This window comes from Drosophila innubila (assembly GCF_004354385.1).
Source record: "Drosophila innubila isolate TH190305 chromosome 2L unlocalized genomic scaffold, UK_Dinn_1.0 4_B_2L, whole genome shotgun sequence".
Taxonomy (NCBI): domain Eukaryota; kingdom Metazoa; phylum Arthropoda; class Insecta; order Diptera; family Drosophilidae; genus Drosophila; species Drosophila innubila.
The window spans coordinates 25,713,628-25,784,907 of NW_022995372.1; the positions used below are offsets into that span (position 1 = coordinate 25,713,628).

The 71,280-nt window shown below is 34.6% G+C and overlaps 6 protein-coding genes across 12 annotated transcripts; 3 read left to right on the top strand and 3 right to left on the bottom strand.

Annotated features, from left to right (window-relative positions):
- The first annotated feature begins 4,370 nt into the window (after positions 1-4,370).
- LOC117782115 lies at positions 4,371-5,503 on the top strand. Its single transcript, XM_034619086.1, has one exon. The coding sequence runs from the start codon at positions 4,511-4,513 to the stop codon at positions 5,120-5,122; it is 612 nt and encodes a 203-aa protein (XP_034474977.1). The 5' UTR covers positions 4,371-4,510; the 3' UTR covers positions 5,123-5,503.
- Positions 5,504-5,678: 175 nt separating this feature from the next.
- Positions 5,679-23,983, bottom strand: LOC117782112 (protein Aster-B). Of its 5 annotated transcripts, XM_034619078.1 has the most exons (11): positions 23,198-23,981; positions 18,444-18,713; positions 17,698-18,211; positions 15,033-15,273; positions 11,800-12,853; positions 10,318-10,570; positions 10,125-10,255; positions 9,417-9,613; positions 7,363-7,783; positions 7,158-7,278; positions 5,679-6,818 (listed from the first exon to the last, which is right to left on the bottom strand). In XM_034619078.1, the coding sequence occupies exons 1-11, from the start codon at positions 23,470-23,472 to the stop codon at positions 6,783-6,785; spliced, it is 3,513 nt and encodes a 1,170-aa protein (XP_034474969.1). In that variant the 5' UTR covers positions 23,473-23,981; the 3' UTR covers positions 5,679-6,782. The 5 variants fall into 5 exon arrangements, with proteins under 5 accessions (XP_034474969.1, XP_034474968.1, XP_034474973.1 ...); XM_034619077.1 differs by lacking the exon at positions 5,679-6,818 and having other exon boundaries at positions 6,982-7,278; positions 23,198-23,983; XM_034619082.1 differs by lacking the exons at positions 5,679-6,818; positions 23,198-23,981 and adding an exon at positions 21,872-22,378 and having other exon boundaries at positions 7,046-7,278.
- A 236-nt stretch (positions 23,984-24,219) lies between these two features.
- Positions 24,220-26,824, bottom strand: LOC117782113. 2 transcript variants are annotated; one of them, XM_034619083.1, is made up of 4 exons: positions 25,301-26,824; positions 24,655-24,736; positions 24,468-24,600; positions 24,220-24,320 (listed from the first exon to the last, which is right to left on the bottom strand). In XM_034619083.1, the coding sequence occupies exons 1-4, from the start codon at positions 26,530-26,532 to the stop codon at positions 24,277-24,279; spliced, it is 1,491 nt and encodes a 496-aa protein (XP_034474974.1). In that variant the 5' UTR covers positions 26,533-26,824; the 3' UTR covers positions 24,220-24,276. The 2 variants fall into 2 exon arrangements, with proteins under 2 accessions (XP_034474974.1, XP_034474975.1); XM_034619084.1 differs by having other exon boundaries at positions 24,283-24,320; positions 24,484-24,600.
- Positions 26,825-26,963: 139 nt separating this feature from the next.
- LOC117782116 (putative oligosaccharyltransferase complex subunit CG9662) lies at positions 26,964-28,075 on the bottom strand. Its single transcript, XM_034619087.1, has 2 exons — positions 27,857-28,075; positions 26,964-27,379 (listed from the first exon to the last, which is right to left on the bottom strand). The coding sequence occupies exons 1-2, from the start codon at positions 27,993-27,995 to the stop codon at positions 27,069-27,071; spliced, it is 450 nt and encodes a 149-aa protein (XP_034474978.1). The 5' UTR covers positions 27,996-28,075; the 3' UTR covers positions 26,964-27,068.
- A 395-nt stretch (positions 28,076-28,470) lies between these two features.
- LOC117782114 (serine/threonine-protein phosphatase 2A activator) lies at positions 28,471-30,207 on the top strand. Its single transcript, XM_034619085.1, has 4 exons — positions 28,471-28,687; positions 28,763-29,386; positions 29,454-29,662; positions 29,735-30,207. Exons 1-4 carry the CDS (start codon positions 28,660-28,662, stop codon positions 30,104-30,106), a joined length of 1,233 nt encoding a protein of 410 aa, XP_034474976.1. The 5' UTR covers positions 28,471-28,659; the 3' UTR covers positions 30,107-30,207.
- A 9,266-nt stretch (positions 30,208-39,473) lies between these two features.
- On the top strand, positions 39,474-40,534 carry LOC117780617 (ficolin-1-like). 2 transcript variants are annotated; one of them, XM_034617218.1, is made up of 4 exons: positions 39,474-39,614; positions 39,670-39,766; positions 39,835-40,266; positions 40,327-40,534. In XM_034617218.1, exons 3-4 carry the CDS (start codon positions 39,992-39,994, stop codon positions 40,442-40,444), a joined length of 393 nt encoding a protein of 130 aa, XP_034473109.1. In that variant the 5' UTR covers positions 39,474-39,614; positions 39,670-39,766; positions 39,835-39,991; the 3' UTR covers positions 40,445-40,534. The 2 variants fall into 2 exon arrangements, with proteins under 2 accessions (XP_034473109.1, XP_034473108.1); XM_034617217.1 differs by having other exon boundaries at positions 39,670-40,266.
- Positions 40,535-71,280: the final 30,746 nt, after the last annotated feature.

Below are 71,280 nucleotides of genomic sequence, written 5' to 3' on the forward strand. Positions count from 1 at the left end.
TAGAGACAACATCCATAAAATGTGTGAGCTGTTTTTAAGCTTTCATCTTCGTTGACCAAATCCCAGTACCCAGTACATGTCTGGGTATAATGCCCGTGATCTGTAAATATAAAGATGATTATTTACTTTTATCTACCCCCGTTTTATACACATACTAGACGAAAGGGGTTGGGCTATTTAGTTAATAGCATATGCCATTAACATTTCTAATATCTGCCAGCTGCTGTTGTTGTTGTTATTGTTGTTCATTTTCATACGCACTGTGCAAATGTGCGAGTCGTTGCCAGAAGGCACTCATACAAGCGCAAGCATTCACGCACTGTCACACATACACTCACACAGATAACAATACGCACTCAAAAGCACACGCACTTGCTCTTAACCTTGAAAAGCTAAAGCTGAACAGCTTTTTGTTGTTGTTCTTGTTGCTGTTGCTTCTCCTTTAGGTATTCATGTGTCTGTCGCTGTATGTGTGTGTGTTTGTAGGTGTCTACTGTACAGCTCTTTTCGACTGCGCTGATAACATTTTGTTGTTGCTTTCTTTTCTTTCTTTTTGTGCGTTCGTTGCTCTTCACAAACACACACCCACAGACACACACTCACGATTATTTATTTGCGTATTTTATAGAATTTTCTATAGTTTTATTATGCAGATATCTTGAAATTTGTCTTGCTAATTTTTCTTCTTAAGATTTCAGCAAATGTGTATTCAAGATATCACAATTTGCGTATTTTCTTTATTCTGATGATTTTCGATGAACTCCTTTCACCAACATTTGTTTTCCTTCTTTTTTTTCTTGTTTGCTTTCTTTGGCAGCTGTAATGCAATAAAATACAAAGTACAAGAGTGCTTAGTCACATTCTATGAGTTAAAAAAAAAAAACGGAAAGCAATTCGGGGCTTAAGTTTTTTGACCGTAGAATTATCAGATTACAAAATGTACAAAACCTGAAGAGAGTTTATAGCCTTGAATTTAACCCATATCAACTGCAATTGAGTTCAACGACAGTAACATTAAGTTCACTGAATGCTTAAAGGTGGAAACTTTGCATTAATGATGATACCTTAACAGTTAATCAAATTTTAAATTTCACAAGAAATCGGCTATTTCCTAGTTCATAAAGAACAATTTCTAAAGCAAATTTATTTTTGAGACAGCCTTAAAGTATGCTACTAGTTCTGAAAAATAATTTTCAACGTAGTTAGACCTCGTACTTAAAAAAAGTATTGGGTTTGTTTTAAAGAATATGTGCGCAACAGGCAGAAGGAGGCGTGGCAGACCCTATAAAGTATATATATTCTTGATCAGCATCAATAGCCGAGTCGATATAGCAATGTCCGTCTGTATGAGAGACCAAACTTGGTATGTAGGCTCCTCTATATTGCAAGCAGATCAAGTTTGTTTCAGAACTCGGCCCACCCAATTTACCGCCTAAAATCGACATAGAACATTTTATATTCAAATTATAAGAACAGTTTAAAACAGGGACCATAACTGTTATAAGGAATATCCAAAAAAATCACTTTTAATTGTTATTTTAAGATTTTTATTTTATAAATACAAAAGATTAGTTACTTTTATTAAAAAAAAATAAAAATTAAAAATCATCATTATTTTTGATTTTTATTTTATTAGTCTTTAGTAAGTCTTTCAAGTCTTTTTTGATGAATAATTTAAAAGTCTGTAAAGACTTTTATTTCTGATTTTAAAATTTTAAAAGTCTCAAAAGACTTTTATTTTATTCCTAAAAAATAAAAGTCTTTAAAGACTTTTGTCATATGAAAAAATTTGAATAAAAGTCTTTGTGAATATCTCGGCTTATTAAATAAAAAAATAACAAAATAAACATATTTTAAAAGAAACCTTAATAAATTAGTTAGCTAATTGCTTCATGACTTAAACGGTGCAGGATGTCGGGTGGTTGCTTACTCGGATAATGGCGCTTTATTCCTTGAGCCAAGGCTGAGACCCACAAATGTGCCAAAATATAAACTTTAAAATTGTGGACAAATTATGCAATGGATCTTATTATTTTATCTTTGATGGAAGATAGCTAGCTCCCGCCTTCTACCGCCAAATTTCCCACTTTTTTAAATTGAAATATCTTTATTGGATTAAGAGATATGATAATTGCAACAAAAAATTGTGAATTGATCCCGCTGTGCGGCGAAAAAGAGCGTAGTTAGTTAGTAAAGGATAAAGGTTCATAGAATGTCGCATGTTTTACTGGTGTTGTAATTTTAAAAGTTTTATATTGAGAATAAGCGAAGATATTGACAAAGACTTTTATTCAAAAGTTTTCAAATCGTAAAAGTCAAAATAAAAGACTCTTATAAAAGATTAATAAAATAAAAATCAATAATAATTATTATTCTAAATTTTTTGATCGCAAATAATTATTAAATGTGATTTACAAAATCAAGTCTTTAAATAACCATTAATTTTGATTTTTTTCTTTTATAAATCAAAAAAAAGTTTATTAGCTGTTTTGCAGAGATACACAAATAACAAAAATTTTGGTACATTCAAAACAAAAATTGAACTTCTCCTTATGGTTGATTTTTTATGTTGCTATTTTGAACAATAATCATTATTTTCAGTCTCTGGTTTAAAAGCTAGTGACATCAAACTTGGTATATAGACTCCTCTATATTGTAGACAGATCAAGCTTGTTTCTTTTTGCGGTCGGACCACTTTATCATATAGCGCCCATAAGAACAATCGTTCGAAAATCAAGTCTTAGTATGAAAAACTTTTTTGTTTTATGAGATATCATAACCAAACTTATAGAATATGCATTAAAGTAGTCTTATACATCCTTACCGAAGTTGGTTAAAATCGGACCACTATATCATATAGCTGTCCTAGGACCGATCGGGCGAAAATCAAGTCTTGTATGTCTTAATGAGACATCGTAACCAGCGTCGTTGCGACAAAAAGTTGCTCCCGGGGGAAAGATTTTGACAGCGCCCCCTCCACCCCCTACAATTTCTTTTTAGCAACACATTTTTTAAGCAAATAAGCAAAACAAAGATAATTCCTTTAAAAACATATAAAATTGACAACTATAAGGTCAAAAATGTTTACTAAAATTAATTAAATGTTACTACAATAAAAACTTATAACATGATAATTAGATTCGTGACAGATTATGGTACACCATTTTGAACACTTTTATCTCCGAGACAATTCAAGTTAGAGGAACCAAATTGGGTGACAATACTCTTGGGATGTTGACCTATCGGAAGTTAATTTTAAAATTTGGCCAGGCCCACGTCAGCCCCTGTTTTTCTTAGTTAAATCAAATATTTTAGACTACTTTGACTTTTAAAATGCTGAGTCGTTGCCATTTTATCCGCATATTGTCTGAACTTAACAATAACATCTAGAATACATACTTTAAAAATACATGATAAAATTAAAAATTTTAAACTTTAATTTTATAATGGTTTGTTATTTCTAAAATTGTAAAATTGATTAAAGGTCCCCCAAATTGAGGTATTAATTGTTAGCTTTGAAAGCAAAATCATAAATTACTTTACCCATATTTGGAGATATTCGATTGATAGCAAACGGAGACTGCTAAGTTATATTGTCCAATTGATTATCGTAAGTGGTTCAAATTTATGTGAAGTTTGCTAAATAAACGATGTGCTGATACTGATGTGATGTGAAGGATGTGATGTGAATCGTTAAAAAATTGTTGCAAATTCATTGTATGCTTTTCAAGTTAACTGTCCAATTTGGATTTAGTGTTAAAGTCCTGTTTAAAAATTCAAATCATCAGAAACACTAAAAAGTGCATTAAATCTCAATTTCAGTTGCTAAATGATGGAGTCGATTGATTCTAAAAATGGAATTCGAAATGTAGCAGTTTCTGGTATGTTTTTGCTATCATCTGCAGCCACATATTAAAATTGTTTTCGCACTTTTCGTTGTCTGATTTATTTAATTTCAGGCTCAACCCCTCAAATTTTTCTAAGTTTAAACTCTTTTTGAAATATCGGCGCCCCTAGTATCTTAGCGCCCGGGACGGTTGCCACCCTTGAGATCTGAGAACAGGAAAAAGTCGCTGGAGGCCAGATCAGGGGAATAGGAAAAGGAAATGCGGAAGCAAATCGAAGCTCAGCACATTTTATTTTTTTTTTAGTTTCATGGATTTATGACACGGTGCATTGACAGCACTTTCTTCTTTTGCAAATGGGGCCGTTTTTCCGAGATTTCTTCATTCAAACGCTGCAAAATTGCTTTCTACTAGTTGCTATTGATTGCTTTTTTATGGCTCAGAAAATGTGGTTTGAAAAAATGGAACTTAAACTTAACTATACACCTTTGGCATATGCTTCATTTGTTAGATTCAAATTAATTTTAAGAGAAAACGTATTCTTACACTTATTTACTTAAATCAAACAGCAGCATCGTCTGAGATTTTGAATCGCAATAAAATTTTTGGGTATATATAAGTTAGATTTGAATAGATTTACATACAGAGAAAGTCGGCGGTAAGCAATGGATGCACCCATTATATCGATATATGACTTGTTGATGAAGCGTCACAGGCAGCAGAAGAAGGATGAGCAGTTGCAGCACAAGGAACTGTTTTCAGGATCCGCTAGACGTCAAAATAATCCCACAAGGACTTCAGCTAATAGCCTTGCAGAGGCGAAGAAAACCAAATTGAAGACAAGTCGTACCAAGATTTGCGTCGATTTGAAGGACAAGCAAGCTACAAAAACGTCCAGCAATGTGATAACTGCCACACATCTAACTAAAAAGCGTACTGGAATCCTTATGCCATCGCTGACCAAAAAGGAGGTTCTCAATCAGCTGATCGAGCGGATGTCCGCGTCCACCAAGAAGCCTCAAGTGAAGCCCGTAAACAATGAATCTTCAGGTCAGGGCACATCTCCAGCCGAGGATGACAGTGATGGTCCCATTATATCAATCAAGAAAATGAAATTCAAGCCGAAGAATTTGAAACCGCTTCCGGCCAGCGCATCCAGTAATTCTCGCCGGCGTCTTGCCCTATCGCCACGTAATACGAATACCATGGGCACCCCAAAACTCAAGCGGGAGAAACCCATTAAGTCCAAGGCTGTCAGCAATTCAAAGGCCCTTTGACTGACACTAATAATACCGACATTATGCGACCCAAGCGACGTCTTCAGACCAACAAGTCCAAGATATCAATCGCGTTGAAGATAGAAGATAGAAAGACACCTTCAGATGAAAATGTCGTTCGTTATCGTCTCTGAATTCTTTTTAGGATGGTACCGTATTAACGAAAATCTTCTGGTGGTTTTGAAAACGTTTTTCAGTTATTCTTAGAGCGCCCGCATGTCAACCAATAGAATTCATTGGAACGTGGAACCTATTGGTTACATGTGGACGGCGCTCATAAATTTCTAGTTTTTCCTTGTTCAGAAATACTTGTATATGCAATCTTATAAAACAAAAAAATACCTAAGCAAATATGTAATACAGTTTACTATAAAGGTTGCACAACTTCATTGCATTTTGACCACTTCTTGAAATTGGATTCTAGTTGGATGTTGCTCAAACCAATGGAATCTATCTAGTAGATAGAGAAAAAAGATTTCTGCCTTTTGTAATTACATAATCACTTTTTTTATTTATATTTTTCTTTTTATAATAAATTAGAATCTTTTTATTACAGCAGCTTAACAATATTGTTGCACTACATATAAATTGTGACAAATTGATTTTGAGGCCAATTCGCAACGGATTAAACAATTTAATGCTTCTCAATTTTACGTCTAATGTGGATGTGTTTTCTTTTATTCAGTTTTTTTTGTGTTTTACCAACGTTTGAATTGAAATTCTTAGCCATACTGTTGCGAAATGATTTACATTAATATGCAACAACTACAAACTAACAATACTTTGATCTATTATGCAGTATATATAATATATCCATATAGTATGAAATTGGTATTATAAATTTTTCTTAGCATTTTTATTTAATAGTTTGAAGTTTCTGTTTAGACTGTAAACGGGCGCCAAAAGAGTTAGGTGTTACAAAAACCAACAAAATATCGTCATAAAAACATTGCTCACATTTGTTGTTTGAAGTGGATTGGTAAGATTTACAAAAATATTGTACATAAATATTATCGGTCTTATCTTTGTGTACTTGATTTTCATTTAATCATTTTTATTTTCTTTTTTCTTTTTGGGTATAATTTATATCAAATTTACAAAAATCGAGATTAAGATTTAGCAAGTTTGCGCTCATCAGACATGGAATATTTCTTATTAAATTTAAATGAATTTTTGAAAACAAAAATTCAAGACGCACTTTTTGTTTAACGTTTATGTTGTTGTTTCTGGTATGTCTGTGTGTGTTTGCTTGAAATACTTTGAAAGTTTTGGGTCAAGCGTTAACTCAAAACAGGTAAACATAAATGCAGCGACTCAAAAATTATATGAGCTCTACTAAAATAGATATCAAAAAATTAAATTCATTGTAGTGTAATACATAAATTGATAAATTAGACAAACTAAAATCAAAACTACTTAAGCAATAAAACAAATAATTCTCTCGCTCTGTTTCTGTTTCTTTTTGTGACAATATTTTAATGTTCTTTAGTTCTACTATAAGTTTTGAAATTCAATTTCAGTATTTTTGGTGGCTTTGTTTTTAACAATTTTTTTATAGCCAAAGCCGAAAGGAACTAATCTGACATACTAAGTAGGCCTTTTCGGGAATATTTGAGAGTGTGTTTGTTTGTTGGAGGGAAGGGGTGTGCTGAAAGGGCTGCTAGGGTATCATGACTTCAGCCAAAGTCTTTTCAGTCTGAAATAAAAGCGAAAAGCAAAGTTAGATAAATGATAAAAATAAAAATTAATTAAATTTAAGTATTTAAGAATAAGAAATTCAAAAAACTAAAATCAATTTGTTGTTTCAGATTCTTCTTACAGTGTGTAAAACTGAATGCTAAGAAACATGCAACACTTTCTTTGGTTTTTCAGTTAGTTTTTTTTTATCTATTCGTGTCTGTTTTGAATGTGAATTACATTTAATTTTTGCTTTGCTTGTTATTCTTTATTATGATGATTAGAATTCCGTATGCATCGACTCGATACTCTGACGTAGCTGACCATCGTTATAGATTTTTTCGCAAACGATGCTCACCTTTTTCAGCAGCTCGATGGCTGTTTGGAGCACCTGATGCCATTTGCGTAGCTCCGATTCATGCGAGAGCTCCTGCTGTCGCAACAGCTCCAACCAATCTTGATTCGTATTCGGTAGTTCCCTGAATTGAGAGGAGCCAAAATAAATAAAAATATAAAAATTATTATCGCATACATTCGAGTATACCAATATCGAATACACTCACTTGAGGGCTGCCAAACTGGGCATGCGTGCACGCCGGCTGAGATCCACATCAATGTGTTCTTCCAGCTTCCAGAGCTTAAGTAATAATATCACATTTAATGCCAGCAGTAAGCACATCAACAGTATAACAAACAATGATAGACCCTTGTATCGAAATTTGTCCTGCATTTGACCCATTTGCTGACCCCCAGCCAGCAACTGTTGTTGCTGCTGAGCTGCCAACTCTTGCTGCTGTTGTTGACGACTGCCCGCACCGTTGACACCACCAACTGCCCCATGTGCCAGGCCAGCAGCAGCTCCAGCGCCACCAATGACGCCTGAGGACTTTAATTTCGTATCCCATTTTTCCAGTGTTTCGATTTTGCCAGTTTGTGCCGTACCGCAGCTTCCTTCCTCCGAGGGACGTATTTGTGTGGCGATACCTGCAAAAAATGCACGGGGGCGCAGCAAATAACGATGATAATAGCGAAAATCATTACCAAAAAATAAATCAAGTTAATATGAAATGCAACTATGGCAACAAAAACACAATAGTTAAATGCAAAAATCAAATACAAGTTTTCTTACACATGCAAATGTTTCAAAAATCCCAACAAAACAATAAACAATAAGCATATTAATGATGAGCCAGCGATTGCCACAAGCTACTTAAGTTTCTAAGCTAAAAGTTCTTATGAATTACACTTCAATAATTTTATATATATACGTGTATATATATATTTGAGATATATAACATAATCCTTAATTGAAAATAATTTTGGCTATTATACAAACGTGCTAACCTAATTTGTTATAATTTTTTGACTGATGTAAATATTATCCTTCAGAATTATTAAAATACTTTAAGGACTTTTACTTTACATTAATTTAAATTTTCTAAATATTTAAACAAAACAAAAATTTTATAGGTATATAAACCGTGTTATGCATTTTAAACTATTCATAAAGAAATAATTTTTTTTCAAGTTTTACTCGAAGTACTTAATAATTAAATAATAATTTACAACATAAATAAATTAATAACTTTTTCTTTAATTGAATTTTGTATTTTATATGTAAATCAACTAAATAAAGAAATTAAAGACTCTAATTTCAGCCCAAAACTATGCGAATTCTTAACGATTATCAGAACACAGTAGTACCATGCATTATATACAAATTAATTGCATATGGTTTCACATATTTATAATAATATTGGTATTAATAATTATGACAGATTCATAATAGTTTACAAAGTCTTTCTAAATTTTCAAAGCTAGCTCTCACATCGTATTGCAAACAAAAATATTTAGCACAATAACTTAAAAATTAAAGAGTATCTGCAAGTGTGTACATAGCTTAATTTTCAGTAGGCTAAGTGACAATTGCATGGCAAATATGGATTGATAAGCGTATGAGACATAACGCTATATACCTTGACATTTGTGCAATTTGGCCTTACGATGCTGCGGATAAAAATTCATATGTTGCTGCTGTGGATGCTGCTGAATTTGCTGCTCGCTATGATGATGATGATGATGCCGTTGGTGATGTTGATGTCGATGATGACGAGGTTCTTGATGAGCGTAATGTTGGTGCTGTGAAGGATGATGATGATGATGGTGATGTGAATGATGACAAGTCGATCGTCTTTTGTTGTCATTGTCCGTGCTGCTTGCTGTTGTTGTTGTTGTTGTTGTTGTAGTTGTTGTCGCTGTTAACGTTGTTGTTGTTGTGGTGGTTGTTGTTGCTGATTTAACCAATTGTAGTTGATTTAGGCCTGTGTGTGTGGTTTTGTAGCTTTTGTTGTTGTTTACATATTGCATGGTAATTGTTCTAGTTGTAGTTGTTCTATTTGTTGTCGTGGATGTGGCGTGCATTTTGTGTGGTAAGAAGAAGCAATAGCAATGGCATTTGGCATTGACAGTGTGTTTGTATTTGTATTTGTATTCGTAATCGTATTTGTATTGATTTGCACTGTTTTTGTTGTGATTGTTGCATTGCTCATTTTGTTGTTGCTCTTACTGTTGTTGTTGCTGTTACTGTTGTGGCTTAAATTATTTGCTAAATGCTTACCACGTCTCGGACGTCGTCCCTTTCCCTTTGCCGGCGGTATGCACGTCTCGCTCTGAAGCGCATGCAGCTGAGCACAAAAGAAATCCTCCAGACCCGCCCACGTATTCTTCTCTATGAAACCCTTGACAACGCCCCATATGGACTTCTTGTACTTGATTTGGGCATGGATCGACAACATTGTATGATCATCGACAGTGCTAAAAATAATAAAAAGAGCGATAAGATAAAATTCTTTTTAAAATCCCTAAAATCCGCAATTTTCCAATACCTATCGTTTAATCCCTGACCTTACTAATACTAATAACTTGTTATGTTACTTTATACTAGTCTAACACTCATACTATTGCTATTAACAATACTAATCTTAATTGATCTGATTGGGTTTTTCTGGGTTTTCCCCAATCCTAGCAACAAATGTTGGATCATTTATAATTTTTGCTTACCCCAGATCTAAATCTAATTTTAATTTTTTTTTCTTTACATTTCATAATTTATTTTTAATTGTATTTGTATTTTTAATCTTTAACTTAATTTTTGCACTTGTAATTTTTTCTTTGCCGACTGCTTTTAGTCGTGCATAAATAAATAAAATAAATAAATAAAAAATAAAAAAAAAAAAAATAAAATTATCCAAAACTTAAATCTGTAAGTTTATCTTTATTAAAATAAATTATAAAAAAAAACAAATAGTTCGTGATCAGCACTCACCGCGCCATACAAAAATGAATGAGAACACTGAAGCTATCCGCATAGGGAATGCCCGCATTTACACTATTCACGTCTATCGAATATAGTTCACCCGGTTTGCTGCATTCACGCATCGTTTGGTATTCGGTGACCTTGGAGAACAATTCAATCAACAATTAAAAATGGCTACACTTATGAATTGTAGTAAACTTACCTTTGAGGTCTTTGGGCCAACGGAGGCGGCCAATTGCACGGTGACATTTACCAAGCGCACATTCTGCCCCTCCTCGTTTTTCTGCCACTCGCCCATGATTAAATCCGTGGATTTGCGCATATCATGAAAGTCCGTCAAAAATTTCGATTTCGAGAATAAAAAATTAAACAGCGTATCTACACGAATGGGCAAAATTGTATGCACTATCTGGCGACCCTCGTGTGTCGATGTGCACTCCGTGCTGGGCACAAAACTGCAAGAAATAAAAGTAATATAATGTATTTTTAAAACAATTTAACTTTTACATTTAATTTTACAATAATTTACTCTATTAAGAACGCATTAAGCAGTTTTCTCAATGAATTTTGGTGTTTATTAATATTTGAACAATATATTTAATGGTTGATCTAAAATAGTATAAAAAATAAATTATTTAAATATTTACTTAGAAATCATAGGTAACTTCTAAGCCAGGTTAATAAATGTGTTGTAATTCCTCATCACTATGAAATTTAGTAATAAGTGAAATATACTTTTCGAATTAAATAATTAAGCAATTAATCTTTTTGCAAAAAAAAAATTAAGCTACAAATTTATTATTAAAGCTAGTCGGAAAGGCTATAGTCGAGATCCCGACCATAGAATACCCGTTACTTATTTCAATATATATATAAGTACTTCAAAGAAACTACTTGTATATCTTTAAAAACAGTATATCGCCATAACTACCGTTCTACTTGTCCGATCTTGATGCGATTCAGTGGGATTGTAAGTAATACTAATAGATAACGTTAATTACCACAAAAAAAAACGTATTATCTTAAGAACTGTCGGTGTGGAGGTTTATCGTTTGTGGAGGCGGAGGGGGCCGTGGATTAAATTTGAAACAAACTTGATCTCCGTGGGGTATATAGAAATCTGTGAGCCAAAAATGTCTTATAGTCTCTGAGATCCTTGTGTTTATACAGACGGACGACCGGATTTTTGCGTTTTACGGGCGCGGAAGGGGCGTGTCAAAAAATTAGAACAAACTTGACCTGCTCCAACGCCTTTGGAGTCTGTGAGTGGGTCTGTGGTATCTTTATCTCTAGGCGCTCACACAGACGGACATACACACATGGCTATATCGACTCGGCTGTTGATGCTGATCAAGAATATATATACTTTATGGTGTCCTTCTCCCTGTTACATGCATTCCAACGAACACAATATACTCTTTTACTTATTTTTTAAGTAACGGGTATAAAAAAAGTATGTCTGCGACTCTCTTTACAGCTTTGATTTTGCCTAGAATTATAGCTCTTATTTTCGAAATCTAATATATAGAATACACAAAATGTCCGATATGTATGTAAGCCAGATTTATGATTTGAAATCGTATATAATTTTTGAAAAGTATACATCGCGACCTTGAAAGTGTTTTGAATTTTCAATTCAAATTACTCTCGTTACAAGATCAATTTTTTATTGTTTATTACTTACGGCACATTGTTCTCTTCGGAATCGGAAGAGTCCGAGACATCTGTGGGTCCAGCATCATCATTTTTGCTCGCAAGTTCCACATCGCGTTGTCGCTGATTTTTGGTAACTTTCCGTTTGGTATCTGAGCCATGACTGGACTCCGAGGCAGTTGCTGTTGCATTTTTTGCATTGCTGACGATGGTTTTTTCGACCTTTTTATCGGAGGTACCACCACCACCGCCACCACTGGCTGTGGTTGTTGTAGTGGTTGTTGTGGCTGTTGTGGCTGTTGTGGGACCGCAGGTGGTGGTGCCACTGTTGCTGCTGCTGGCGGGCACGTTGAGTGTAACTGCGACCGATTGCTCCGCGGCTTTTACCGAGCTGAGCGTTAGCTCTTTGGCATTGGCCTTCATTTTCTTATTGGATTTCCGTGTGCTGTCGCTGGTTTTATTATCTGATCCGCTGGCCGAGGCGTTCGCCGATGAGTTTAAGTTTGAAGATTTGCTAGAGTTGAAGAAATATTTCGTTTTTGATTTACGGGTTGCAGTGTTGCCACCGCCGCTGCTCGCGCTGCTGTTGCCACTCTGCTGTGGCTGCTGCGACGAATTGTTGATACTTGGATTTGAATTACTCTGTTCGCCACCGAGATCGTCAATGGCAGTTTGAAAGTCAACATCCGTTTCGGTATCTGCATCCAGCGTTGGATCTATATAATCCTCATCATCTGTGGTCAATCCAAGCTCCTCGCCGTAACAATTGTGCACATAACCCCAAATCTCTTGAGGCGAGAACTGTTTATTCATCAACGTATTTTGCCAGACGCGAAAGAGCATCAAAAATGACTTGTCACGCGATGAGAATGTCGCAAAGAAGAACTTCTCCTTGGCTGTCGATATTGAGATGGCATTCGGTATTACCAAAGCGGTTTTCTCCTTCGTTATTGCCGTCACATCCTTCCATTTAATGCTCACATACGTTTCCCAGGAAAATATGTTCGCGTGGAAGCAAACGTAATTCTGCGACACGTATAATCGACCCTGCACTAAGATATCCCTTTGCAGCGCACACGAATAGTCTGGAAATGACATAGAAACATCAATTAAGGTATTCTAAGGGTATTGTTCAAGCTCTAGAATTGAAAAACACTTTTAAATCTAGCCGAATAAAGGAAATAATTAATTAAAGTTTTAAAAACACTTGGAGATCAGATTGCATTATTGCTATAATAACTCCTTCTGTCATATAATTAATAATTTTAGCTTATTTAATTTTATTACGCATTGGAATGATAGTAGTTGTGAAACTGTAATTCGCACTGGAAACATCTACCATCAATTTTAGACTTGACGTCTGAATATGAGAAATTGTACACAAATTTTCAATTTTACAAAATATGAATTTTGAGCAGAAATTGTCCACTATTATTGCTGCACAATAGAAAAATCGTGAATTAAATAAATAATTATTGGTGGCATTCGACGCAATCGGCGACATTGTCAGATTTGACCAGAAAAAAAGCCACGACAACTTGTTATTCATGGTTGCCAATTCAAATATATACATAATGCTGGATAGCTACAGATCAGCTGATCAAATAAGATGTGTGACATTGCGAATTGATATTTTTTATTTAAAAATGATTAAAAAATGTATCAAAATAATTCGGATTTTGTCATTTAGTTGCAAAAACAGATATCATTATATATTGTTGGGTCTTTTGATTCTCTCTGTGCTCTGGCTTCAGGTCATGTAATTGATGGTACTGGTGCTGCACTCAATCGTGTATTTCACTCGTTCCTTATTAAGCGCTGTCCCTGTCGACCAACAGATTCTTCAATTCTGCTGACCATGTGATATTGCTAGCAGTTCCTTTTTTGAGCGCTTTAATACATTACATATTAGCGAGACAATTTAAATACTATTTTTTACTTATATGATTCGACCCTTTGTTATTATTTACTTTTGTTGTTTTTGTTTTGAAATAATTTACATTTTCATAGTAAAATCAGATTTCTAGTGTTGCTTTCGATAACTATCAGCTTGAAACCGATTGGAAACGTATGGGACAGGAACATCAAAGGGAAGGTGGCGGAACGAATGGAAAATTTCGGTACGGGACCATCACTTGACATCTAACTGAGTTATAAAGATAACTTGTTTGATATTTTTTTTTTTTGGGATCTTTTGTAGAAAAATCGTTAGTGAAAATCGATTACAAAAAAGGGCTTAAGAGCTAATTTAACATTGTTGCGTCGTTCATTTTTATGCGAATCCCATAGACACGAAGCTATGAAAAATAAAAAAGGACTTTTCTCTGAATATATTTGGATAAGCTTCTAGTAATTAGATATATGAAATCTGATAACTGATTACAACGCAGAAGAGTATCTCATAGAATTGACATTTACTCGATCGATAGAAAACAATAGTGGTGGGATTCCTGAAACAGATTCGAATTTGGTTTCGTTACAGATTTGATTTCACCGATCAGCTGTTCACAGCTGCTCCATACAAAATGTGTAGGGTTGCCAGGCAAAATAAAAAAATAAAACGGAAAGTGTGGTAGCCCTAAGAGATTTCACAAAATCAGATCTGAGGCTGATTTCGTTTTGATTTGATTTCAATAATATGTGAGACCGTGCATTTCGATAACACTATTTGGCCACACTTGGTGTTTGCTTTCATTTCAAGAATGGATAATTTAATAACTGTAAAGATGTCCCAGTTGGTTATGACAGCTAAGAAAGGGCTGTGAGAACTGAAGCTAATGCACGAAAATAGCTTAAAAAGACGCAGATAAAAAAGAAGCTGTTAATGTGTAATACTGCAGCTAAAGCATTATAAACAATAAGTGTTATTCTAATTATACTGTTCTACAACCAAACTATTAATCAAAAGTCTAAGAAAAACAGATTTCACACTTTCATTTGGCAATTTGTGTTTTGCCACCCTTTTTTTTTATTTCTCGAAATCGAAATCAAATCACTGTGCAAAAAGGGACGTTCATGAAACTGATTCAGATTTGCTTAAGCCAAATCGAAATAAAGTCCGAATCTGTTTCAGGAATCCCACTAATGTATTAAAGCTTTAATAACTGAATGGAATTCCTCGCGCATTATAAAACAGTTTTACCATTCAAACAATGACTTCAATAAAAACCTTTGGTAGACGATTCTATTATTAGCTTTCACAACTTGGAAAATGACTTTAATTGACTTGCACATAAAATTATAAGATCATTTGATTAAACTTACCAACAATTAGGCGCTCATCGATGGGCACCTCTTTGAAGAGTTTTTTGAAATCCTCAGCACGTGATTTATAGTTGGGATAGATGACGTTATACCAAGACTTCTTTTTGGCCCGCTCAGAGAGTCGTGATGTGCTCTTGGCGGGTTTCTCATTCGATGTGGAGCTGCTGCTAACGTGTTGTTCGCCACGAACAAAGTTGCTCTCATTGATCGCTCCTGGTTCACTTAGTTTACTCTGGGCATCCTGGAATATTTACAAAACTCGTTTGTTACAATTTATTAGTCATCGGAGGAATCGAACAAAACTGAATCATACAATTTGGGGGAATAGTTGTAAGGCTCAACAGGTGTTCGTTTTCTTATCAATGTGACGAACACACACGTTTATTGACGGTTTATCGGCAATATTATTTATTTAAAGTGTGTGTATGTTGTATAATCTGGCGCGTTCGACTACTTTTCGACCACTGAATCGCGCCTCGTTCAATGAATTCTAATTTGCAGCTCTGTCGTCGCCCCATAAGAGCCAAAACTAATGGCTACACGACAAATTCACAATATCAGCACCTTATCAATGTGGTAAAGCTTCAACCAATAACATTGCCATGAGCTTTTTTCTTTTTATATTGTGATACCCTATAGTCATGAAATGGCTAACAGCGGGTATGATAAATCTAATCAAAAAAAATTATTCATAATCAATATATTTTTGTCTTTTTTAGCTACAATTCTTCAAACTTATCGGTTTACTATCGAACATATTTATTGTTCATCTTTATTAACACAGTTTGAGGTTTATTGTTTTATGGAATTATTTTAATGCTTTATGTAGCCTTTACTTTTGTTTCCGCTCGCTCAACAGCACACGTTTTGAAAACGACAAATCTTGTCGATTTGCGGAATTCGGAACAGCAATCAACTCGAATTGCGGCAATTCCACTCGTTTTCGGAATATGAAACAAACCCGATTATATTTTTGTAAGAAATTGCATACTTAATAAATATGGAACTTGTTATTATATCAATTATACCTACGCTCTATTTAGGAAAGATAGTTCTAAAACTCTATAATTCTGTCAAGACTTACAAATAACTGAGAACTTTTACCAAAGAGTTACTACAGGGTGTTAAGTAGCCTAACACATTCGACTTTATCAGTTTCCACTTTTGTATGTCAACATTGTGGGGTAATTCTAATCAGCGTCACGGCCTTTAAATTTTGCTGGCTGACACGAAATCGGGAGCATACGAGTATATACTCTTAGTTTAACAGTCCAACTGGTTTTTCATTATTTTTTTTATATATGTTAATCCACGAGATATCCATCTAACTGTCGCTCTATTCAATAAAGGCAATGCATAGCATCTTTCTAATATTTACATCTGTCGCTTTTATCACATTTCGTATTTGGTTGTGACCTGTGACGTGCTAATGAGCAGAAACCATAAATAATGAAAGCTCATGAGCTTTCCCAGAGAATGCGAGATAAAAGAAGAGAGGAAGAGAGCGTCGACAGCAAATGAGCGTACAAGTGAAAAGCGTCTTTGAAAGCAGAAAAATATAAACAAATTTTAATACTTGTTTGTTAACAAATAGAAAACAGTACTTTTAGGGGTGCCACAGACAGCGAAACCAACCAAAAATTTTTAAAACTCGATAGTAAAAAAGGACATAAAGATACATGAGATTGAACTTAATTGGAACAATAATTAATTGCACAACAAGTGCGCAAATTTAGTGTAAATTGACGAATTATCTAGTTTTATAATATTAAATATTTAATTAATTAGAATTGATGAATATTGATAAGTCGGAAGTGCAATTATGCACAACATACTAAATAAGCAATTTACTCAAATTAGTTGAAATGCCCTATAGCTGCAAAAGACGAAAACTAGGGAATTTTGTAAAAAACAATATTTAACACGTTTAATTTTAAATTAAAGTTAACTGAAGAAAAGAGCCAGCGATGGGGTAATTACCCATTGAGTGGCAATAAATAATTTTTAAAAACAAATCCCACAGATGGGGGTACGAGAAAGCGATAAATCAATTAAAACCTGAGTAAGAAGGGTGTGATAAAGTCATAAAATTAGGGAGTAATAAAAGATCATAAGAAAGTTCACTACTCGGCTTATTAAATCCAAAAACAATATTCAAACATCAAAAATAACTCCCATACACGAATTTTTCATCCCTTTATAAAAGACTTAAAAAATAATATTACAAAAATATTAGAAACGAACCAGTATTAAATGGAAAGGATCAATACTGAACTACAGAATTGCGAAAGCGAAGTCTTGTAAAAATTTGGTACAAAACTTGTTCTCGTTATTAATAATAGATCCTAGAAGATTTCAGTTACTGTGATAATAAATTACCTATAAAGAAAATCTTACAAAACGGAACTAGTGATGTCTAGCGATGATACTGATTTAATTACAAATGAAATAGAAATGGTAGGAAACAAGTTTCCGAAATAGAAGCAAAATATCTAGGTTCCAATAAAAACCGTTCATCAATCATATGTTTCAGTAGTTTTTTTTTAAGCAAATTGAAGATGTTTACATTTAAGTTGAAACTTAATTGGCTTTGAGTGAAAAAACATAAATGGAAACTAATCTAGCCACTTAGCATCTTCTCATATCCCATTGGTTCCGAACTCACCTCATCGCGTCCACTGCTCGAGCTGGATAACTTGGCTGGCTTGCCTTTTGAACTTGTTGAGTTCTTGCGGCTGCTGGGACTGTCCGTGCAGGAATTGTTGGCTGGAGCGGCACCACAACCGTTAGAATCGACGCTCTGCGACTGCACAGGCTGCTGTTGTTGTTGTTGTTCCTCTGCCTTTTGCTCCGACTGGACTATAATAATGGTGGGCGTGGCTTGTGGGCTGCTTGAGTTGCTGTTGTGGTTGCTGGCAGCAGTTGCTACGTTGTAGCTGCCATTACTGTGGTTGCTACTGACGGATTCTCGACGTTGCAGAGCTGGTGCCGACGCCTGTGTGGCAACAACGGAAGTGGTCGTTGATGCAGCAACAGAGGAAGTGTTTTGTGGCGAAGACAAGGATGTGGATATGGAAACGTTGCTGTGCTCAACGATGCCAACGGCCTCCTGTATGGTCAATAGTTTGCTGTTTGTTGTTGTTGTTGTAATTGTGATCTCTTCGCTGTTGGAATCACGCCTAAAAAAGAATTTAAGAAATGTGAATAGATTCCAGAATCAAAGTTATGAAAATATAGATTTTTATGAATGTATATTCCTTATAGAGCATATGGAAAGTACAGCAAAAAGTCATGCAATAATTTTGTACAATATTGTAAAACCAAATGAAAGCGGCTTATACTTAACCGAGCCCAAAGGAGTTGAGTTGAGTTGAGTAAGAACTTGCTAAGATCGAATCTAGAGCAACATACCTGTCGCCATTGCTAGGAATTTGAGTGGATTTATCATCCTGTTCAGGCTCAGGACAATGCTGTGGCTGTTGTTGCTCCTGAACTGGTTGTTGCTGCTGCGATTGTTGTTCTTCTTTTGCATCACAAATCATGTTTGTGGCATTGACATTAGCAGACTCAATGTTGCTCACAGCAATATCAGTTGTTGTTGTTGTTTCTGCTGTTTCTACAGGTGGTGTTGTGGTTGTAGTTGTTGCTGCTGTTGTTGTGGTTATATCAATATCTTTAGTCCTACAATAAAATGCACATGGAAATAAAAAAAACATATGGCAAGGAGGAAAAAACCAAAACAAAATAAAAGTACATGCTTTTTAGTTTTCGGATCTATCCTAACAATTATTGCTGCTATCTATTCAAGATTCTATTATCTTTACCAAACCACGTAGGGCTCTGTTGACTGATATTTTCCCATATTTTGGCACCACACTCCACCAGCTGTAGACCGTTTGAAAAGCTTATTGAGAATGAATTCTCAGTATAATTGTTAATCGTTTGCTCGCATCAAAGATAATCAGTTGGCCATATGCACATGTGTGTATATCGACACATACACAAACTCTTATTATATTTTCCTAGCACAAAAGCAATAACTAAGTAAGTTGACAGACAGATAAGCGCGATAAGCCATACATGTTTATACTCTCCCTGTTACAGACAACTTATCGAACAATTGAATTGTGACCAAGACCTTTGGCTAAGCTTTCTCTACCTAGTGCTAATGTTAGCCAAATAGCTTCCGATGTTACCAAAGACATATATTGCACATTTGACAACATCATTATTAGTTTCGTATTGTTTCATTGGCAACATGTGTTTCGTTAAAAAAAAATAAACAAAAAACTGAAAGTAAGACGTGTATTTACGGTTTACGGGCGTAACTAAAAAGGGGTACAAGAATTTGGAAAAACCTTTTCAAAACTAATAGATAATTATGTAAACTAGTTTTATTGTAATTCGACAGGCTGCCAACTTGTAGAAAATTGCATAAAAATACAAAAATTAAATTAAATTCTAGCTCGTCAGCTTCTCAATTTATATGAAATATAATATTCAGATATTTCCTCCCAAATGTCCCAACTACTTTTGTATGCTGAAGAAATGTGTAAACAGCTGTATTAAGTGCTTAACTTTACTTAGTTGATACAACACGTGGCCAAGGAATTTTGCATTTCAAATTTGTGTGCTCCACTTTACGAGCCCCTATTACTATAATAAGTAATTCATTTATGGATATACATATTCAAGAGAGCGTTACCCATTAACTATATCATAATGATGTAGTCATTCAAATTTCTAATTGTTCTCACACACAGTGTAAAATATTTATAGGAGGTTTTCTAATATAATACTATCTTAAAATGTTGTATTAACGCGAATTTACAACTTTCTGAGGATAAGGATTAATAGAAATTTTCAAAAAATCATTCAAGATGTTTTAATTATCATGTTAGTTAATTGAATTTTGTTATAGAATATATTAGGAAACAGTTGGCTTATACTTGAAAATTGTTCCTATGCATTTTGAAAAATAAGTGGCACGGTTAACGAATAACTGGAAGCTGTGAAATATAGTCTAGAAAAGAACAAGCTTTTATCGTTTGTAAAATTCGGAAAAAAAAATCAATTTATTCACTGTTAATAAAAGATATAAATAAAGTAATAATAAATAAAGTAATAATAAATAAAGTAATAATTTCTTTGGGACAAAGTGCAATACATTTTTGAGAGAGTCCATTATTTATAGAGTTAAAGATTAAGTGACAATTTTTAGAAGAATTAACTATTATGAAATTTTATGGTTCTCTTAGGTGCTAATAAATAATAAAGAGATATGGCCATGTCAAATTTCTAGCCAGCTATAGAATTGTTAAACTAGTTATTCACAATCACTTTTTGTTAATCTCCCAGGGATAACGAACTGCTGCCTTTTATTAATGATAACAACAAAAAAGTCGTCTTTCTTTGAAAGTTTCATTTATTGTTTTGTCTTTATAATTACAATTGTTACATCGTTGCCAATCGATTTAGATAAGCAGCTGTATTGGATGATAACTGTACGAAATGTCAGACTGCCAATTTAATAGATGATAACTCAAGTGAGTCAGAGAACAACTAAAACAATGGAATAGTGAACAAATTTTAATACCTCTTTCCCCACTGCATAGCTTCCACTTAAAGTTTCCGTTTCCCCAATCAGCTTCCATTTATATGCAAATTTAAAGGCAAATAAAAAGACCTTATCAGTTGTAGCAGTTCAAGTTCAAAAACTACTGAAATATTTGTTGAAATAATTATAAGGAAAAACAAACAAACAAACAAATCTAGTTGGGCCCTGTGTAGCTCATCATAATTATATTGTTTGAATAAGCAACAAATTATCATGTAAATGTGGGGAAAAACAAGTGAAAAAAGTGACTCGGCTACGAAATACCGAAGAAACTAAAAAGCAACAACCATGTAATGATGTGAAAATATTTATTATATCGTGTTCCATTTTGTGTAAAAGTATATTTATATTTTGTGTACTCCATGCTTTCAAATCAAAAGATTACTTTTATTACTGAAAAAAACGCAGAATTGAAAATTCGAAACTAGTTTGCAGCCAAATCATTTTTTTATCGAGTTAAGCCAGTCTTAAAATACACACCTTTTAAGAGCAAGTTCTGTTTTCTTGCTTTACTTTGTGAAAAATAGTTTTCTAAATAACTTCAATGTTTATTAACCGATCATAATGAAATTTTTAGGATAAGATAAGAAAGAAAAGCTTAGCTAATAAATTTATACTAGTCTAGTATATGGGATTACTATATAGCTTAGGATTATTATTGTTTCATTCCCCACTTGGTCAAACTCTTTTCCCATTTTTCGTTATAACCACTAACGGTACAAAAATGATAAAAAGAATAGGTAGTAAACTAAATGTACTGATTGTACATATAAGAATATGCATATTAAAGAAAACTAAGAGAACATGAGAAATAAGACGATACACTCACCACTTGAACTAAGAAGTTTTCTATTAAAAAATTTCAATGAATAACTCACCGCTTGAACTTGTAATGGAAGAATTTATTAGGGGCGGGCAGAGTTACGAGTAAATTTTGGGGCGTGTCTCTAAGAAACTGCAGCATGCGCGTAACAAACACAATAATTATAGTTAACATATTGTATAATAAAAGAGAGAACTAGCTTTAAAAAAAAAAGTAAATTGACTCAATGATTGACGCAGTAATTGTCGGGAGATAGTTGGAATAGCTAAGCTAACGGCTAGTTACAGTCGTCTCTCTCTCTCTCTATAAAGAAGCCAAGCTAGCAACTAAACCAGCTAGTTTCTTTTCTGCCGAAAAATCAATAATAAACTACCTAAAAAAAAATAAATAAAGTATTACATTTTGTTTTCATTGTTGTTGTCTGCGCTTTATTGCTTTTATTATTTCCTATTGTTGTTTCAGCTGTTCCTATTCGATGTTGTTGTTGTTGTTGCTGTAGGTCATTCTTGGCTGAGCACTAAAAGTATGTCATCATTGAAAAATTATGACGAAACGCGCTTAAATACGACACGGAACGAAGCGGAAAATAAAGGTGTTTCTATTTTTAGCACATTTACCAATGCCATTAATGATATTAAAAATGCACATTAATATGATGAGAAGAATCAACCAAAAGCTGTTGTTATTTATTTAATTAATTTTTCTTTTTCGCTATTTGTTGTTTTATAGCTTATTCTTGGTATTTTGTTCTCGAATAGAGACACACGCGATGTGAAGACGTCATTTCAGCGCGACGTTTGAATTTGCACTCGAAAAAGCGGGCGAAAAATTGTGCGAGAGACCCGACAGACCCGGCTAAATAAACAACGACAACAACGACAACAAAAACCACAACAACGACAAATTTATTATTGTTGTTGCTACAGAGCGTAAGAGTCGGCAATGGAGGTTTTTATTAATACGCTTCAGTAATTTCAAAGGAAAAATTCAAAATCGCAACTTTTGCGCAGTCTTCAGAAAAGAACTGGCGGAGCCTTACCTAAGTAAAATCTTATCTTAAACTAAAAATTTTATCCTTCAATTTATTTAAATTTTTCTTTTTTGAATACTGAATCTACAAGATCTTCTAAGAAAACCTTTAGATGCTCAAAGTATTTAATATTTTAGGATTTTTATTACAAATTTTAAACGGTTTGAATAACGTGTTGTAGGTAAAATATATATTAAGTATTGACAATCTTTAAACTATTATAAAGAACTTCTTAGATACATATGTGAGCAATATATTTTTATATGTTGTCACAGAATAAACATAAGAACAAAGAAAGTGGATTAAATAACCACAAAGTTTTTATTTATGGAAAATTGTGTATACGAAGAATTGTCTCTAAGACTATGAATTTACAGATTCAAAAAGGAATTCGAACTGAAATAAAAAAAAAAAAACACAGCGCACCGAGTTTTGTGGGATTATCTCTTTGCCAGTTAGTTGATAATTCATAGCCTGCGATTACAAGTGAATATACTAAGTACATATTTATGTATATATATGACATGCAAATTAGGAGCGAGTAACGGTATAACATGCAAGCCAGCAAGTAAACCTACACCAAATACGAGTATATTTAGAAATGTATGTAAATATGTTAAACTAGTTCAAGTAAAAGTAGATCAAACATGTTTGGATAAGACAAAGATGAGCGCGACAACTTGATGGTCACTTACATGGGCGTTGACTGTAGTAGATTGAGACTCGCTGTACGTTTATGCTTTTGTTGTTGCTGCTGATGTTGTTGTTGCTGTTGAAGTGAGGATTGCCGAAAGAGACTGTGAGCGGTGGCCAAAGATTTGGGAAGTGCACCTTGGCTGGAAGATTTACAGAGTGACACAAAGCGTGTGCCAGCCGATGTGGATGTTGTGGATGTTAACGACGAGTTGGATGATGATTTCTGTTTTTGTTGTTGTTGCTGCTGCTGACGCTGTTGTGTGACAAAATGCATGACAACGGACGCAACACAACACAAATGAAACGCCGTCTTCTTCGCTCAATCACAAATTGTTACAATGAGATTTGTTTTGCATTTGAGCATATAAAATTGATATTTGCGTAGGTTATTGTGCTCTGCCTATTAAAACTGCTGATGCTGCTCTTGGGGCGCTGCTGTGCCTTCTTCGACTGCGACGGCTGCTGCTGACGTCTGCGGAAGTTGTTTCTTTTTGATTTTGTAGTTTTTCATAGTTTTTTTTATTATTGACACTGCGTACGCTTGAGACCGATTAATGTGCTCGCATTAAACTGTTGTATTATAAAATGCAATTTTAACTAACTAAGCCTAAATGAGATTCGTTTATAAATTCTTTGCATTTAGCAAATTTCTTTTGTACAAAGCTGCGTTTTTTCTATGCGCATGAAAAGTATCCCTCGCGCACAGGGTTGTCGAGCGGCGGACAGTGTAGACGCGGCATCTGCGTGGCTAAACAATACTGTAGAAACATAAACTAAACTAGAACACAAAAACAAAAAATTGTAAATATAGTTTGCATTGTATTAATTGTTTGGTGTTTACTTGTTTTTATGTCAAAAATCTATTTACATATTTATCAAATACTATTTGCCAAGTGTTGGCACCCCTGTGCCACAGCTGAGCAGACAGTCCACAAAAAATACCAAACTATATACTGACTACCAAAAAAAGCTGGTCACACCCAACAAACGATTTGATTTGAAAATTTAAAATACAAGGAAATTAATTTCGTAAATATCACAAAGCAATTTATTGGTTTACATAAAAAAACAAAACAGATTAATGCATGAGCAGCTGAGTCCAGTTTTCGTTTATTGTAGGCGCTGCAAAGAACAGAAATGGATATGACGTGTGGATCGTAAAATGTGCAGCGTTAAGCAAATATAAAATAATTGTCTGGTGCATTTTAATCATTTGCAAACATGAGTATGAGTATTAAAATGCCTTGGACAATAATGCTCAAGCTAAACCATTTGATGTCAGTACAAGGCTAGAGTTTCCACTTTTAAGCAGTCCACGAATAAGCGATAAATCATCTGGCGATAGCGACCAGCCGGTCAATTGCCCCACAGACTGCAGCTCCGGGCAACTGTCCATAAGCAGCTAGAAAATACAAATTGCAATTAATTTTAAACAAGAATTATGTTTTTTGGGTACCTCCACGGCCTGTACAGTGAGCTCTGGCGCCAGCGTAAACCAAATATCCTCCAACACCTTAAAATCGTGCTGCACAAACATGCTTAAATGAAGTATATGATTATGATCAGAGCATTATTATTATTCGGTACCTCATACGGATTTCGAATGTTTTTCTAAGCATAAAATTTATGGACAACAATATAGGGATGGAAACATAAATTAGAAAGTAAAAATTTCAAAAATATTCAGGGTACAAAAATTAGGAAACATCAATTTCGTTAGTAGTTGGGAAATCAGTTTATTCACCAGTTTAGAAAGCAGTTTTTTTTCATAGTAATATACATTTTTGCAATCCAAAAATGTTTAAATATTTTTATTATATTATGAAGGACTAAGAATCAAGACCATTTAAATGGCCCGATTTTTAATAAATTAATTTTGATTTTGGCTTTTCATAATTAATACCTTCCCAATGAATTTGGGAATTACTATGTTATTAGAATTTTCTAATAAGATTATACTTAATTTAAGTTTCTAACTTTTATTTTCCAAATTACATGATTTTTAGTTTTGTTTTCCTAATTTTTGTTTCCAAATTTTGTTATTCTGAGCATTTTTTCTCGAAATTCGCATGGGTAATCTATATATTGACTTGATATACTACCTTATAATGTCCTCATCTGTGAAATCAACAGAGTCCACTGCCAGACGTTTCAAATCCGTCGTATTGCACAGGAACGCCTTTAGGGAGCTGGTCAGCATATCACAACTGAGAATCTCGAGTCCCTCCAGCTGTTGGAAACGCACTTGGGACTGTACATAGGACAGACTCTCAATCACATAACAGTCCAGATCGACGAGTGAGGGGCAGAGCCGGGCCAGTTTGCCCAGATCTAGATTGCCAGTGCCTTTGATCATGGTCAAGTGTCGTAGATTGCGTCCCATCGGACGCTCCAACAACGAAAGCAGTTCGGCGACAACAAATTTACAGATCTTAAACTTGCGAAGAGTGCGAGCTTGCAGAGCACGCAGGCAACCTAATTTGGGTGAGTCCAAATAGAGTGTGTCCAGGTGAGGACATGTCTGCAGGATGACCTGCAATGTGGGCTCATCCGTGGATGTTTCGTGGACATACTTCAGTCGGCACTTAAAGTTCGAGTCGATGTTGTCGTAAATGAATTTGAGAGCAGCGCCCACAAAGGAGTAGGTGGACAGAGTCTCCACACGTGGACAATGCTCAAGAATCAAGGCAATGTCGGAGTAGCAAATGTTCTCCTCACCCGGCATACCCACATCCACCACAGTGAGTGATTGTGCGCAGAGTCCTTTCGCCAGCAGATCAATGCCAATCTCGGTGATATCCGTTTCTCCAGAAATGTCCAAGACCTGCAGATGTGCACAATTGGCGGCAATCTCCTCCAACAGTTGATCATTGGCAATGTAGGGCACATAGAGCTTAACCAGCTGCTTGCACCTACGCACAATCTCGTACATGTAGTGCATGTGATCCTCCTTCACCCAAATTCCCTTGAGATTGAGAACACGCAATCCGGAACCTTGTGCTGCAATCACCTGCAATATCTTCTCATAATAACTGGGCGGAAACACTTCTGTGACCAAGAAGTGGACACCACAGTTAAGCAGCATCTGGAGACAGGTGAAACGCATATTGGCCTCCAGATAGTCCGAGCTGAGAATGACACGGAGTAGATCCTGATAAATATTCGAAGTGGCACCCAATTGCGCCAGATATTCGTTCAATTCGACCATGACAATATTAATGTCCAGTTGGATATCGGGCGCATATTGCACATAGCTTATTGTGGAAACCAGAAGATTGGCTAATTCCGCCAGAGAACTGTCGCTCAAGCTCCTCACGCTGCACTTTTTCGACATCTTTTTCTTTTCCAATTGTAAACAAACTGCGACGCAGTTGCTTCTTCTCCTGCTTCTTCAATCTCTCTTCGTTCTCTCACTTGATCTCTCTTCTCTTGGGGAATCTCAGTTACATCACTTGCTCAGCATTCAAATTATTGAAACTTATTTTCTTGTATTTTCTAGATTTTAAATAATTTCAATTAATTTCTTTCTTTTATAACTTTGCAATTTTTCAAATATTCTTGAAATTGAAATAGTAATGAGTATATTCTATAGTTTCTATATATAGCAAATATTCGAAACGCTTTCGTTGTGCATGTTTTGCCAGCGCGTTGCAAACTAAGAACTATTTTTGCCCTGGGACGCCAACAAAGCTGTTTATTTGCCATAACAGCTTCGGCCAACGAGGCTTTTAAATGCACTACAATTTAAAAAAAAATGCTTAATCCTTAATTTGTTAGACATTTGTGGAATTTTAATAAGCCATACAAATTGTAATACTAATAGAGAGATTATCGTCTTGCTACCTTATGTTAAAATATGGATTAATCCTTTTAAGGCTGCAGATAACTGGGCAGCTTCATGCGCATAAACAACCAGGTGGTAAAGAATGAAACCAATATAAATATAAATCCCATGGCAGTCAAGAGCAGCCGATTGAGATTCGTTTTGCCTGGAGCGTGAGTCTGATCCATTATAATAAATCCCAGGCCGCCAACCGTGAACAGGAAGCTGCTGGCGAGGCCCTCCATGATATATTGGCCATTTACCCGATATGGCATAAAGGCCACTGGCCGGGAATGTCCGTGCTCGTCTACCGTAGCTCCCACACTAGGCGGCTCCACAATAACATCATAGATTATGCCTACAAAACAATACATTTTATTTATACAAGAATAATAGGTTACTTCCGGCACGCCGAAGATTTGACACCCTAGCAGAACCCTGTATTTAGTTTTCGACTGATATAGTGGTCCGATTTTAGGCATATTTAGTCGGAGTTCACTGCGACAAAAAACCATGACTATTGAAATATTGACATCGTGGAACAAAACAGAACATTTGCTTATTTAATTTTCAATATTTTCATAAAAAACAATAGGCAAGTTTTACAAAAAAAAAAAATAAATAATTGGCTGCACATTCTCTAAGTGTAGAGAACACTAAGCCATTGAAATTTTTTTGTTCTCTCTCTCTCTCTTCTTGGGCAGCTCTGATATAAACAGATGGAAAGACAGACGAATATGGATACATCGACCCAGCTCATATAACGATATTGTTCTCACTAAGAGAATGTGCTACTTATATTTGTTATAATATTGCAATATCTAACTCGACTTACCGCCTGTGACCAGAAAGTAGGAGAGCAAAACAACGGCAAACACTGCCATTGGCGAGGGCATTGGAATGGAAAAGCGACGCACTTTGATGTTTGGCGGCACCAGTATGTTAAAGGGCAGATTATATAGTGTTTCAATCATTTTAGCAGATCAAAAGTATATACAAGGTTAATCTTAATAAAGCCGGCGAAGGCGTTTCACTTTTTGTTGACGTCTTAAAAGACAAAGCGCTGCCACCTGCCCCAAATGTTGACGACCGAAAGGCTGCCACCCTGTTAAATTCAATGATTTGGCAATATCACTAACCAAATAACCTATAGAGAAGTCATCCCATACAACTGAAAGTGTCTCAGCTAAAAGCATGACGGGGCGTCCACGTTTCGATTCACTGGCAATATGCACCAGTTTGGTTCCATTGTCCAAATTGGTAGCCTAAAACCTTCATTTAAATGATAACCTTAATTTTATGTAATTTCGAATTTAAAATTTCTTAAAATTATTAATGTATTGAAAAGTCATGGCATTTTAATACTTGCAATACCCAAATTTAAATTTATCGCTAGATTTAGCGACTGGCGCCAACGTTCTTTTGTATTTAAGCAAGTTGGCACCCCTGAAACTACATTTCGAAATTAGCTGTGCCGTCTCGGTCTTAGCTATTTTGCATCGCAAATGCAGCTATTGTTTGGATGCTTTTCAGAGAAAAACGGCTATTTTTTCCTCTAAAAAGTTGGCAACAGTGCTCAAAACAAAACGTAATTAATTAAAAATAATAATAAAGGAATATAATCAATTTAAGAAGAGCATGGCAGATGCCAATGCGATGGCAACAGGTAAGGCCGCAATATTGATACAAATATAACACTAAATTAACACTAAGATCTGTGATTTATCAATTGTGTCTCTAGGCAAGTTGCCGGTTTGTGAGAAGCGAGTGAATCACATCGGAGATTTGGCTTTGTGGCAGCGATCCCGTGCCTATCATGACCTGATTGGGTATATCAACGGCACCAGCTCGGCCATACAGGGTATCAAGACAACTGATGAAATGTACGAATCGGAAATGCTACATAAGTTGCTAGGACTTTTCGATCAACTGGAGAAACTGGTGGAGCAGCATCCTCCATTAGATCAACCACAACGGTTCGGCAACAAAGCGTATCGGGATTGGGCGCGTAAAATGCGGGAACAGCTGCCGGAGTTGCTGGGACAAGTGTTGCCCACATCGAAGCACAAGTATCTGGACGAGCTGCTTCAATATCTGATGGAAGCCTTTGGCAATGCGACCCGCATTGACTACGGCACCGGGCATGAGCTCTCCTTTCTGTTCTTCATGTGTGCACTCTTCAAGGCCGAGATACTGCTGGAACAGGACATTGTAAGCGCTGCACTGCGTCTCTTTAAACGGTATTTGGACTTTGCCAGACAACTTCAGCGCACCTACAACATGGAGCCGGCGGGCAGTCAGGGCGTATGGTCGCTGGACGACTTTCAGTTTGTGCCCTTTATCTGGGGCAGTGCACAGCTGGCGGGCAAGTGAAGAGATGCATCTATCGCTGTCCACTATCCAACTAATTAAAGCAATTCCATCCACTGCAGTCAAGAGTCCCTTTGATCCGGCTAGGTTCGTGGATGATCAAATCATTAATGATTTCAAGGAACACTTCATGTTCATCAGCTGCATTGATTACATCTGCAAGGTGAAGACCGGACACTTTGGCGAGCACTCCAATCAACTGTGGAGCATTACGGCCGTCCCGTCCTGGATCAAAATCAATGCTGGCCTCGTCAAGATGTACCAAAAGGAGGTAATAAATTATTGCAATAAATTATAATTTGAGTCCAGTTTAACAATCAACCTGTCTGTAAATTCTTGCTAGATTCTTTCCAAGTTTCCTGTCATACAGCACGTCTACTTTGGGGAACTGATGTCCTTTGAAACGGTTGCCGCAGGCACAACGATAACAAATGCACGCCTGGGTCAAGTGGCTCCGCCGCCGTCCAAGCGCATCTGCATCTCAACGTCAACGATAGCGAATCTCGTGCCGCCAACGCCGCTTGTGATGCCACCGCCGCCTGCAGAGGCATTGAACAATGATGCGAACGTCGGCGATTCCAGCAGCGAGAGCAGCGATAATAGCGTTGTCCTCCGACCTCGCACTGAATCACCTGCCGTAGTCATCGAAGGATCCGGTGATAAGTCCACCAATCAAACTGATGGTGAGCTTTCCAAGGATCAGCAGGCGGATTAAGGTCGAATTTGATGGAGGAATCTGTTAAAATTGTCAGTGGTTGCGTTTAAGCTTCGATTAAAATGTATGCTAAATTATATAATATGTAAACAGTTGAAAAACAATTGTGTGCTTTCTATCAGTTTTACAGCCACTGTGCCGTGGCTAAATGTAGCACGGGGTTGATATGCTCAATGCACAATGTTCAATTTAAAAGTTTGTTAAGCTGTTCGTAGCTGAGCTTGACATTAATTTAAAATTTTAATAAATTGATAATTAAGTTAACCAATGAAGAGCTGCTCTTTAAGTTGGGGCGCTGCACACAAATATGACTGATCCAAGAGATTTGTGGAAGAGAGCAGAGAACGTTTCACAGGCGGAAAATGTAGGTCAAGGTGTATTCCAACGAATACAAAATACAGTTTTACTCATTTCTTAAGTAAAAGGTGTTATAAACAACAGGGGCAGTAAATAATAAATATTTTTTTTTTTCAATTGAAAAAATCATTCACTTCTAGTAACTGAAAAAAAAAACTGAAATATACCAAAGATTTTCTTTAAGGGTAAGCTATGCAATTTCACCATGGTCTTAAGATTTATTATTGGTATAATTTTACTCATGAAATAATCATTTTATTTGAGCAAATAATAAAACTTAAGAATAATCATTATTTTAGAGCAAAAAAATAAAACTCGTAGCATAATGATTATTTCTTGAATTTTATTTTTTATTAAAAAAAAAAAAAAACCAAGTCGGTATCACAAAATAACATCTTGAGTTTTATTTTTGATTCTAAAAAATAAAAGTAAAGAAATAGTCATTATTCTATGAGTTTTATTTTTTTTTTTATATAAAATAATGATTATTCCTGAGTTTTATTATACCCGTTACTTAAAAAATAAGTAAAAGGGTATATTGTGTTCGTTGGAATGTATGTAACAGGGAGAAGGAGGCATCTCCGACACTATAAAGTATATATATTTTTGATCCGCATCAATAGCCGAGTCGATATAGCCATGTGTGTCTGTCCGTCCGTCCGACCGTCCGTATGAACAAAAGGATCTCAGAGACTAGAAGAGATAGAGATACCAAACTTTCACTCACAGACTTCTATATACCCCACGCAGATCAAGTTTGTTTCAAATTGAAGCTACGCCCCCCTCCGCCCCCGCAAATAGCGAAAAACCTTTCGCTCGTCTTTTTGAACAAAGGAATCTCAGTGACTATAAGAGATAGCGTAACCAAATTTGACAAACAGATTTATATATACCTTACGCAGATCAAGTTTGTTTCAAATTTAAGCCACGCCCCCCTCCGCCCCCGAAAATCGCGAAAAACCACCACACCCACAGTTTTTATGATAATACGTTTTTTGTGAACGTAAACTTTATCTATTAGTATTATCTATTATCCTACTTAATTACATCAAGATCGGACAAGTAGAACGGCAGTTATGGCGATTTAATGTTTTCAAAGTAATTTCTTTAAACAAAAGGATCTCAGAATCTAAAAGAGATAGAATAACCAAATTTGGCTCGCAGATTTCTCTACACACCACGCAGGTCAAGTTTGTCTTACATTTTATCACGCCCTCCGCCCTCGCAAATCGCGAAAAACCACCACACCCACAGTATTTAAGATAATACGTTTTTGTGAGTATTAGAGTTGCAAGTTGCTATTATCTATTATCCTACAAAATCGCAGCAAGATCGGACAAGTAGAACAGCAGTATTAACGTGCCGAACCTCTTGAAGCAAAATTAGCTCCTTAAAGTATGCAAATTATTAGACTTAACAAAAATGCATCAAATAATTCTCAACTGGTTCTGATGACTCAAATATGACATTCGGCTGGAATCGCTACTCGACTCAACCCAAATGGTACCGATGAATCTTTAATGGTAATGGAACTGGCATCTATCGAATCGTATTGAGCATACTCCTTGCATTTATGCAAGTGTAGTGTGTTGTTGAGCGTGTCAAGTCACCGGTTACCATATAGAGAGGTCGCTAACCAAGGGGATTGACATTTAGCAAATTTATAAACCTGAAGAAGTTGCTAGTTTAAAATTTTTTGAGTCGACAACTAAGTAACAACAGCAACACAATTTGCCAAGCAAACTTTTCTGTCATTCTTGTGCATAATAATTCTCAACTGGATTGAGGCAATAAAATAACAAAAATTAATAATAAGAAAATCCTTTTTTTCTTAAAAAAAAAATTCTTAAAAAAATACTTTTATACATATTTAAGTTAAGTAACGGGTATCCTATAGTCGGGATCTCGACTATAACCTTTCCCACTTGTTTTTTATCAAAAGTAATCATAAGTAAAATAATAAAACTCATAGAATAATGATAATTTCTTGAGTTTCATAATAATACTTATAATGTTTAAAGTCCCTGATAAAAACAGTTTAAACTTTAAAGTGTAGTTGGTAAAATAATGTATCACAGTTGAAAAGCAACTAAGCTGCGCTTACTTAACAGTTTTCCGGTAACTGAGCTGTGGCTTAGTTTGCATGCAAGTTTGACATGCTCTGCAAATATTGGCAATTGCACTTGAAATTTACATTTAAATGTATTTATTTTAATGCACAATTGTTGTAATTGGCTCACTTAAGCGGGTTTCGGTTACTGTGCATAATGTGTTGCACGCCATTCACTATGTTGCACCAAGAAAATCAAATAATGAGCCTTGCAAATAGCTCACCATAGAAAACATATATGGGCATTTCCACAGAAATGTCCACCAGGAACGAAAAATTAAGTCATACAAACATTTTTCTGAACTTTTTATATCCGCTGCTTAAAAAATAAGTAAAAGGGTATATTGGTATTTTTATACCCGCTACTTAAAAAATAAGTAAAAAGGTATATTGTGTTCGTTGGAAGGGAGATGGCGGCATCTTGATAAGCATCAACAGCCGAGTCGATATAGCCATGACCGTCTGTCCGCCTGTCCGTCCGTCCGTCTGTGTAAGCGCCTAGCTCTCAGAGACTATAAGAGATAGAGATACCAAATTTGGGACACAGATTTCTTCAACCACACGGAGGTTAAGTTTGTTATAATTTTTTGACACGCCTCCTTTCGCCCCTCAAATCGGAAAAAACCACCACACCCACCGTTTTTCAGACAATACGTTTTTTGTGGTCATTAATGTTATCTATTATTATTATTCCACTGAATCGAAGCCAGATCGGACAGTTGAACGGCAGTTATGGCGATTTAATGTTTTCAAAGTAATACATAGTACTTTCCTTAAAGTAATTTTGTATATATTTAAATAAGTAACGGGTATTCTATAGTCGGGATCTCGACTATAGCCTTTCCACTTGTTTTATTATATAGAAATATTCTAATTTTATTAAATTAGGGAGTACACGTCGTTTTTTAGATGCATTGACCAGAATTCAAGCTCTAAGTTGATGGTCGTGTTTTGTTTAGCTTTGTTCATTTCTAAGAGCATCTTCTCCTTAAAGTTAAATTTTCTAAGAATAATAATGTACATGAACTCTTATCGCAAACAATTTTATTAAGTCAAGAACTAACGGAAAAAATTCGAATGGGGAAAGTAAATATCAATCAACAGTAAAATTTTGATTAATTTTTAAAGATATTTCTATGTAACGTAACGTCATCGAAAAAGCTTTTAATCTCTTTAAACCTTTGCGGATGATTGTGCGTGAAATCTCAAACTTAAACAGAATTTAGCATGAGAAAGTAAATAAAATAAACTATTGGGACAAAAAATAGATAACTAATTTTATACTTAATTTCAAAAGTGTGTAACGTCACGTCATTAAAATTTTTTATATGGGAATTTCCATAGAAAATTCCATCGAGGTCAACATCTTAAAATTGAAGAAAAATTCGAAATGCTAAATTTACTTCTAGGAACATATTCAAGTTTCTTAGTTATAAATTATATAAATCTACATTATAAATTTAAGTTTTGTTTATTTTTGACCGTTTTCTAAAAATTGACTTATAAAATGGAGAGAATGTAGTATTATAACGTTTATTTAATTAAATCAGTCATTCATTATCAAAAAACTAATCAACATACAAAGAAAACAATTTAATTTTGACTTTATAGTTTGTTAATTACTAAAAAAGTTTGTACGTAGTTAATTAGACATTTTTAAAACATGGAAAATGAACTTACATTATTTAAAATGATATTAAAAAAAGATTTATTTAAAAAGTCTTGCCCATTTCGCAGAGTTTTGCGATTTTCAATCCCAACTCAAAACAAATTTCCATTTTTGCTACGTAACGTCATCGCATATTTTTGCCTATATCGGAAAGGTCGATTGTTTTTATCTTTTTTATTAAATATAGTCCTACTAAATCGCTACTTACATATATAAAATTTACAATTTTCAAAAATGGATTTTTTTTAATGTTTTTTTTGTCAAATTTCGCCGTACGAATGTGAAATGCCCATCCTAAGTTATTTTTTGAAGTAACATATTTTTTTTCTCATTGTTTTATTTTAGAGACCACAAATTATGATTATTTTGTTGTTTTTAATTAAAAAAATGAGGAAGAAAGATACAATAAAAGATAAACACCATAATGATCGTTGCTATAAAATCTTTGCATTTTATCCATGATTTAAGATTATTGATTTTTATGGATTTTCATAATATTTCTTTTTTATATGAGTGTTTTTAGTAAAAAAATTTTAATGATTGCAGCTAATTGAGCTATTGGCGTCTTTTGGTAAAATTTTTTATTTTTTTCAAATTTTAATTAAAAATACGCGTCGATTGATACCTCGATCACCCAAATCCGATAACTGGTTCAAAAGATAACAAATTTGAAATTTTTAGTGGACTTCTCAAAATGAAATGAAAAGTCAGTTTGTCTGTTTGCAACTAAGCGCTTAAGAAGCTTAAATGTAATGATGGGGATTTATTCCTTTTCGAAAATCTAGAAATGTTTGTTCTACGACTTTTTGAAAAAACCGCTAGTTTAGCGGGAAAACGCTAAATCCCGCTAAAATGGAAACCTTAACAGTCTCCAAACCATAAAAGCTACAGATATGTTCTATATATAATTGGAAAGGTGTGCTTGAGGGCTTTTAGGCATATCTTTAAACTTTTTTTCGTAAGTACTCAGGTAACATATTAAATGTCAAATAAAGTTGGTTAGCTTACATTTTGGCGATTTCTGACAAAACGGCTCTAACGATTTCTGTTAAATTAATATGTTGTAACACGTACAATTTCGCGTTTTTTGGTATATGAAACATAAATTTTGGTTGAGGTGCTTGGAAGTTTGGAAGTAAATAAATACATTTTTCTATCGGTCGAAAATCACGTTTTAGTACGAAAAACTTTTTGGTTTTATGAGATATCTCAACCAAACTGATACAATATGCATTTAACTTTATATATCCTGACCGAAATTGGTTCAAATCGGAGCACTAAATCATGTAGCTGTCATAGGACCGATCGGTCCAATATTAAGTCTTAGTATGAAAAACTTTTTTTTTCATAGTAAGTAAGGGGTCTCCGACATTAGAGTAAGCTCGACTGTAGCAACGAGAGCGGGGCGGAGCCCCAAAGTTTTCTTTATAATTAAACAAATTTTTTTTTTTTTATATGAAAGAAATTCATCAACTATATTTATAAATTTATCTGCCTGCATTAATAATAAATTTACAATGTCAAAAGCAAAAGCAATTGCAAAAATCCCACAAAAAAACCTCTTCACGAGGTAAAAGTCTAGTGACGAAAGCAATTTCTAGCCCCAAAATTTCTGATATCCAATTTTTGACGTCACTAGACTTTTACCTCGTGTAGAGGTTTTTTTTGTGGGATTTTTTTTACTTATTACTCATTAACGATTATTTGTAAAATAAAACTTATAATTATTACGGTCCCTTTATTATTTAGTTAACATTTGCATTCGTAACTCCAATTGTAATCCTTGGATTTTTCACAAAAATGTAAAAAATTTAGTAGACTGATTTTTTTAAAGGGTATCATGTCATTTAGCAGTTGCTGATTAAATGTGTGATTACTTATTGACAGACCTGCCAAATGCCAAAATGATAAATAAGTTTAAAAAAAAAAAAAAAATTGTAAATATGCATCTAATCTTTTCTTACTGGTGTCCGGATTTCAGAACAATGAAACAAGTGTTCGAATTATCGTATGTAACAAATACGTTCAGTAGAAATATTTTGTGTTTGTTGAAAAAGTTTATTTGAGTTAAATATAAGATGTGTTCCTCCTGCGTTCCAAAAAAGACAGCGGGGGTGGAGCCTCCTAATTGTTGTATTGTATATTTTTGTATTTGTTTATATTTTAACTTAAAAGTATGGAAACTCAATAACAAAGTGGGAGATTTAAGTGTGGCAGCAACATGAAGCATAATCATTTATTTTCGACACATCATTTATCACATTGTACAACAGCTTGCCACGCCCAGACGCCCACATTACACACACAAACCATCATACAGTTTTGGTTTCTGCATTAAAACTTTGCGGACGCATTTTGATTGAAGACTTTTGCGGAAAATCCAAAAGCGAAACATTTTTAGCCTTCGTCCGAGGCAAAAATGTAAAGCCACCAGGAACAAGTTAGCTCCACTAACAACAGCAATGTTTTCAGTCCATTTTGACCCCAGATTTAACTGGACTTCTTCTGTTTTTGCAAATTGAATGGAATCTATGGTTCAACAGCACATGTTTCTTTATTCCCCAGACGATGGGGGAGGGAGTAAGAGTGTGTGGAGGGTAGGAATTTTATTTCCAGAGGCTGAACATCCCCACTAGTCACAGGTCGAATGGTTGAACCGATAACTCAGTGCATGTTAACAAGATTTCCATTTGAAGATGCAACTGAAAAGTCAATGGAAATGTCAAATGATTATGAGACGCAATTTAATTAAAAGTAAAAGAGAGAATGAAGACAACATTAATTTCAACTTAATAGTTGACCAAAATGATGAAAATGAATGATGAAAATTAGGAACAGTTTAAGTATTCTATATAGTTAATATTCCAAATCCGTTTTTCAGCCTAAGGGTTTTATAAAACTATGCTTTTTGAACGGGCTCGAAGGGTTTTAGCCACAGTCCATTTTATAAAGCTTTGGCTCCAAGTACACTCAGAAAAAATTCAATCGGAGCGTTAGAAAATAATTTCCAAACGTACTCCTAAACAACGTAGCTGCGATTTTTTCATAGTTTATGCGTTTTTTGCAAACGAATCGGAATAACTCAGAAACATATTCAGCATAATTACGCAACGAAGTGGTTTTAATGTCCATTAACATTTTAAGGTCGCTCTAAGAACTGAATAGCATCAAAAAGATAAAAAAAACTTTTCTAAATCAAGATTTTGGTCCCAGAACTAAGAGCTAGCTCACGGCCGCTCAAGGAAAATCTGTCCTTGGCAAGAGTGAGAAACGAGCCCGAAGCGGCGACATTAGCCAGAGAGCCACCGGAGCATCATAAGTTTCACATGTCAATGTAATATAATTAAATACTAAACATCTATTATACGAGTATTTAATCGATCAGAATTCATGTTTCGAGATTTTCGATTCGAGAACATGGGGTCCTTATTTGAAATCAAAATTAATTGTTTTGACAACAAAAAAAGAGAAACGATTCGGTTTCGTGAATTTTTTTTCTGAGTGTATGGTTTGGGTTTTAGTCTGTTCTGTTTTTCTGTTCCCATTCTACGGGCTGATTGTTGGTAATGGGGCAGACATATGGGAACTCTGTCCTGGTCACTGCTGGGCTGACAATGCGTTTGATGTTGTTGCTGAAGCTTCGGTCTATGTCTGGAGTAAGCAACAGGGTTAGAAGGGAAACCAGTAAAAGGAGGGAGACTTGCCAATGTTCAACTCATTCAGTTAGCCCATTTTGCTATTTATTACATGTGCTTGTTTTTTCCGGGTGTGCCCTTGTCAGATGGCGTCAGCTGTTGCAACATTATGGAGTCGACTCGTAACGCATGTTTTAGACCCCAAAATTGGTTTAAACTATATTTAGAAAATAGTTGCCAAGGGGCGGTGTGGGTGGTAAAGCGCAGGCGTGTCAAGTCAATGTCAGCAAGTTGTCAAAGTTTCGATTCACGTTTTTTGTTTTCTCTAAATTTTATTTTGATTTCCCAGTTTTATTTTGCGGATAGTTGAACGCACTATCTAAAATGTAAACAAAAGGCAAAGTGCTAGCAAGCTGATCACAAACTTTGCCCTAGGTGCAGCTATTCTCCCCCTCCAACCCCAACGGGTTTTGGCACCACCTCTGAATGCCCCTCTTATTTTAGTTAGAAGCCATTATTTGGCCAACGCATTTGCCATAGAAAATAACTAATTTTCGCTCAGCACACGAAACTTTGAAGAACTTTGAACGACAACTTTGAAGTTAAGTTGCCTGTATTACTACAGTTTGGGAGTCACTTGACAATGGCCCAAGACATCGATGTGGTTAAATCGCTAAAGTTTATAAACAGACATGTCGAGAGTGTACCAAATTGTTCAACGTGTGTCTAATACGCTAAAGCACTCGACTAGAGAATTAACTCTAATAACTATAGTTAAGCGGAGGTTTGGCTTCTCACACTCATAACCACATAAGACATCAACAAACAAAAATATTCCAGTTCATATTTTGTTATTAGCTCAATTTTTAAATTTCCTGTTGAATTTTGAATATAATAATTAAGATTATAAATATAATTAACTCTTTTTTTTGAGAACCGAAAGCATTTCAGAATTTCGAAAAAAAATTTTGCGCAACCGATAACAAATTTAGATGCAGAGTTAAGAAATCAAATCATGCGTAATTGAGTTACATTATTTACATAATTTGCTTTTTAGTACTAAGATGATTTCTCCCTTAACCAGCATTTTTAAAAAGTCAAAGAACACAATTTTCTAGATTCATGATAGGGAACAATTTCTTATCAACAAATCTAAGCTATCTGAATGCTTTCATCTCATTTTGAAGAGGCCACTTAAAATGTAAATTTGTATTATCTTTTGAACCAGCTGTTCGGTACTATCCTATCCGCTAAAATCATTGAAATTTTTACCCTCCTAATTACACCCCCTTATCTAACAAACTATGTGAGTTATCGAAAGTTTTATTAGGCACTTTTGTTAATTAAAACTATACCTTTCGATCGGAATATACATGACTCGATGTAATCTATTATTCCGTATATATTGCTAGTCGCCTTTGGACCCTTTGTAATGCTTTCGCATCACGTCCACGGTGATATTAAAAGAGAGTCTAGTTTTAGAAAATGAAGAGAGAATTATTTCAGTTATATAGATTACTGTTGACATCTACGAATATATTTGCCTCTGCCAAACATTGATAAGAGGTTAGTCTTATGGAATCATCAATGAAATACGGACGCAAAGATGTTTCAAAATTTTATAATCGCAATCTTTATAATAAATACGTGTAATATTCATTGTGAATGTACGCACGTATCGGAGATTAATGAGACGAATTGGATAATATCTATCAATAATCAGATGAATCTCTTGAGGTGACTGTGCTTAATCGAGAAAACTGTTTTAAGTTGAAATCAGAAATCATTTCAGACACGAGCAGGAACGACAAGGAAATTTACTTGATGAAATACTGTTAAGACTTGATCGTTTCCAGACAGGATCGAACAGACGAAATTGTGCTGAAGCGGTAGGAGCTGATGGAAATAGTGGAGTGTATGAGATTCGTATTCCCAATTATAGTATGCAACCCTTTAGTGTCGCATGTGAGGGCCAGATTCAAGGTGGCGGCTGGACAATCATATTACGACGGCTGGATGGAAGCGAGAATTTTTATCGGAACTGGCGGGATTACAGATTGGGATTTGGGAGCCTGAGCGGAGAGTTCTTTTTGGGCTTAGATAAGATTCATGCAATGACCGCGGATCAAAGTCAGGAACTTCTTGTTCTGCTCGAGGACTTTGAGGGTCAAACAAAGTATGAAAAATATGAAAAGTTTGCAATTGGCGACGAACTGGAGTCGTACACACTACACACACTGGGCAAGGCTAGTGGAACTGCTGGAGATTCCCTTACGTTTCATCAGGGACTTAAGTTCTCCACTTTCGATCGTGATAACGATCCTGATTTAGATAGAAATTGTGCTGTACTTTACACCGGTGCCTGGTGGTACAAGGGTTGTCATCTAAGGTATCATCAAATACCTATTACTTCAATCAACTTGTAATGCTAATTTTAACATCTTTACAGCCACTTGACAGGGAAATACAAGGACAACATCAGTGGCAAGGGAATCAATTGGTATCAATTCAGAGGTCACGAATATTCATTGAAACGAGCCGTAATGATGATAAGGCCCAACAAGTGACGACGCCGGCTAAATCTTATCGCTGACTTAATATATATTATGAATATATATTTATAAATTATCAAATACATTTAACGGGCATTACTCGCATTTAGATTGAGTACATTCAATAATTATAAATTTTGTTTCTTGACCCCGTACTTAAAAAAAAGTACAGGGGTCTATTAAGTTTGTTTCAAAAAAAATTTGTGTAACAGGCAGAAGGAGGCGTGGCGTACCCTATAAAGAATATATATTTTTGAGCATCAATAGCCTAGTCATTACAGCCATGTCCGTCTATCCGTCTGTCCTGACGTCTGTATAAACACCTAGATCGCAGAAACTATAAGAGCTAGAGACAGCGAACTTGGTATGTAGGTTCCTGTATATTGCAGGCAGATCAAGTTTGTTTCGTTTTGTAGATCGGACCACTATATCACATAGTTCCCATAGGACCGATCGGTCGAAAATAAAGTTTTAGTATGCAAATCTTTTATGTTTAAGAGACATTGTAACCAAACTGATATAACATGCATTCGAGTTAATCTTAACAGTCGAGTAAGCTAAAAAAAATTTTGAATTTTTCCAGTCTTAGCGTTTGCCATAGTAAGTACGGGGTCTCCGACAGTCGAGTATGCTCGACTGTAGCGAGCGAGGCGAGCCTGGGGCGGAGCCACCTGGTTTTTTTTATCATCTCAGATTTAATTTTTTATTTTTTCACAATTTTTTTTTAAATTTTAGTCAACTGTTCTTAGTTGAAATTTATTTTATAACTAAAAAAATATTCTGACGCCTCTGTGAGAAAGTTTCTACAGTCGCGGAAACATGTATTAGTTAAATTATTTTCCAGAGTTTCAAACATTTATTTGAAGAATATACGTTTAATTTGGTTGCTATATCTCCTATAGTCTCTGAGATCTAGGCGCTCACACAGACGGACGGAAGGACAGACGAACTGATGCACATGGCCTTATTTTTTAAGTAACGAGTATAATGACTATAACACATTAATATTAAAAAATTACTATCTAAAAAAATTTTTTTTTAACAATTGTTTCAATGTTTTAAAATTCTGTCAAAACTTGAAATGAATTTATGAAATCGATTTTCTGTATCTTTTATGAATAGTGCAACAGCACCTTTTAAGCAATAAAAGATCCAGTGCTTAAAATTTGTTTATTATCTGATGTGATGTGATGCAACCCTGAGTGGGCTCATGAAGTTAAAATTTGTTAGCACTGCCTACGCTTTAGCTAACAACAATTTAAGATTACAAGCTCTGTTGGTGTAGAGCTCATAAGCAACATTTGGCAGGCGATATCTTGCTGCTATCCATCATTATTCTCTATCATGACGCATACGCCCCATTGTACAGCGCAGAATAAACAATTTGGATTTGGAGTCACGTACACATAAAGGATCTTTTAAGCAAAAATGAAAAGGTTGCACGCAAAAGCATTAATGGAATAAAAGTTGTTCAGAGATTAGCGCCAATTTCCGATTGCAAGCGGTGTCCTTGGAGTGCTCTTCGGGAGCTCATCAGGCAAAGTTTCATCACTTTGAATACCGCCAAGTCATCAAAGGCAAAAATCAAAGTAGTCCCAAGAAGCTGGCTCGGCACGATGGAAGGCATCTTAAAATATTAGCATCAACGTAAACTTCGTCATGCAAACATGACTTGACAGGGAAGTTCAACAAAGATGCGTCGAAAGAAGAAGAGCAGGAGACGTAGAAGGGGAAGGAGTTGCCGCTGGAATGGTAGATAGGTTGAACTTGTCGGACATGAAATTCGCCCAGCAAATTGCATTTTCTTCCTTTCGCCTGGAGCTGCTTTTTTTGCTTTTCCCTTGACGGATTCCTGTTTGAGAATAGTCAGACGGCTGCCACAAGTCGAGTCGAGGCCAAAAGCATTTGCTGGTTAAGGATTACATGACCATCGATATGTGCTTTGGCCGCCGGCCAAAATTGCCTCGATGCAGGCCACGATATAAAAAATTGCGCGTGTGCGTAGTTTCTTTCTTTCCCGCTCCCTCATACATCCCCAGTAGATCGACCTATTCTAGCCTTGTGTTTCATTTTAATAACTTTCACAATTCTTTATGCGCTTTACGTGCTAACGTTTTTGTGGCTCCTTCTGGGCCATTGTCCTTGGGCTGGGTCAGGTGTCGGAGCTTAATAATTAGCAAACGGAACGTGCCAAAACCGTTAACACTGAGACATGTGTGTGGTGTCCGAGACTGAGAGAGAGACAGAGAGAGAGAGAGAGAGCTCAAATGAGAGGGCCAACTAATGACTTGGTTTTTGCTCATTTTTTGCTTTCTTCCAATGGCATTTAATTACCTTTTCGAATTGAAGCTAAATGGTTCTTTGTTTTCAAGCGTTCGACGGGCAACAAATCAGCTTTGGCTGCACTCCAATTAAATCTTCATTTTGTTGTAATGCTCTACACTAAAAGAATTAAGGTAAGGGTTAAGATATATGTAGCTGCAAAGTAACTTAATGTAATTGCCCTAATTTGAAATTTTACAACAGATAAATGGCAAAAGCACATTAAAGCTTTTGTTATTTTTAAGCACTTACTGCGTATATCTAAAGCTTAAGGCTCCTAACTGCTTATAACTTCATATTTCCATAGCTTAATGTGCGGTCCTTGCACTGGATTAACCTTTATTTACTGGAATCGAAATACGAAGAATACTTATCTGAGAATTTTGGTTCTAGCATGAATTTGGGTTGAAAAACACGAATTTAAAGTTGGTTTTTCGAAAAAAGTTGACCTGAAAGCGCGAGGTGAAAAGTTGGATGACTGTTTGTAGACGGTCTTAGTGGCTTAGGCAAAAAAATTTGAATTTAATTTAAACATAAATTAACGTTTTTAATTAAAGTTAATGCTTAATTCTTTGGCCAAAAACTAATACAAATTAACCATACATATATATTTTCGTTTTTGAAGCAGTTTTATTGGTTTTAAGAAAAAAAAATTTATTTGGGTCGGACCTTTTCACAGTTTTGAGAAAAAATAATTTATTTGGGTCGGACTTTTTTACAGTTTTTTGATCACCATTCAAAAAATTTGTTTATTTCATCGAATCTCATACTTTCTACTGGCTGAACTGATTTGTTACCAACGGCAAATTTATCTCCGCTTTTCTTATCAAATTCCTCGTTTCCATATCACTTTTCGTTTTGAATCTAATTTTTTTAATCATATTTATAATTAATTATTGCAAAACAACTATGTATAAGCATCTTACCAAATTCCCGACTTAATTGAACTGCTGCAAAGTAATTTTTTTTTGGTAAACAGACACAAAAATTCCAAGTAACTTTTGCACCTACTTTTACAAAAATTGAGACGCAAATCGCTGTGGCTCTCAAAATACTTAACGGAGCGCATGCAAACTTGCATCTATCAATTAGTGATGAAATTTTCGAAAATCATATCTGACGGTTAGACCGCAAAAACGTTTGGATTTAGATATAATTGGATTTTAGTGATGACCGTCTGTAGACGGTCTTAGGTGATAAAGGGTTAATACAAGAATATTGTTATATAATATGATATCAAGAAAGACTTTAAGGTATATTCTCATCTCACTAAAGCACTAATTGCATACACTAAAAGGGTTTTTAAAATCAATACTATTGTTAAACATTTTTATTATTCATTTTAAATAAGCCAACTTTAAGAGATAAGAACAATTAATCTCGTTTCTCTTATTTTTAAAGTCTAATATATTTCTAATATATTTCCTAACGAGTCGAAAATTAACGCCTTTTTTATCAGTGTAAATATATACGTTTCACTCTCGATTCACACTACTACACACACTACTATACTATGTACGGTGTTATACTCTCCTGCAGGATTAATCCTATGCTTAAGTGTGACGTCTACCAGAATGTCAGTATTTGCAGTGTATGACGGAAAAGTCGTTTCACAAAATGATTTGAAATCCTCCTAGAGAGTCACTTCAAAAATTTCCATTTGATTTTTTTAGCCAGAGTGGCAACGCCAGCGCAGACTCCTTTGTTGCTTTTTACGTTTGAAAGTTCTGTGGATTGTAATGCGCTGGCTTTTGTATGAGTGACTGCGTCAGCGCATGTGTGTGTGTGTGTGAGTTGGTGTGTGCTAGTGTATGTGCCGCATATGCTGGTTTAGTCCGCGCTGTCGTTGCTTTTATTTTCGGTTTTAGTGTAGAGAAGGGAAGCGATGGGTTGGGGAATGGAGAAGCAGGCTGGGAGCGGAGAGTGTAGACAAAGACTGGGTACGGGCTCCCCTGACGACATTCAAATGCACAATTGTTGTCACTGTGCGGCAGCGTCCGCGTCCGTGTCGCTTAGTGTCCCTATTCGCCGTAATTGTTGTTGTTGTTGTTGATACCCCTGTTTGCCTGCAGTTGTTGTCTGTCTGTTAGCATGCTAAAACATCCGACTCCGGCTGCTGTTGCCGTGCTTCGCTTTCTGTCGCTCAACTTCCGCTCGAATAGAGTGAAAAATAGCATTTTAGTGGAGCCACCAACTCAAGTCCCCCATCACCAACTTCGCCTCCACCTCCCCCTCCCTGCACACCGCACACCACCTAGAGCTGAGGTAGTCCAGTTACACAAATTTTGAAAGAAAGAAGCGAATGAGAGAGAGAGAGAAAAAAAGACGTTGATAACAGCAGACTGGCATTGCAAAGAGCAAGCAGCAGTGATAACTCTGGAGTAGAGTTTCAACGTGAAGCTTTTAGCTGTCAAATGTTAAAGTCACACTCTTCCACCCTCCATCTCTTTCCTTCTCTTTCTATCACATACACAAAGTCTAGGCTGGTACAAACATAATAATTGCCTTTGCATTTGTAAGTTTTGTAATTGCAAAAGTTGCCTTAAAACATAAAACGAAAGTTTCTGATAATTTAAATACAAGGGAGGGGGGTGAGAGCAGGAGTGAAATCCATGCAAGAGAATACGAAATAACATTTGCATGCGTTCCACAACCCACACAGCGAATGCGTTAAAAAAAGTAATGGAAAAAAATACAAACCTAACGGTAGATGTTTGCTGCAGTTCTACATTATTTTTTATGCGTTGACTAAGCAAAGAAAAGCAAAACAGAAATTGCAAACGACTTAAATAAGTAAACAGACGGCACACTCACACGCACAACTCTCGCTCCACACACACACACACACACACACACACATATGAATGACGGTACAGAGAGAGCGATAAAAAGTGGGAGTGGTGAGAGCGTAAGAAAATAGGAGATGGAAGGACAAGTAAAATTCTTTATGACTTTGCCGCTTGTTGTTCTTGTAGTAGTCGTCTTATAAAATAACTCTTACTCTACTTAAATAAACTACTTTTTAGCACCGCTGCGACTTTAAGTGCCACACAATTGCATTCCAACTGTTCCTGTCTAAACTTTTAACTGCCTTCCTGTTTTTTTCCCTTTGTGTGAGGCACACACATTATACTTTTATGTGTCAACATAAATTGTTGCTGCCAATTACGTCCCACCCACATACCAATTTGTGCAGTAAGTAATTTAGGAACGGAAATTTGATTTACTCTTTGAGTGCAAACGGGTGCATTTGATACTGTTATTTTTGACACCTTCAGTTTCTTTGTGCGAAGCTCTTTTCAAAATGCAGTTCAACTATTGGTTAGTGATTTCAGATCCGTTTAAGAGTAAACCTGTAACAACTCGTGCAAGAGCACTATTTTTAGTTGACTTGCCTATTCTCTTTTTAGGTGCCGAAAAGTAAACTGCTCCTGAAATATATTTGTATCTGACACACATACAAAACAAGCATTTATTTGTTTTATTTTTATTAGTGTGCTTATTGCTTCAATAACTCTATTGATAGAAGCACGAGAAGTATTGTTAATTACTCCTCCAGTTCTCTTTTGTATTTGTCGAACTGTGAATTGTAGTGTAGCGCTTTCAACTGCGCCTAGAGGCTAAGCTTTCAGTGGCATATTCCAGTGTTTTTAAACTAGCTTTTTTCCTGTCGAATCTGCATTTCTTAAAAGATTTAATCAAAAAGAGTGGAAAGCTCTGTCCCCTGTATTATGTAAATTTCAAATAATATACGATACTGTTGGATAATTTCTAAAAAAAACTAGTCGTAGAAGTTACATTTTCAGACATATTTACAGATATGTAATTTACTTGTATCCACATTGAAAGATTCTGTGTAAGCACCGAGATCTGTTCCTCCACTTGAGTTACAACAATCACTCAATCACACTGGGTCAATCAAACCAAATGATTCGTAAGACCTCAAATAGAATTATTGTGTGAGATTCTGTCAGCACTTAAAATCTTTGTGGCCTTACAAAATATATACAACAAAGAGAAAACGTGGCCATAAATTATTGTGTTGCTGGATACATTTAAAGAGTGTTCAATGTAGTAAAAAGTGATACCAATGACATAAAATCACTCAAACTAAATTCAGACTAAAAGTTTAGTGAATTTCGTTTCACACACACACACAAAGACACAAACACCTACGCAGGAAATTTTCAATTGCGCAATTGTAACTTTGCAACAGGCTCCGAAAAATTGCGTAACTTTGCGAATTGAAAACAATAAAAGAAACGAAACTGGCGAAGTTCCAAATGCCTTTCAGCAGCTAAAACTACAACTACAAATACAACTGCAGCTACTTTCAGGAAAATGGCTTTGACAGCAGCTAAGCCAGCAAAACAATTTTCACCATTTGTTGGCCAAAGCCCCAGAAATCTAACCTCGAAAACGTAAGCGACACTTGTGGGCGAACCATTAAGCACACTTCCAGGGAAGGAGAGGGGTAGGTTAAGAGAGAAATGTACTGTTAGGGTAAGTGGGAGGGGGTAGCACAAAGCTCTCGGGCGGTTGCAGTTAATTGGAATGCATTTCAAGTGCCACAGGGAAGTTGAAACTGTTTTTCGACCAAAATTTTAAGCATTTTCGATCGTGATTTCATTTCTTCTCTTCCATTTTTCCGCACTCCGTCCTTAACTCACACCACTCTGCGGCCAATTACATCAAGAGGTATCCTCGAAAAAGCCAAAAGAGCATTATTGCTTTGCTGCACTTCGTTATCCTTTTGAGACAACTTTTGAATCGACGAGTATATTGAGTAAAATTCAATTTGATTTCGTATTTATATTCAATTTAGCTTTGATTTTTGCTGTGTTTGTGGCTTTTTTCTTACAGTTCGTTGGCTTGGTTTTTGTGGCTCTTTAGACGAAAAATCCTTTGGGCAGTACAAGAATATTTAAAATTTTTTTTTTGATTGCCCCAAAGAGAATTTATAGTGGAAATTTGTGTGGAAAATCAGTCAAGGCAATTTGAAGACTGTGCAAAGAGCCAAAAAGGTAATATTTTATTAAAACTTAAATGCAAAGCTAAGAAAATTGTAATATGTACTCTATTTGTCTGAACTCATGTATTAAAAGACTAATATCAATTACGGTTTGTTTTCAATTAAATACACATATTTAATTTCATTTATATTTATCTAATAAGTCGTATTATTCGTTAAAAATTACAACATTTTATTAAAATGTAATCGAAGGGACAAAAAATATGGAATAATTCCTACATTTCGATCCTTAATTGGTGGAAAATCATTTCATTTGTTTGTTTAATGTTATCAAAACATAATGCAAAAGCAATAGCTTATAATCTCTGAGATCATAAAGCTAGTTATGTATGTTTGTAAGAAACATTCAAACACGATTATCTATTGATTACAAAGCAAATTATCATATTTACGCAACTATCTTTTATTTACGCTACTTTTAAAGAAATTTACAAATACTTCTTTTAATTTATATCGCTGATTATAAAAATATATCAATTAATTTTTGGTAAACAATCTACCCTTACAATGAAAATTACTCCAACTATAAAAGTTTCTGAGAACATATTTTTATGGCTTTAAATTTCACTTACGAATGCAATAAAGTACAACATATGTTGTATTATTTTTCAGGACATCCTGTTACCAAAAACTGCGCTCAAGTTCTGCGCTAACCTCATTTTATTTTAAAGCCGCAGATTTCATTTGTCTTATCTTCTTCCCATAATTTATGGCATCGCTTAACACTACACACAATCCATTGCCGCAGCCTTTCTAACATTTTACGCCCTCATACCTCCCCCCGAGTTCCAAAAATCCAGCAATAAACAAACCATATATAGGTATATAAATAGCCGACTACAATGCGGCTTTTTAGAATGAGTCTCGGCACAAATAACTAGCAGATTGTCCGAGAGGGGAGTGGGAAGTAAGAATTGTGAAAGTCGAAGTGTGGGTTTTGGACCCCCTTTTGAAGCGTTTCATCCGCGCGTTGGCATTTTAAAAATCGTTTAGTGTTTGGCACAAATGAAACATCAAAGATTTACGAGCCATGATTAAGGCATTTTGAGGGAGCCTCTTCCCAAAACAAAGGAACTCCGATGTCGACGATGCTTAGGTACTTGGCTAAAAGGAGTGTTGCCAGTGCTCCACTCTGGCTAAAGTGTTGTTTTCAAAGCGAAATTCCTTTTTTATATATTGAAGTGCTAAACAATAAGCCGGTCCTAGAGAGTTGGAAAGAAAGAGATAGAGACGGAGAATCAGATAGAGTGCGGATGTGCAAAAAGAAGACCAAAATAAGGATTTTAGTTCATGTTTTATTACACCCTGCATGAAATGGGTTAATGAGGGTATAATACTGCTGTAAATTTTGATAAGATGAAGTTGATTTGTAAATATAATCGATAAGGGAATATATATGGATAATTGTTTTAATTTTCTTGGTGATACTTAATTCTTAAGTCGAAAACTGATTATGATAAGGAAACTTCCAGCTAACTGCAAAGTATCCCCTGTGTATACGATGCTCAATTTAAAAAAAATAAAAGTATTGTTACTTTTTTCAAATTAAAATCTTTTCTATTAACACTTCATTCACATCCTCTATAGGAATGAATTTGAAAAAATTCAGTCGAAAAAAAAAGAATATAAGTGTGCATTCAGCTGACAACAGAATATATCAATTAGTCGAAACATCTCGATTACAGAGGGTTTAATTTTCTTCCAGATACATATTTGAAAAGCTTGAAGTATATTAATATTAATCTTCTATATTTGTATGATTGCTTTAAAAAAAAATAGTTTTTTATACAGTTCTTAAATATGGTCTTTTTTAATCTTAATATTTTTTGTCATGCAAATAGTTCATACAACAGCTTATATCTTAAGGCTGATATACTTTTGATAGCAAAAGCTCTCTTAATGGCCTTCGAATCGTTTAGAATGTGGTCTTCAGATACGAGTATCTTAAGCTTCAATTAATTCCGTATCGAACACATTTCACAAATTCCCTTAGATCTTCACGTTAACTATTATACGCTTCTCACTAGGCCCCAAAAATATAGCTCTGGGGAATACTTTTGGCTTTTCTATACTTAATTTCTAATTAACATTAGCTTTGTGCCAACTTTTCTCGCCAGTCATTAGTCATGCACGCCTCGGGGGTGGACCTGAATTTTTTTTCTGCCTTTTGCTCCGTTTAATTACGCGTTGCTCTGATTTGTTGTTCTTGCTGATGTTTTTGTTGTTACTTACAGCAGCCACATACAGTGCTACTAGACACTCACTCAACACTCACATGGCAACCCAATTAAGCTCCACTTAGTATGAGGCGTCAGTACACAATTCCCAAAGCTGATTCCACGCATTTGCTAAATTCGCTTTTCTAACTGACTTTCCCGGAATTCGAAATGCTTAAACCCCAGTGGGAAATATTCTGTATGTTGGGGCTCAAAAAGGAATGTAGTACAGAAAACGCAATGAAATGTTAATAATTACATTTTACTTTATAACCTTTGTTTAGCTATATTGGTACTCCTATGTAGGGTATATTACAGTCGATCAAATCGATAATAGCCCTCGATTTGTTGTTGGTCGGTGAATGCCGTCGACATTTTTGGTTTATTTGCTGGTGAATCCTTTGGAGGCTTATAGTTTTGTAATTGTTTTGGGGCGTTGTTGTTTATTATTGTTGTTATTTTTAGACAGATTCGGTTTGTGTCCGGGCCACGCCTTAAATTGCTTTATTCCAGGCACGGGTGGGGTGGGAAAAGGAGGGGTGGGTCTTAGGGCGCGAATTGGGCGCGGATTTGGCTCGAATTGGGCGCAATTTGCATTTTGCGCGAAATTGTGTGTTGCGAGGCGTGTGAATAATGTGTGAGCTTACAGCAGATGTAAGTGTAGACCCACCCTACCCTTGCCTTCCCCCTCTTTTGCATATTCCTCCCTCTCTCCATGACCGTTTTTGACTGCGACACTCGAGTGTCGTTATAATGATTTATTGGCGAAACAATCTAATTAATGTTGTCGCACAGCAAGTAACAGTCGAAGAAATTCCAACACTTGGCCTAATTGTGGTGCTCAAGTGCGTTCTCTCTGTTTTCTGTTTTCTGTTTTACTCCCCTCGAAGTTTGCCAAGAGCCATGACAGCTGCTACCAGGTTATCTTTGGTCCTTACCTTCTTTTAACCATTATGCACATTCGCTGTACGTCGACGGGTTTTGTCATTACATTTTCATGGTTTTAGTTTCCCATGCGCAACTTTAAAAAAAAATATGAATACAAAATGAAAGACAATCAGAGACGTAGAGAAGAGAGAAGAATGGAAGAGGAAGAGTGAGAGTGGGAAGAGGAGAAAAGCGAAAGAGGAAGACTGCTTTAACGAGCTGCCAGGCAGTTAGCAAAAAGTTTTCCGAGTGCTAAAATGTCTCCTTGATTGTGAGTGTCGAGAAAACAATTCAAGAGAATGAAGAAGTTCCTCGTGAACCTTGCAAAAGTTTCAAAAATACAAAAAAAAAACGTTGGCAACACTTTTCATTTAACAATGCAAAAATAAATTGAAATTCTAACATGCCATTTGATCGAGTGACGGTATATTGATATTCCTTTGGTAAATGATTTCGGAAAAGTGTGCGCTTTAATCTATAAAATTTTAATTTTTTCTTACAACAATCGTTACTTGAATTTCTTTTTGTAAAAAATTGTTTTATAATTTAAATTTGAAGTAGTTTGTAAAATGAAATGATTTGCTAATCTTAAGTAGTCCAAATTGAACTTTATTGTTATTTAATAATTTCTAATACTGTCATTCCTATAATAAGTATGCAACGCACTAAATTTTATGATTAAAATCCAAAATTAGATTTTACTTATATATCTTTTTTGTTTTGATGCGTCTTTAATAGTAATCCATAATTAATATTTATCACCTTAAAACTTTTACTTTAAATATTACATTTATTTTCAAAGTATGTATAGATTATAATATACAATTTTTTTTTATTTCTATAAATATTATTTAATTTATTAACAATTATATCAGTTGAGATAATTAGATCAGATTATTAGATTAGATCAATTTGATACAAAATTTTTATTTTATTATAAATGAGGGTCTGTTTTTATCAAAACTGCAAACTGCCAAAATTTTGTAAAAGGTTCGGTTCGGCGGTTCGAGCCACAGAGCAAAACATCGGTTTGGATCGCGATTTGGTTTATATACCACCTGAACCCAAGGTTTGGGTTCGAACCTTGGTTCAATTTCATACTCTCTACTTTTTGAACTAATTAAATTTTTTTAAAAGAAATAAAATTTCAATGTTAATTAAAATTTATTTAAAGATTTAAATATGATTTATTTTAATCCGAAGTCTCAAATAATTGCGTAATATTAGTAAACCATAAAATGTATGTAGAAAGCGGTTCGCTTTAGGTTCGGGTTCGCAAAGTTAATAATTTCAATAATTCGGTTCATGATCCGGTTCAGGCTGCTTAAAAACTCAGAACCGGTTTGCAGCCTAGGTTTTTATAATCTTATAAAAAGGTTGCAACACGTTTTAGACAACAAAGTAATAACTTTGCAGTTAAACAGGTTTAAGAAGTTCATTATATTCTCGGCACCTACAAATGAGCAGAAAGTTTATTTTAAATTTAATGAAATGCAACTCGAGTATAAAATAACAATGTTGGCTGATTGACTCACTTTCTTAATGCATTCCTCGCAAATGGCTAATAAGTAGATCATGATGAAGTTGATAATGCTCACACCAAGCACATTTGATGGCCAAGAAGTTCAGTCAAGTTGCGTCATCATTTGGTTGTCTCGTTAGTTAGTCAGTTGAATCTGTTGCATCCTAAATAGCTGTAATATTAGACAATTTTATGATTTGCCCTTCCATCCTTACCATCCTCATTCCCTATCTATGTAACTATTAATTTATTTATTCTTGTTCCCTCTGTCAAAGTTGTGTTTTGTTTTTGTTGATGTAAACTTTTTAATTACGTTAAGTCAGTGGAAATGTTTATGACTGCCAACAAACAAATTGCAGCGCATTCTTATATAGGTATTCAAGTCTACACATGTATGTGTGAGAGTGTGTAGCTGTATCGTTCGGTGGTGTAAACTAACTAGCGTCGTATTGTGTGTGTTTTGTTGTGCAATGGCAAAACTTTTGCCAGCGACCATTTTAGAGAAAGAGTTTTAAGAGAGAGAGAGAGAGTTTTATTGTACGCGTTGCCAACAATTGCACAAGGTTCTATTACTAAAAGTATCTCAATGTTGCATTCGTTTATTGCAGTTAAAATTCTAGACAACATTCAGTAATATCACGTGCTACTTAGATAGGGATTCTTCACAGAGAATTACTCTAGAAAGCAAGCTTACACAGATATATGTAATACTACGAAGTTAATTTTAATAAAAATATCAGTTGAATATTCCCCATTTTACAAATACAAATGGCAAATAGGTTATTGCACTATTCACAAGATATATATTAAGCTTAATAATTAAGTGAGTTCATGTAAACAAGGAAGGTATCTTACATTAAAGTTCTTTAATAATTTTTTAAAATTTTAATTTCCATATCTCCATTCTTAATTTTTTCCAGACAAGTTTTAAAATCAAATTTGTCACCAATTGATTTTCTTTTGGTACAATTATTATTCGTTTATAATAAAAGATGAATAAACTACAAAACTATTCAGCATATTCAAAATATCGGTCGCATTAGCCATGAAGCAATCATAATTTTTGACCCCGTACTTAAAAAAAAGTACAGGGGTCGATTGGGCTTGTTTAAAAAAAATGTGCGTAACAGACAAAAGGAGGAAAAGCCTTATAAATCCTGACAGAATTTGGTTAAAATCGGTTTACTATATTATATAGCTGTCATTGTAACAAAAAGTAAAAAATTAATAAAGCCCTCTGCAAGGCCATAGAATGAACATAATCCAGAATTTGTAGTTTAGCTATTGTTACAGCTTTATTTTAACATATTTAAAAAATTCTCTAAAATAATTCTGAGAGTACAACAAAAACAAAAAAAGTATTTGAGAACTAAAGAATGTCTTAAATGTTTAGTATGTCTAGTAAGTCTATAATTTCACAATTACTTACGGGTAGAAAGAAGTCAAGAACACTTGAATGTCGCATTTAAAGTTGTTTTCATTGAATTTTGTAATAACATAACTAGAACTTGCGGAGAATTTGTTTACTTGCCGCATTTCTTGCTGCCTTCATGCAGCACAAATACGCCAAGGGCTCCAAAACACCCAAACACTCACACATATACACACAGACATATAGTTGTGCGTGTGTTTATCAAATAGCAATTACAGAAAAAAAGGGAATACGGAACATATAAGATACATTTGATTTGTTTTCAAGATTTTCATAAATTGAAGTATATATATTTTCATTTTGTTTTATCTATTTGCTTGGGACTTATTGACTTTCATTTGTTTTTTGAGAGTTTTCCCACTTCGCCATGGAAATATTTGACATTCTTCTTGGCTTGTTGACATATTGCTTCAGGTCCTTACATCATAGACAAGACAAGGCTGAAAAAAAATTAAAAATTATAAAATACAATCACCTGCTTTTTAAGTACTGTTGTCGTCAGTTTATTGAAATTGCGTATTGAATTGCAATGTCAATAAAAACGAAGTTAAACAAACGCTTTCGGCAAGACACACATTTCAAGGATGTACTCTACTTCCCACACACACACTCTCTATCTGTCCCTCTGTCACCCTCTCTTCCTAACTCTCTAGCTCTGTCTTTGTCTGCCTAAGTGTGTAGAAGTATATTGAAATTTCAATTTATAGTCGACCCATATTGATATAATTCTTGCTGTGATGAACTTTTCGTCAAATAGAGTTTATTAACTTCTTCACTGCTGCCAAGCAATAGAGACTTCTCGACTGCTAGATACCCAGTGCTCAGCTTTAAGATTCTCAAAACATATAATTGCTTCAAACGGACTCTATTTTCTACATATACATAATTGCACAAAATAAAACATATTCTGCTCACTTTTCATGATTACAGGGTATAAACATGCATATTTTATAGACTCATTAAGAAAATGCTTCAAAATAAATGTCAAACAAGTGAAGATTGTGTTGAAATCAACACGAAGTAATGCAATTAGCATCTTCAAGCAATCTAATGCATCACTCAATGATTTATAATGGCAAGCAATTGAACAATTATTGGCTAATGACATAATAATTTATTCATAAATGTATTTTTATGAATGATTGGATATAAATACAAGGCCACAGCGCAACAAACCGAAACGAATTGAATCGAATTACAATCATAATTACAAATACAAAATTACACATGAGCTGGGTGATTTTTAATTAATGGCCAATAAACATAAAGAGATGGAGGAAGACGAGTAAGAGAGGGCCAGAGAGCAGCCGCAAAATATAAATGCAAAAGATACTTTGCTCTGACTGTAACTGTATGAATGTATCTACAGAATGCATTCTGTGTTTGTATTCGTTGTGAATGCTTGTCAACATGATGTAATTGGTTACACACACACAGCCCACACACACACACACACAACACACATCCACTGAAATGAGATGATTGGATGTCGATGTTTTGGATCCTTGTGGTCACGTTGCTCATTTTCGCATAATGTTTTATGCACAACTAAATACAAATGCGCTTTAATGAGCGCCCCTGACCATCCATGTGGTAAATTTATTATGCAAAACAGGGTTTCACACGCCAACCACATACACACATACACACACACACACAAATAGATATACAGACAATGTCGCATTGTCCACAGGATGCGAACAGGACATGGCGAAACTCTAATAATACCGCAATGTTCATGGGCCATGTAACAATTACTTGCACAGTCTCCTACTTCAGGGCCTTGTTGCAATTCAGCAGTAGTTGCCGCAAAGTCATTAAATGCAGCAGTCGAAAAAGCATACAAAAATATTGCAACATGATGTGGCATTTCTTTTACTAGGTGCCATGGTAAATGGAATGGGTAACAATATCTGCGAACATTTATCATAGCCAACATGTTAGCCAGTTGATTAACACCTTAAAATCCAGCAAAGCGGCTCAAATAAATATGATAGTAAAGCCCAGGCGATACACAACTTTTATAGCCTGTACAAATAACAACTAAGGTGTATAACTTTTGTAAACTGTTTTCTCGTAGTTATTTTTTTTATTAATTTCCAAAGAGTTTCTTTTCAATTTATATTTTTCTTATAAGAATTGAACTGCACACATTTTTGATTAAGTACACGTTTTAACGAAAGAGCGCTTATAAATTAAAAAAATATATTATTATAATTTTAATAATAAATCTGTGTAAATAATATTAAATTATTATATCCGATGTCTAAAAATTTGTTAAAAAATTTAACTGAATCTTTCTGAATGAATTTTATTTCAACTAAGAATTTTCTCCGATAATCGATTTAAAGCGCCGCCGCTAGGCATAAATATTTTTGAGCTTAATTTAAAAGCTTGGTAAAGTAGAAAATTATACGTATACGTATTGGAAAATTTTTCGCTAAAAGGTTAATTTCAGGGAATAATATTAATTTATTAATTTATATATTTATTTAAAATTTTTAGATTAAACTCAATTTTGTTCGTCACAAAATTGGATATCAGAAATTTTGGGGCTAGAAATTGCTTTCATTACTAGACTTTTACCTCGTATAGATTTTTTTTTTGTGGGATACTATTTTGAATGCTAGTGAAATGTGACTTATTTTTTCACTTTTATTTTATATGCCAATGAAGTGACCAATGCATTACAAAATAAGTTAATTATGGATCAACTTTGTAACAAACAAAGTTACCTTTGACACAAATGCTCAAGATTATGTTAAATCAATTTTTTTTCTATCTGTCAAACACTTTGACTTAATTTCAGGTCAACTTTCATTTAACTCAAAAATATACAAATCACAAAAAAATCAATTAATAAGAAGAGCGAAGCAGGAATGGAGACCAATCAAGTAGCAACAATTAAAATTTCCTTGGCGACTCTTGATGACTCTGGGGCTGAACTAATGGTTATGTCTACAAAGGAGGCATATTTCGCCAGTCTCACCGAATGGGCAAGACAATCAAGTGACTCCCAAATGTTGTATAACTTTCTAAACTTCAGTTATGCAATCTATCAATCGAGTCAATTAATCTATGAGGAAGCTCAAGCAATTGTTAGAGTTCACACTCAAGAATTGGTGGGTTTACGGACTGAAATCGAGATAGTTCGTATATTCGACGGAGAGCAGCGCCTGCGGATAATACAGAGATGGGGTGGTATCGAGATGTTGGTAGCACCATTTTGGAAAAGAACTACTGCCGAGATAATTGATACTTTGATAATTTGCATTCTTAAAATTATACTTGCGTATATGTTTCGCAATTATGGCAGTCTTGATTTTGAGAAGACAATCGTTCCCAAATCTTTGAGCGAGGAGCAAATCTTTATCAGTCTCTTTGAAATCTCACTGGATTTTTTTAAACAAACGTATGACGTCCTACTTTTCGTATTGTTGATCAAACTTATGGTCTGTTGCTATGAATGCCTGTGGATAACATTTAATAATGGATCAACTCCTGGAAAATATGTAATGAACATTCGTGTACTTTATGTGGAAACTATGATACCCCTTGAGCCCCAGGGGGAAGTGTTTCAAATGCAAACAACAGCTTTCTGGGCCCTAATATATCCTGCTGTGACGCCCAATGGCTTGAGGACCTTCGCACGGGTCTTTACCAAGAATCTCATTGTGACTTGTTTCTTTCCGGTCTGCGTGGTTTTGATATTCCCCAGAAACAATCGAACCACCTACGATATTATAACCAAAACTATTGTCGTCGAGACGAACACGGAACGTCCTCCAACTCAGCCTCGCCCACATATTTATTAGATTGAAGATGACAAATATAATAACTAACAAAAATCAATTTACGAATTAAATTTATTTAAACTTTCTTATACCCAGGATTAAGCTGTTTCGAATTAAGTTATATGGTATAACTTATAAAACTATTTCCTATTCTTTTAGTTTTGTTTTCTTCACTTTTCAACAATCATTGTAAGGGTAAATTATTCTAAAAAAGATTAACCCGTGATATAATTATTCAAAAACTACAGAATTAATGATATAGCATCTTACTACTAGATACTACTAAAATACTCTATATATTTTTGATTCTAATGATACAGCATTTTTAAAGTAGAATTTCTATCACACTTAAATTCGTGTTCAAATTTTTTTTTTCAAATTTTTCTTACCAGCATACTTTTAATTGGGATATTTATATGCACTATTTAATTTTTTGGGATATTATACTTCAGCATATTTTTACTTAAAATTTTATACTCCAGCAAATACTTAATTGGGATATTTTACCTCCAGCATATTTTTGCTTGAAATTTTTCATTTCCAGCATATATTTACTTAAGATTTTGTACTCCAGCAAATATCATACTTCTCTTGGATACGAGTTCTTAAATGACTTAATTAAGCAAATATTTAATTGACAGATATATATAACTATATATATTTTTAATGAGTGCTGTAATATGGTAAAAATCTCCATTGATCATTACCCTGTCTTAGGGACAATAATGACGAAGAAAGTCCGACCAATATATACGAAAAGTGACATCTGACTTTCTATTAAGTCATTTAAGAACTCTTTTCCAAGATCAGTATGATATTTGCTGGAGTACAAAATCTCAAGTAAATATATGCTGGAAATGAAAAATTTCAAGCAAAAATATGCTGAAGGTAGAAAATCCCAATTAAGTATTTGCTGGAGTATAAAATTTTAAGTAAAAATAATATTCCAAAAAATTAAATACTGCATATAAATATCCCAATTAAAAGTATGCTGTTAAGAAAAATCCGAAACAATTTTTTAATGCTTTGAAAAATGTCAAGTAAAATTGTACTGGTAGGGAAATTAATAAATATTTGCTGGTGCGAACATAAACCAGTGCCAGTAATAATTTACTGTAAGCTTGAAATTTCAAACATTTTTAATTTCAACTGGAAAATTTCAACTAAAAGTACAATTGATACAAAAAGTAGTTGTGACAGAATTGAAGCATTTTCAAAGTAATTTACTGTAGACTTGAATACTCAACTAAATTTTTAAAATATTTATTTTTCGCTGGGAACATTCGACTAAATAAAAATAGTTAATCAAAAAAAAATTTAATCATTATTCCCAGCCCTGTCAAATTTAAAAGTAATCATTTATAATATAAATCCAAGCTTTAGATAGAGGAATAGAAAAATATCAAAATAGAAATTTGGCAAAAATATGTATCGAGGTGTCGATGTATCGGAAAATAGTAGATCGAGCTGAAAGTATCGAGTTTTCTCCAAAAAAAAATTTTTTAATCGAAAACCGCAATTGTAATCACAAAATATTTATTACAAATCTTATTTTTCTTGTATCGGCTTATTCAAAGTTTGACAATTTTGTTGGTTATTCATTACGGTCGTTAAACAGCAAAACTACCAAACACAATTCTGCAAATGAACTAAGATGAACAATCTCCAGTGAGTTGTTGATTTTTCTTGCAAATCAATTTAATCAACTCGATATCGAGTTTTCGATATTTCTATGTATTTTTACATAACTACTAATAATTATATTGCATATTTAAAACATATATTCACTATTGAAAGTTTTCAAAATTTATTATGATAATATAAAAATATTTAAAACTATCATGCTAATTACAAAATCATGTCTACACAATATTGATAAATTTTGTTCTAAAAAAATTAAAATTGTAATTAACGTGTTGATGGTATTGCCTAGTAATATAACTCATTCGATCCTTTCAACCTTCTGTAATTAAATATTGTAAGAGCTTTAAGAAAATGACAGGATTTATTATCAGTTCTACTTCATTTGAACGAATACAGATTAACATCACGCCTTTCAAATATTTTGAAATGTCTATATTTTTATCAAATTTTATCGTAAATATTAAAGGGTATCCTTAAGTCCATTCTGTTGCTTTGTAACTGTGCAGCACGATGTTATTTTTGTTGCTTTCTTGTTGTGTGCATTTAATATTTGTGTCATATTGAATGGCTCGTTGGATACAGTCCAAAATATACGTGTATTTGTGTGTCGTGTTTGTGTGTATGTGTGTGCGTGTGTATGTGGCATATGCACAAGTTTTATATGTTGCGAACTGCGTCCTGTATGCTCGACTAAGCCAAGTGTAGAAGGCAGCGAGGCAACAAATTCCGTTAGTTTTCCATGTGCGGGATTTGCAGTCGAGCGGAATTTGGAAAAGAGGGAAGTTGAGTGGGGAAAAATATCCAATGCCAATATGATGCATACTAAATACAACAACAGCATCAAAAAATAAGACAACAAAAATAAGATGAACTGCAAAAACATATGTGAAGTTCAGTTTAACTTAAACGGATTTTAAATGGATTTGCAAAACACTTGTGCATTCTAAAGATTACAAGGGTAATGCTCAACTGAAGGAAGATACAGATGCAAGTCCTACGATGCCGATGCTGATGCTGCACATGTTGTCAATGCCAAAAAATACATTTGAGGATTGCACAGAGACAGCCACAGAGACTGGAAAAAAGCAAATTGGGTATAAGAAAATGATTGCAATGCCAGCCCAATTTCTGTGAATTTTTTTCCACCAAAGATACGACAATTGGTGTGTTGAGAAACCGAAGAAGGTTGCCATTGAATGCACGACACAAAAATCAGATTAATTGGGATAAATCGTAAGGATCTGCAATCAAAGCCATTGCAGTTTTACCAGTTACACTGAAAAAAAAAATGTTCTAAAATCAAGATTTTGGTCTCAAAACTAAGAGTTTTGGTCTAAAAATGCGTCGAAGACATAAAGTTCTTAAATTAAGGAAACACATCTTGGTTTTAAGAACATTTTAAATAAGACCAAGTTCTTATTTTAAGAACAAATGTTCATAAAATGTAAATTAAAAAAAAAAAAAATGATTTTTGAATTTATAATTTTTATTTTATTTTTTATTTTGATTTATATTCATTTTATTGTCTTTGAAACTTTATAAATGTTATTTTAATTTCATACGAGTGGAATACGAACCGTCGCCTTTCGTTTCACAACTGAAAAAGTACATACTTAAACTTTCCCAACAATATTTGAAGATTCATGAATTATTTTCAAAGTCATGATGAAATTTCCATGACCACAAATAAAAGTGTTTCAAAATATATTCAAATCCAAAAAAAAAAACAATACCCTGACTGGAATATGATTTCCTTGGTTATCAAGTGTGAAGCTGTTAAAAAAATGAAATTAATATTTTAATAGAGTAGCTTAAAATTCGATTTATTTAAAAAAGCAGAATCTTAGTAGTACACCTATTGTCAGTGTTTTCATTATATTGTCAATGTTTTATTTTAATCCTATTGTAAGGAATTTTTAATTATTCGTAGTCAAAGCAAAATTCCATAGGACGTCGAGGTATATTGGATTGCCAGTATTTTTTGTTCGAATTATTTGAACATTGTTCAAGAGATTCTCTTTGAGCTCTTTTGCCAAAATACTCCCCATTGTTTGGCTCGTGTCTGTTTGACTTTCAGTTTGTTGGCAATGCTTTGCATCAATATCCTCCAATGGGTTGACATGGTCAATCATAAATAAGACCCCCGCAATAACTCTCTCTTTGTATTTTCCATTCGCATTATGCTTTGGCATCATAAAACGAAGTCTGGCCAACAAACCCAGTTGGATGTCGACTTTTAATGAAAATCCAAAGCATTTGGCACTAAAGGGAGAAGGAAAAATACGAGTAGTTGGAGCACGTAAAGCACTTGCTTTTGTTAAGGGGTATCCAATAACAAAAGTCACAATTGTTTTGAGAATTGTACAAGTTCTTTAGCTTTTTAACCTTTGCTTGTATGTGTTTGTAAGAGTGAGAGTGTGTTTGTGACTGTGTTGGCCCGCCTTTACAACTTTGCCCGGAGATGTCATTAAAATCATATGCTGCTCTAGTCAAAAACTGTCTACTGACCCCCCTGAAATATTCAAATAAAAAGTTCAACTGTTGCCAACTCCAACTTCAACTCCATTTCTATTTTCTTTTTTTTTTGTGTTCAACTGCAACACACCGAGAGCTATGTTACTGGTACGTGACTCACATTTCCCTATATTTCTAAAAATAAAATAGAAAGAATGGATAAATATGGCGTGTCGGTTTTCGAATTCTCTTTCTAATGATTTCAAACTTACGGAATTATGCAAATCGAATGAATATCGGGATTTTCTGAACAGAATGTTATGATAAAAGACGTAAAAATAACAATAGATAATATAAGAATGTCTCAAGAATTTTAAAGAAAGCAAATTACTGATCGTAATTTAAGTAAAGATTAGCCCGGAAGGCCCACCTGTGGTCCTTTAAGGACCTAAGCTAATACTTTAATATAGAAACCAAAAGTGGCTGTCGTTGGGCTTCAAATCAAATGCAATGATTTATTAATGTAACTGTCTTTATATTTTAAATTTATTGATTTTTGAAAATTCTTTTGTCTGCAATTAGTGTATTAATAAAACATCATATGTTGGCTATAAATCAAACCAAATTTAAAACAATGATCAATATTTTTTTTGATAATAATCGTTGACATAATTGAGAAATCATATGACACTATTATAAGCTTTTATTTATGCTGTAGTTTTTACGTTACCTAAATGTATTCCATTGTTTTCAACTTTCATCACCCTTGGCTTAACTGTTTAAGTTTGCTGACATTATCAAAATACCCAAACTGCAAAGAGTATTTGAAAAGCATTATAAAAATAGATGTCGAACGTTGTCTGGACGCAATGTAAAAGTTTCCAATATCAGGCTGGTAAATTCATGCACACGAGTAGGAGTATTCCCTAGTTCCTGGTTCCTGGTTTCTGCTCTCAGGTCCATGGTCTCTGGTCCACGCTCCATGGGTTTCATGGTGGGTGTTGGTCACTATGTGGTCGTTGTGTGGCTAATGTGTATATGTGAGTGCGCGTATGTCTGTATCAGTGTAAGTGTGCGTGGCAGCTCCGGTAGCATCGCGCATTGAATTTCATGACGTCATTAGTGTTAATGACATCAGCGCTATGCATTATGCACAAGTTTAAATATTGTTGCCACACTTTGGCTTTGGCCAAAGGCTTCTTATGCCCCACATAATGAAAACTTGCATGTTGCATGTGGCAAAACGAGCTGCAAGTGCAAAAATGTAAATGAAAGAAAATAGAACAAAATGTGAATACTTTTCCATTGAAAATAATGAGCCATAAAGTGTGCGCAATTACAGTTGGGCTTTTGGGTTGTTGGTTTGTGGGTAAAATGTCTGGGAAATTGTGCGAGCTTTTTTTTGGTTGCCTTTTCATCGAATATTTGAAAGGATTTTTATCATATTTTTCTCCTTGTTTCTTTCGCTCGCACGCTCACTCTTTCTGCTTACAGTTAGTCATCGTGTGTATTCATTCACTGGCTTTTAGTCAAGATAGTAGAAGGTATTTCATTTACAGTTCAAACAGTTTCCAATCTTTAATCATAAAACTTTAAAATTTCAAATAGCCTGGGCTTAAAAAACGATTTTATTGAAGATCAGAAAGTTTTTTGTTTTATAGAGAATTTAATATTAAAAAAATCCTCTTTACGAGGTAAAATTATTGTTGCAAAAGTCTTTACAATGCCGAATGATGAACTTTATTTATTTATAATTAAAATTATAAAATCCCTCAAAAATAACTTTCCACAGATATATGAAATATATCTGTAGCTATTATGATTTGGAAACTTGCGGGAGTTTTAGCTGGAATTTCCCCGCCAAACTAGCGGTTTCTTCAGAAAGTCGTAAAACATTTTTTGATGTCCGATATGAAATAATCCCACAAAAAAAAACCTCTACACGAGGTAAAAGTCTAGTGACGAAAGCAATTTCTAACCCCAAAATTTCTGATATCCAATTTTGTGACGAACAAAATTTAGTTAAATCTAAAAATTTTAAATGAAAATAAAAATTAATTTAAAAAAAGCGAAACTTGGCATTGTGCACTGTGAGCAAAAAGGGTAAGCTTCTTTGTACATAAAAATTACTTTTTGCGCAGTGCCGAATGCCAATTTTCGCTTTTTTTAAATTAATTTTTATTTTCATTTAAAATTTTTAAATTAAACTAAATTTTGTTCGTCACAAAATTGGATATCAGAAATTGTACGTATTACAACATATTAAAATTTAACAGAAATCGTTAGAGCCGTTTTGTCAGAAATTGCCAAAATGTAAGCTAAAAAACTTTATTTCACCTGTAAAATGTTACCTGAGTACTTTAGAATAGTACTTTAAAGGTACGCCTAAAACACACCTTTCCAATGATATATAGGACATATCTGTAGCTGCTATGTTTTGGAAACTGTTGAGGTTTCAATTTTAGCGGGATTTAGCGTTTTCCCGCTAAACTAGCGGTTTTTAAAAAAAGTCGTAGAACAAACATTTCTAGATTTTCGAAAAGGAATAAATCCCTATCATTACATTTAAGCTTCTTTAGCGCTTTGATGCAAACAGACAAACAGACAAACAAACTGACTTTTCATTTCATTTTGAGAAGTCCACTAAAATTTTCAAATTTATTTATCTTTTGAACCAGTTATCGGATTTGGGTGATTGAGGTATCAATCGACGCTTATTTTTAAGTAGAGTTTTTAAAAAATAAAAAATTTTACCAAAAGACCCCAACAGCCACATTTTCCAACTTAGCTGTATATATAGTTAGTCGCCTTTCGCACCCTTCGTGATGCTTTCGTCACTAACGCGAACTGCCGTCCGCAGTGATTCCTCATCAAATAATCGAAGCACATGCTAGATACAAACACAGACACATAAACAGACAAGCAAACAGAAAAACAAAATGACTTTTCGTTTAATTTTGGAAAGACCACTAAAAATTTTAAATTTAATAATATTTTGAACCAGTTGCGGATTTGGGTTATAGAGGTACTATTTGAGGCTCCAACGACCTCATTAACTGTTATAATTTAAAATTTGCCCCTCCCACTTTATTAGTAAAGATAGTCTTTCGATCGGTATATAACTCTATCTGATCGGGCAGTCGTAGCAAATTTTTTATTCTTCCGTATATATTTGTAGTCGTCTTTTGCAAATTTTGGAGCTGCTTTCGTCACTAGCGCAGACTGCCGCCCGCAGTGATGATTGAATTAATAATAAATAATATTTATAATTCTTTTCTTTATTATTTTTTGAATATTATTAATATGTGAAAACCATTTGTTGTATATCATATGATATATAGAATAAATCTTCGAAAACCTTTGGAAACCAGTGATAGGTTATTGCAGGATATCTGATTTTCCAGCAAACTTTTTCCGAAGTTGGCTCAAATCGGTCAACTATATCATATAGCTGTCATAGGACCGATCGGACGAAAATCAAGTCTTAGTAAGAAAAACTTTTTTCCATTATTAGTTTTTGCCATAGTAAGTATGGGGTCTTCGACAGTCGAGTATGCTCGACTGTAGCACCGCCCGACTAGTTATTAGTTGTTATAATTCATATTAGCCACGGTTTATAATGGTTTTCTCTACATTAAACCTTTATTTCTCTTGCTTTTTATGCAGATTTCGCTCAACTTAATGAGCTGTGGGGGCTTTGGGGCAACTCATCCGCTTAGAAACGTAGTTGTTAATAGTAGCTTGTGGCAATTTTCCTACTTTTAGCCAGGAACGAAGACTATTAAAGAAAACTGGTGCTGGAAAACTTATAAACTCTTATTTTTGGATAGTTGAAAATGATTGAATTAACGAAAGAAGCGCAAATTGAAATACGCAACTAGCGCGAGGGGTGAAAAATTATAAAATATATCGCAACAAACTTGGCCAAAAACTTTGGCCAACAGCTAGCCGACAGGAAATGGCAAACAGCAACAACTTTTGACTGGATGCTGGTAATTGCAGTTGTTGCCAGTTGCCACGTTGCAAGTTGCCGTGTTGCCAGAAAATTGCAGATGTAGCCGAAGCGAACAACTGAAATAGCAACAACTTGAAATGAGCTAAAGCCAGCATTATAGCAGCAGGTTTTGGCTCTCCTTCTCCTCCTCTTTCTCTTAACCTCTTCCATTCGAATTCTCAATCCCTTTTGACCACATTCTCTTGCTCTCAGGGTTTTTTTTTTTTCAATTTGCGTCGCGGGCTGCCGCATAAATGAAATTGGCCAGCACTTTACGAGGTGTTGGCCCATTTGCTGTTTTATGGCCAGAACACATACCAATATATACAAATATTAACACATGTATACATACATACATTATCTATCTTTATCTGCTGATTGTTTTTTCATTATTTTATACATTTTTCATGGTTTTTGAATGAAACCTTTGCATTTTGCATTACCTTTGTGCACAAATTGGCGTTGACAACAGACTTCCCCAAGGGATACAGACAAAAACAAACACAACGACTGAAACAAATAACAAAAGCAGAAAAAAACATCAATTTTAAATTGAAATCAATAATGTATTTTGGACTTTTTGTAGGCGTCATTGCAATCAGTTATAGTCTCCCTCCCATCTGAAAAGGGGTTATTCTAAGGGAGGGGAATGGTAGTGCATAGGGGTGGAATTAAATGCTGATGAGGAGCCATTGATGATACTATGAATTCCATTATTAACTCAATGCTCATTCAATTAACACTTTTCCTTGACCGAAGGTTTCTTTGGGATTTGATGTCAGCAGTTCCAAAGGAACGAGCATTTTTTACCGTGGTGTTTTCACGAAATCTGTGGAACCATAAATAGTAAACACATTTATCTAACTTTATCTTACATACAATGCATATATAATATACATCTAGCAAATTAAATATTCTTATGAGAAAAATCCCTATCAAATAAGGATACGAAATGTTGATGTTAAAAAAATATTTTAAGCAATATCTCTTTACGAGGTAAAAGTCATTTCATGCGCTAAAAAGTCAAATATGCAAATTTGTGACGAACAATATTCAAATTAATATAAAAACTAGTCGAAAGGCTATAGTCGAGATCCCGATCGTTACTTATTTTAATATATATTAAAGTACTTTAAAGAAATTACTACCCAACAAAAACTACTGCATACTTTTATCTGATTGTATTGAAATAATAACTTTATTAACTTTGGTTAGCTAATACTCCCATTCTACTTGTCCGATCTTGCTGTGGGTGCGGTGGTTTTTTGCGATTTCCGGGGCGGAGGGGGGCGTAGCTTAAAATTGAAACAAACTTGATCTACGTGGGATATATAGAAATCTGTTTGCCAAATTTGGTTGCTCTACCTCTTATAGTCTCTGAGATCAGTTTGTTCATACAGACAGACAGACGGACAGACGGACATGGCTATATCGACTCGGCTATTGATGCTGATCAAGAATCACAGGGTCGAAGATGCCTCCTTCTCCCTGTTACATACATTCCAACGAACACAATATACTCTTTTACCTACTTCTTAAGTAACGGGTTTAATAATTAAAAAAAAAAAACGACATACAAGTGCCTAAGCACTGGTTAACTGTAGCCGTACTTCATCGCGAGCGAAGCGAGCAGGGGAGGTACCACTTTATTCTTCAAGACTGATTACGTAAAAGGCTCTAAATAGGAAAATTTTTAGTCATAAAAATTGTATCAGATCATATAGCATAATCGGTAATTTCTTTAATATATATTTGACTTATATTTTCATTGATTAAAAAAGCTTATTTGTAATAATGCCGACAGTCGTAAACATAAGAAGTTATTGTCGTTTGGATGGGAGTGAGAACTTTGATCGAAACTGGAACATTTACAAAAAGAAGACTGTGCGCAAAAAGGGTGAGTTTCTTTGTACATTAAAATTACTTTTTGCGAAGTGCTGAATGCCAATTTTCTTTTATTTAAAATTTTTATATTAAACTGAATTTAGTTCGTCACAAAATTGGATATAAGAGATTTTGGGGATAGAAATTGCTTTCGTCCCTAGACATTTACCTCGTGCAGAGGTTTTTTATTCTGGGATATCAGAACTTTTTGCATTTGCTCTTGCTTTTGACATTGTAACTTTATCATTAATGCAGGCAGATAGTGAATGACAGCGTTCGGTCCTATGACAGCTATATGATATAGAAGTTTGATATGAACCAACTTATGTCAGGATCTATAAGTCTAACTTAAATGCATATTTTATTAGTTTGGTTACGATATCTCTTAAAACAAAAAAGTTTTTCTTACTAAGACTTGATTTTTGTAAGATCGGTTCTATTACCAACTTTGGTTAGGATGTATAAGACCAAGTTAAATGCATAGTGTATTAGTTTGGTTGAGATTTCTCATAAAACAAAAAAGTTTTTCACCGTCAAACTTGATTTTTCGCCCGATCAGTCCTATGACAGCTATATGATACACTGGTCCGATTTGAACCAACTTTGGTCAGGATATATAAAACCCAGTTTAAATGCATTTTGTATTTGTTTGGTTGAGAGTTCTCATAAAACAAAAAAGTTTTTCACCGTAAAACTTGATTTTCGCCCGATTGGTCCCATGACAGCTTTATGATATACTGGTCCGATTTGAACCAACTTCGGTCAGGATGTATAAATTAACTTAAATGCATATTCTTTCAATTTGGTTAAAATATCTCATAAAATAAAAAAGTTTTATTTAAAATAAAAAAGTTATCTTTTGAACTAGCTGTCGGATTTGGGCGATTGAGTTACCAATCGACGCTTATTTTTAAAAAAATATAAAATATTACCGAAAGGCCCCAATTGCCCCATTAGCTGTAACCATTAAAATTTTTCCCCTCCCACTTAATTAATTAATAAATATACAAATAAAGATTAGTGTGATTGTTAATCTACACACTTAAATTGAAAATGAAACTGATACTCAAAACTTCTTCAAATGGAATTCTGTAATTATATAGTATTAAATTAAATAATTGCAGAACGTTTTAGCTGCCAACTTTACATAGAAATGTATTAAATATTAAAAATCACAATTAGTTTGAAAACGATGCTTACAACTTAACAGCATAATTGAATGTAATGCTTGATTGAGCCAAAACTTACCGTTATACATGCATCGGCTACTAATCGGTTATTTAAGTTTGAATAATTTCGGCTTCGTTAAAAAGCTTTTGTTTCGGTTAGGGTTTTAGTTACGGTTACCAATTTTAATGGGTTAATTGCGGTTAAAGGTTAAGGTTTCAATAACGGTTTTATTCCCTGCTTCAAAGCTGATAACGTAAATGTCTTAGTATAGGACAATATAAAGCTATTTTATGGTATCAGACCATAAATAGTAGTCGTAAACCTCTTTGATATATATTGGACATAAATGTATATTCAAGGATTATATAGACTTTTAAGCATAGTATCCACTGGATACTATCCAGCAGGCCCGGAAAACTTTTCCAAGAATTTTTCATTATTCAGAAAATTTTGTTGCTTTCTCTATTAAACCAGTTTTCAGTGCTATATGGATTATAATTAAATATTTAATTTATGAATGGACTTAAAACTGATATTATTATTGTTTTTTTTTTTGTGGCCATTAATAAGTTGCCTAAAACTTGTTAATATTACAATACAAAAGTTACCTAGAAAAAAGGCTTTAGATTAATTTTGACGGAATTGCAGCGAAAGAGATTTTTAAAATTTGTTATAAAAAATTGGAAAAAATAAAAATTGGTTTTCACAGATAAAAATTAGTAGCTGGTTTTACGACGCCCGCTGAGAAATTTAATGAAATTGGCGAAAATTATTGTAACAAGAGGGAACAAATGATTATCATTTTGCGGAAATTCAAATTTAAAAATCAGGAACGTGTCAAAGAGTTGCAGGGCCACAAAACAAGGTACTGCGAAATGCGCAATATGGGCTGCAGCCAAAAAGAATGGTAGAAAAGCTATTAAAAGGAGCAACAAAAAAGAAACGCATGTAAAGAGAGAAGCTAGGCGAAATGGTGAGTGGTGACAGGGTGGTGGGGGGGTGCGAGGTAAGTCCTGCCACTGCAGCATTTGCGGCAATTCGTGTATTTTTAATTAAACCCAGCGACAATTTGACATCAATATCGAAATTAAGATCTTGCAGTGCCAACAGAGTCAGGAAACGGTGCTAGCCTGAAGGGGCAAGTGGCATGTGGCATGTGGCATGCTCGTGGTGTACAAGTAGTCGCAGAGTTGTCGAGCAACATCCGCCATGCCACAAAGTGCGGATATCCGCTGCAACAATTTCCACAATTTTGTTTTGTCATTTTCAATTTTGCACATTGCCTCTGTGTCTCTGCCTTCGCATTGGGCGTACCAAGTGGGCGTGACAATCGTTGATATTGATGCGAGAAACAAATGTATGCATATATATGGAACATACTCGTATAGGGTATTTGGCAAAAGCCGCTACCCTGACTGCCAAGATACGAGCATGCATTGACGTGGCAATAAAACATTTTCACATCGGGAAACCGGTAGAAGAAGAGACGAGAGAAGAAAGGGCATGGTAAAAAGAGGGTGGGGAGGGTAAGTTGACAGTATTGTCAGCGTAACGGCAAAATAATTGCGGCCTCTGCAAGTGACGCAAAATGCGACATCAAAATGCAAAATGGTAGCAAAAGTTCCAAATGAAAGCCTCAAAATGGGGCAACTTAATGAAGCACTCAAAAAATGCAAAAATCGGAAAAAAATGTGAAAATGATGCACAATTCAAATGGGAACAGCTATGACATACGACTAGCAATCTTAAAAGAATAAAAAAGATATTCAAATATGTGAGATGTTTGTTAGAGAGATTCCCTGCAAAAAGTAAAGTATATTTAAGCTTTATGAACAGCCCAAGTAAAGCTTAAATGTGCTATGTAAGCTCAGAACTAGCCTATAGCTTATCCAAATAGATCTATTTGATCCAGGTAGAAGCACTGACGCCATCTAGCCCTTGTTGCATGTATATAAAAATTTTTATTTTAATGCCTTAAATCTGACAATTGGGTATCTCGTAGTCGAGCACTATTGTAACTCTATCCAAATATGAATAATCGATTAATTACATTACCCGATGCAAGGTAGAGTATTTTGAAAAACATACTGTGTGAAAAAACGGTATGTCAGCTATCAAAAAGCAATAAAAGTTCAACGTGAATTTATATGTATTATTAAAAACATAAATTTCATAAACGCTTTTCGGGTAGGGCGTTAAATTGCAGTCGCTTGTCTGCTAGGTTGTGAAAATTGTATTTGTTTTATCGGAATTAAAAATGCATAAACGATTATCAATTGCCCCTTAGGGGTGATGTCTGGTGATTTGGTGTTTAAATTGATCATATAAATCCAGACGTGACATGATGTGAATATTTAAATAACAAACTAAATACGATCTTTATCTTAAAAAAAATTGAGACAAACTCTGTCTAAAATGCAATAAATTTATATAGTTATTCTATTGTATAGTTCCTATCTG

Bases quoted from the DNA above. Each gene is read 5' to 3' on its own strand.
- LOC117782115 (XM_034619086.1), top strand. From the start codon at position 4,511: ATGGATGCACCCATTATATCGATATATGACTTGTTGATGAAGCGTCAC.
- LOC117782112 (XM_034619077.1), bottom strand. From the start codon at position 23,472: ATGCATTTTGTCACACAACAGCGTCAGCAGCAGCAACAACAACAAAAA. The intron at 18,714-23,197 runs GTAAGTGACCAT...ATTTTATTGTAG, and splicing joins CTACTACAGTCAACGCCCAT to GACTAAAGATATTGATATAA. The intron at 18,212-18,443 runs GTATGTTGCTCT...ATTCTTTTTTAG, and splicing joins ATTCCTAGCAATGGCGACAG to GCGTGATTCCAACAGCGAAG.
- LOC117782113 (XM_034619083.1), bottom strand. From the start codon at position 26,532: ATGTCGAAAAAGTGCAGCGTGAGGAGCTTGAGCGACAGTTCTCTGGCG. The intron at 24,737-25,300 runs GTAGTATATCAA...ACTTCATTTAAG, and splicing joins ACAGATGAGGACATTATAAG to CATGTTTGTGCAGCACGATT. The intron at 24,601-24,654 runs GTACCCAAAAAA...TGTATTTTCTAG, and splicing joins TCACTGTACAGGCCGTGGAG to CTGCTTATGGACAGTTGCCC.
- LOC117782116 (XM_034619087.1), bottom strand. From the start codon at position 27,995: ATGATTGAAACACTATATAATCTGCCCTTTAACATACTGGTGCCGCCA. The intron at 27,380-27,856 runs GTAAGTCGAGTT...ATTGTTTTGTAG, and splicing joins CTACTTTCTGGTCACAGGCG to GCATAATCTATGATGTTATT.
- LOC117782114 (XM_034619085.1), top strand. From the start codon at position 28,660: ATGGCAGATGCCAATGCGATGGCAACAG. The intron at 28,688-28,762 runs GTAAGGCCGCAA...TTGTGTCTCTAG, and splicing joins TGCCAATGCGATGGCAACAG to GCAAGTTGCCGGTTTGTGAG. The intron at 29,663-29,734 runs GTAATAAATTAT...AATTCTTGCTAG, and splicing joins TCAAGATGTACCAAAAGGAG to ATTCTTTCCAAGTTTCCTGT.
- LOC117780617 (XM_034617217.1), top strand. From the start codon at position 39,484: ATGTTTCAAAATTTTATAATCGCAATCTTTATAATAAATACGTGTAAT. The intron at 39,615-39,669 runs GTGACTGTGCTT...AAATCATTTCAG, and splicing joins AATCAGATGAATCTCTTGAG to ACACGAGCAGGAACGACAAG. The intron at 40,267-40,326 runs GTATCATCAAAT...ACATCTTTACAG, and splicing joins TACAAGGGTTGTCATCTAAG to CCACTTGACAGGGAAATACA.